The 60948-nt window shown below is 40.0% G+C and overlaps 1 protein-coding gene across 3 annotated transcripts; it reads right to left on the reverse strand.

Moving 5' to 3' along the window:
* Nucleotides 1-9215: 9215 nt before the first annotated feature.
* LOC127970238 (B-cell lymphoma/leukemia 11A-like) lies at nt 9216-60616 on the reverse strand. Of its 3 annotated transcripts, none has more exons than XM_052572629.1 (3): nt 60290-60616; nt 56490-56825; nt 9216-14381 (listed from the first exon to the last, which is right to left on the reverse strand). In XM_052572629.1, exons 1-3 carry the CDS (start codon nt 60342-60344, stop codon nt 12319-12321), a joined length of 2454 nt encoding a protein of 817 aa, XP_052428589.1. In that variant the 5' UTR covers nt 60345-60616; the 3' UTR covers nt 9216-12318. The 3 variants fall into 3 exon arrangements, with proteins under 3 accessions (XP_052428589.1, XP_052428588.1, XP_052428590.1); XM_052572628.1 differs by lacking the exon at nt 60290-60616 and adding an exon at nt 59483-59728; XM_052572630.1 differs by lacking the exon at nt 60290-60616 and adding an exon at nt 41107-41141 and having other exon boundaries at nt 56490-56612.
* Nucleotides 60617-60948: the final 332 nt, after the last annotated feature.

Consider the following 60948-nt stretch of genomic DNA (forward strand, 5'->3'; position numbering starts at 1 on the left):
CAAGCCTTCAGGCATTTTCCACTGTTTCACAAACAAAAATTGATAGAGATGCGTCATGCTCTCATGTTCAGGTCAACCTTTTAGCTTCCACAAGACCCTGAGCACTTACACTTCTACAGTGAACACACAAAACTCAGACAAATGATGCATATCTTTAGACGACCTTATTATGACTGTCCTTTTTAAAAAGCAGTGCACTTAATTTTATTGAATGCACACTTGTAGTGTACTTCAGATCTTGCATAATACAATATTAATAATATAATATTAATAATGAAATAAAAGTCCACTTAAGTGTGCTTAAATAGAGCACACTGGCATGACTTTTTAACATAGTAAGTACTCTTTTATGGAGTGCACTTTGTAATAAAGTCAAATTGAAATTTTTACATTAAAGTACATTTTAAATCATTGTTTTATAATCATTTGTTTTGCTTTGAAGAACATAATTTTAAATATTCAGTATTAAACTGATGTTAATATTGTGTAATTTTATCATTACAAATGTGTACTTTATATGCTTAAATAAAAGACATAAAGACATAAAAGACAAGTTTCATAGACACTGCATTCAAGTACCTTTTAGTTTACCATCAATTTTTGTCAGTATATCTGGCAGTACAACAGAAGTTATTATGAAAATAAATATTAAGATGTAAAGTCTTACTTAAGTGAGTAAGAAAAAAAGCACATTAAAGTTAATTGAAGCTAATATAAATTTAAACCATTATACCTTATTCATTTAATTGCAATTAACATGCAATTAAGTGATCAAAAAAATTACATTCAGTTTGCAGTGTATTCTCTTAAACTTTTTATTTAATTTTTTTTCTGTAATAAGGCTAAAGTGTATTGCCTTTACATAAGCATGACCTTTCACTAAGCTTTAAAATGTCTGGCATTTTCTCAAACAAGCCTTTGCTCTTTTTAATGAGTCTGTGGGAGATCTGTGGGTTTGAATAGTTTTACACACAAATTTACAGACATCATCCAACAATACAGTAAAATGTTGTTGCTGGGTCATTTCAGCCAGGTATATCCACAGAGAATACAAGCAGTTTTTAATCATGTCACTCTATGATTAAACAATTTATATAAAGACAAAGTCAAATGCTTTGCACTGTTGTTTTACCACATTTCACTGAAACTCACACTGTTCATGGACGTTCTGAGAAGCTTCTCTGAGTAAACAACACTAACTAAGAGGGTGGCGCTTAGGCTCAGTAGTTAGAGTAGAAATATTTATCATTTACATAAAGCTGAGCTATCAGAAATACAGTCAGTAATGGGCTACAGAAGGCTAGTTGGTGTCAAAAGGAGCTGGGTTTGTGTAGGCAATATAAAGTAGTACAGCTCATCTCAAGGGTCCGGAATCTGGGCCTGGTCTCAATAACAGAGTCGGCTTGAGAATGTGAAAGAAAGAAAGAAAGAAAGAAAGAAAGAAAGAAAGAAAGAAAGAAAGAAAGAAAGAAAGAAAGAAAGAAAGAGATTCTCCAACCACATCCTGAAAATAATTAGAACATGTAACCCATTGAAAAAAAGTAGATGACCTAAAATATTTATCTCAACTCAGCAAGCCTCCAGAAGCACCAAATCCTGGGCAACCAAGGCTTTGTGTGCACTGCTGGCAAATGGAGGACCACTGCACTAATGCCACTTGCTGGGTGGGAAAGTGCCACACATTAGCAGACCCTGCAGGAGCAGTACACCAGAATCTCCATGAATCTGCTGGTTATAAACATCCATTATTTCAATACTCAAACTCAGTTTCTTCTTTCAGCCCATTTGGGAAGGAGAGATCTAGAGGGGGATCTTCCCCCCTTTCACAGAGTGGTCTTGTCTCAGAGAGTTCCGGAATGTTGACCGAGCTGACCTGAATCATTTAGCATGATAAGTAATGGGCACCTGTGGCCATCCACGGCATTCCAAAAAGACGGGACCACTGATATGATCAGTTACTCCAGATATTGATTTCTGGGGCTGATCACAGAGGTCAGAAAGTACATACAGTATACACAAATACAAAAACTTATACAGGCAACAAAACACCAGTGAACACATTCAAGTGATTGTTCACCCAATTATGTCAGTTTTCCCACCTTCAAAAAAGTATTTTTTACAGAAAAAGTAAAAAATTATAAAGTAAATGTGACAGTAAAAACTTATAGCTTAACTATAAGTTACCTTAACAAAAATGTTAAATGTTATAACTGTAAAGTACTGTAAAATGTGTGTTTGTAAGTAAAAACAATGAATTACCATATAATTTAGATATATTTATTTTAAAAACCCCATCAATTTTATCTAAATAAAATTTTATCAATTTTTTTTTTTTTTTTTTTTTTTTTTTTTAGTGATTTTCTGGCAATCACAGCTGTCTTTTATTTATTTTTTATTTATTTTTTTGTTGTTGTTTTTTTTACTCAAAATTTAAAGAGATAATTTTTTCAGTGTGATTCACAGAAGAAAGTTATGCAGGTTTGGAACTATCACTTTAAGCAGAGTTGAAAAGGTCTTGGACAGAACAAACTTTGGTGCTTGTTTGTGTGTTTATTTGTGTGCTTTTATTCAATTACAGCCTGTTGGAAAGGGTCTTCACTGAAATAAATACCTCTCACCTGTCAGAGCGTGATCTCTAGTTGGCCACTGGCTGCCTGACCTTGGCCATGCCATCGCTGTTTAAACACACACACAACAGTCACCATTGCTGAAGACACCACAACTAATGGACCCCCACCTTTCCAGCAGAGGCAGGAAATGAAAATGTTGATGAAGAAGTTATCGATCCCTCAAATTAATTCGGCCCTGATGGCCCAATAGTCACGGTGTGGGTGTGTAAACAGAAAATCCCTCATGCAGGAGGGCAAGACAAAGACAGAGAGCAAACCTCATCCACTCACTTCATAAAGTGAAGTCTACAGAGTCAAGTTTCAGACATTGAGATTCAATGTATTGTTTAGTCATTACCAGACAGGTTAATGTAAGGGCTTTTCACTAGTTTGCATGTTAATGTGAAAGGCCAGGAAGGTTTGATGCTGTTTATAATGGAGGTGACTGAACATGAGGATGGTAGAACAGAGGAAGTGAAGCAAGCAGCTGTTTTTGTTAACCTGTGATGAACAGGATAGACTTTAAACAGGCTTTAGTAGGAACAGACTATATGATCTTGTATTTAAACTGTATTTTTAGATATTGTGTATACACATAGGTATAGAGTTTTTTTGTACAATACCACCCAAAAGTCATAAAAATCCCTTATTGAAGCATCTGAACATTGTTCAAAACTGATTGGCGGAACATGACTTCAATCTCAAGTGCAACCTTTGCTGGCTCTCCCCTTCCATTCAGCAGCATGTGTCAGGCCAGATGTATTGTAGTTCATGAAAGGGTCTGAGACACTGAGATTGTGTAGCATGCAGAGTTCAAACCCCCTACCCCACTTCGGATGAGCAAACATACTCAGTGAGGCTAAGGGGGAACCAGGCCGCAATGGTGGCCAATCTCAGCGCAGGACTCAGAGGGAGGAGCCGCACGATTCTCCTCTTGGATCCAGATATGCAGGACACTTCCTTTATGGTGGGCCGCCCCAACAAAGGTGCTCAGTCATGTGAAACTTAATCTGCAGCTTTGCCATGTTGACCTCTCACCTCCAGCGTCTTAAGACTGAGAGAAAGAGCAAGAGCTGTGCTTAGGCAGAGGGAAATGGCTTGGAGAACATACCAAGGAGACCATGAAGTTGTAAAATGAGGATGGAATGGCCTTTTGAAATCGCTTACAGCACATGAAAAATGCATTTCTCTGTGTGCTTGTTCACAGCTGTGTGTGTGTGCATGTGTGTGACTCTGGGGACACAAACATAAGCGAGTGTCAAAACAGTCTTAAGCGGTAGACAGAGTGCACTAGGGTCACTTTAACACAAAACAGTAGGACCACTAGACAAAACACAGTCAATCCTGGCCAGACTGTTCTTCTCCAGCCCATATTATTAGACCACAAATGTGAAAACAATGGATCGCCATTTACACCTGGTATTTTATGTGCTTGCCTAAATGTGCTTCTAAGATGTTTTCCTTTTTAAGTCACCATGAAACAATAATTTACTATTCTTATTTTTTTTATGGAAAACTGCGGTGTTTGTTTTTCTGAGATTGTAGCACTTCCAGTTCCCTTGTTCTGACGTCAATGGGTTTCTTGAATGGATGTTTTGTTTATTGCCTGAAACAAGGTCTGTGGTTAACACAAGCTCAAGATATTTTCACGTTTTATTCAACAACATAAAACATCAGTATAACAACAGTAAAGCTTTTAAATTTCTTAAAAAAAAAAAAAAAAGTCAGTTTGCTAACAAGTGGTTAAATGGGATTATTGTGTTTGTTGGGGACAATAAATATCATTACATCAAACAGGTCAATTCTTGCCTGCTTGTACTACCTTATGAACAAAACAAGTAAGAGGAATCCCCCCCCCCCCAAGGAACTAAATGGCTGCAGCTTTCCCTTGAAGTGTAAAACAGGCAAATATAGTTTTGAACTCCGTTTACACCTGTATTTAGTACTGACTTTTTTTTAATCACCTGGCCCAGTTAATACCAATTGTAAGCAATGCCTCCTTTTCACACCTGTCCCGTCCTCTCCTCCCCTCTAAAGCCCTCTACCAGCCATTAGGAACTGTCCTGAAAAAATCTCTGCGGTTCAACTTCAGCCGTCCTCTATGATTACCTCATTTTTTTCCCCGACTCTTTCGTAGCGAAGGTGACCCAGGCTGTTCATCTCTGCAGCTGCAATTAACCCAGGTCACCCTGCACAGCTCCCAGAGTTGAGCAGGAACGAGATGTGTTAACAGCAAGCACGGACAGGATTTTTTTCTCCAGCAGATTAGCTCCAGTTTGCCTGGACACACTGCCTCCCTCTCAACCATCAGGCTACGCTGGGATTAAGGCTTGCACCAGATGCCCTGAGGAGAGGAGAAGAGAGTCGACGTGTATATGTGCATGTGAGAGGAACTACCGACTGTCACCACAGACAAGCACTCAGATCCTAGAAAACAGATTATTGGCCAGTTAACATAGATTTAACTATAGTTCACACACTTGCAAACCATAAATGTTTTTCCTTAGGGAGTGAACTTGACTCTCTGACCTTTACACTCCAGGCCATACACACACACATACACACCCTGCCCTTCAGTCCACACAGTCTTAACTTTATCTCAGTTGTCCACACCTTGCATTCCAAGTCTCTTGTCTATCTATAGACTTTAGCCTTCCAAGCTCAGCAAACAGCCAGGGTGAGAACAAGGCCAGCCATTAGTTCAACATGCCCTAGAGTGCTAAAAGAGGACAAGACACACACACACGTACACACAGGAAGACACTGATGGATTTATGGTAATGACACACTCACTCTGTTGACCATGCAAGGGCAGGGGACTTGGATAAGTCCCCAAACACTAGTCTCCAACATCTGATGTCTGAGGTTCAAGGCTTGATGAGTCTGTGTGTTTGTGACCATAAAGTGTTCTTTTATTACTTTAGTCAACAGATGACCGGGACCACATTAAATCTGTGCCTATAGATTTCCAGAAAATTGGCAACACTCATTATTTAATTTTTTTTTTACTGCCACTATTTTTTTACATTACTATGTAATACATTACTATTTTTCATAATAAAAATGGAAACACCTTAAAAACTTAACAAAATTATGCGGGAAGCAAGTTGCCAGTGTTGAAATAAATGAACTTTTATAATGATAATATTTATAATTCTGATTTTAATCAGCATTTTGTCTTGTTCAGTAAAAATATTGACATGTATTTATTTATTTGTTTGTTTATTCATTCAATCAATCATTCATTTAGTTTTATTGCAATTATCAACACAAATTAAAAGTAAAAAATATATATATATATATATTTGGTCCTCTACCAATAAAAGTACAGTACTCTCAGTTCATATTAAAATATTTTACTATATTTAATTCCATTCCTCAGAAATCCACAGATATTTTTTCCCCAAAAATCTGCACGGAAAATGCAGAAAAAGTCTGAGTTCAGTTTGCTCAAGCAGATGGCTAACCTGTTGACATCTTTGAAAGTATTATGTGACTCAGACCCCTTTTACTGGGCTAAGTGACAACTTAATAAAAGTCATTTCTCATTGATCTTTAAAATATGTGAACCTATGAATGGTTATTAATGCTCACAGAAGGTATTCGACTGTATATACAGTATGTTCTAAAAATGACACATCTCTCCAGGGCCTCACACCACTGGTGAGAAAGAGAGAGAGAGAGAGTCCATACAGTATGTGACATACTTACAGACCGTTCGAGTGACACGCCTTCTCAGAATTCAACACGCCTCATTCAAGCAGGCTGTTATCTCTAAACAGGGCTCAGTGTGGGCTGTGGGCTCTGTTTATTCAAACCTAAAGGGCATTGCAATCTCCACAACAAAGTGTTCACCTGGGATCAATCAGTTAGCTTATTAAAGCACTAACATATTCAAATGATGCCGCTGCTATTTTACTGTGTGTGTGTGTGTGTGTGTGTGTGTGTGTGTGTGTGTGTGTGTGTGTGTGTGTGTGTGTGCGTGTGTGTGTGTGTGTGTGTGTGTGTTTTTCCCTTGCACCATTTGTGATTAATTATCCCTCACAAATCTAATCATAGAACACACATGGTTGCTCCTAACTATCTATCTGTTGTCCTGTGCTTGAGGGGGAAAAACAACAATGAAGAGACTGATTCCACCTTTAATGAGATTGGAGTCAGCATACAAGTTCTTGTGGCATTGCTCGACCCCCATTCAGCAAGCAGGTGTCCATTTCTAATGACTCCAGGTGCCTGACAGCCTGCCGTTAAAGAAAGTGAAACACAAAGTGAGATAGAGAGAGGTGAAAAACTTGTTGGATGTGGCTCATTGGAATGAGGATAAAATGACACGACCAATTGACCCCACCGAGGACAGGCCTCTCAGGGTCAAAGGTTGAGCTTGGTGTGACGTCTGAGTGCTAAGTCCCTATAACCTCTTACAAACCCCATGGATAAAGAATCGTCTCCAATCTTTCATGTCAGCTCGAGATCAAATTGGTATGGAGGTTGCGTCTTTGTGTAAATTGCCATGTGTAGATGTTCTGTGAGAGCCGTGAGAGTAGTTTACGCTCAGATGATGTGCTGTAAGCTTGGTTAACTGCCACATACTTTGAGAGAGGATGCGAGGTGGTCATTGTCCATTAAGGTGCACTTACTTTGTGCCCACTCACCTCACACCGCACAATAAATAGAGCAAAGCCAAGCTGGAGTAAAGGAAATGATGCAAAGCTAGTTCAACACACAAGATGGGCACTGGTGATGAGGCATTCGTGTCAAGCTGTACCACAAACTCTCAAACCAACTAGAAAGTTGATAATGTGTAACGTTTAAACAACCGAGTCAACCTCTGTTTAGACAGCAGTACAGTCCTCTTGGCAACCTAATGCTGAACAGCCCAGAGCAGAATGTCTGCCAGTGGGCCATAAACACAAGGAACTTTTGATCAGGAGACCGATTTGCACGGCCAAGTCCACACAGACACAAAACTAAAACAAACCATGCACTTCAGTGTTTTGGGACTCATATTTTCCAAGTTGCTGGAGAATTCTCAACTGCAAAACAACGGGAAAAGGGAAAAGAAGAATATCTGGGCATTCTGGGATTAGATTTTTATAACAGTGAGAACCTATTTTTTTTCCTGGAGTCGCCAATCTTGTGTTTTGTTATCTGTTTATATTTTGTTGTATTAGTTGCTAGTTTGATTTTTGACAGGCCATGACAGGAATAGTTCATCCAAAAATAAACATTCTTGAAAATGTACTCACTGTCATGTTGTTCCAAACCTGTTTGACTTATATTCTTTCATAAAACACAAAAGGAGAAGTTTATTTCAATGCCCAAGCTGTTCACTCCCATATAATGAAAGTGGATGGAGACCAGTAGCTGCAAAAAGAGAAAAAAGTGGCATCATGAAAGTAGTCTATATACAAATTTGACATAATAAAAGTTCAGAAAATATATAGCTTTGTGTAAAAAAAAAAAAAAAAAAAAAAAAAAGGATATTTGTTTTAATCCATGCAAATTTTACCTTGATAATACAGCCATGGTCAGTTCAGTTGTATAGAAAATAAATCTTATTTTCTGTTCCACATAAAAAAAGTAATGATGATGACAATTACCATAAATATAGCATTAAAGTCTACAAAAAATGGAGGAATTTTAAGTGCATGGGTTTACTCAAGCACTCGTTTTTCAGACATGGAGAGAAAGTCAGTGATTTGTCTTGTTTGTCTGTAGTGTGGCATTGTTTGAGTAGAGTGACACGTTGTCTTCAAGAGGCAGATGAATAAAATGGGAATGATTGGGTAGGGAGGGGTTGAAGTTTTGAGTCTTTCCCACCTGCCAAAACACAATAGACCTCTCTAAACACAAGTGGCTTTTTCTTTCTTGTGTTTGAAGAGAAATCTTGAAGAAACACTTCTCAGCCTGGTTTTATGGATTTGCGTTAGACAAAGGAGAAAATGTGAGTGTGCATCAATATAAACAACACCCAGTTTGTGGCCAAGGTTTTATTCTGTTACAAAACTAAGTTTCTGTTCATGTTGCTAATGCTGAACGGGTGAATGCATGTGATATTTTTGCTGCATTTAAAAGAAATAAAGGCAGTTTCAGAAGTGTTGTTCCATCTGTGTATGTGATAAAGCTGCTCTTCTGACCTATAGAACAGGTAAGGTAAGACTTTTCATGTCATTTGATAACATGACCCCAGAGATTTGCAGAGCAGCCTGAAGGCCCTCCTACGCCCACAGGCTCAGTACAACTTTTCTAATTTTTTTGACATGCATTCAAACACTATCGTGGCTTTAGTATGATACTCTGAGCTGTGTAAATGTGTGTGTGTGAGCGTGTGTGTCAAATTCAATAAAATTTTCCTATACAAACAATCATTCAATTAATGAATTAAAAGACAAAAATGCAGAGAGAAATCTTTGCCACCAGACACAGGTATATACTTTAATTTTTTTTTTTTTTTTTTTTTTTTTATTATTAATTGTTTTCAATAAAGGGACAAAATTGGTTGGTGAACAAGATAATGTAGACAACTGCCAGAAAACACAGACAGTGGTTTCTCCAATAAAACTCAACATAGACCAGAAACAAAAACAACAAAAAAGCAAGTCTGTCATTGACCTTTGGTCATTCTTTTCTTTAAAAAAAAAAAAAAAAGAAAACAAACCAACAAAAATGATCCATTCTATGTCTCCGTTTTCAACAGAGTATTTAAGCAATAATAAATAGTGACTCCCATTGAAAAAGATAAAGTTCAAGTTCAAGTTACAACAAACAGCTCTCATAACAGGAATAGAAAAGGCTGATAACAAAATATTCCGCATTGCCATTTACAAAAGAGTATGAACTTAAGTGGGCTGCTCCTTTAATTCCATTTCATTTTTAAATATGCTTTGCATATGAAAGTTGTCCCAATCTAAATATAAAGCACCATTTAATATTTGGCAATGAAAAAAAAAACACCTGCAAAACATTGATTATTTGAATTCATTTATTTGAATGATTTTTGTTTGTTTATTTACTGGTATTTTACTGCATATGAAGTTAGCTTTTTTTTCAAGATGCTGGAATGTATTCAGGTGAGACAGGTGAAAAGACAGAAGCACACTACAGAACAACCCAACATTAGCTTGCTGTACTGCATACAGAATGGCAGCAAAAGAGATTTTTAAAAAGAAGAACAGAAAAAAGATATGTACAACCACCTGTTTTAGCTAGTGTGGACATTCTCAAAAGACTCCTCGGGGAAACCATTGAATGGCCTCCTTTGTACAATGCCACATACTTAAATTTTTTTATTTGATTTTTTTTTTTTTTTTTTCATTTTCTTTTTTTAAACATACAAATAATTCGCACTATATTATCCTGCCAAATTAAAAAAATATACCGTGGCAGCTTGTTGTTTTTTTTTCCACTACCAAAAAAGGTACAATAATACCTTTTGAGAGAACAAGCAACAGTTAAAAATACAAGCCTCAATATAAATACTGTAGTACCTACACTAGGTGAACATTTAATTCAAATACCATTCTAGAAATACAGAAGAAAGTAGACCATAAATGTGTTTTAGCATAGGAACTGACATGATGTGCACTTTCCTATATTTAAGTTTCTCTATTATATATTTTATATATAATCTTAAACCTTTCCCCAATGCAAGTTTGACCTGAAGAGCTGTGAAGAGCCAAGATGAAAAAAGAAAGAAAAAGCAGGGGGAAAAAAATCACAGATTTTTCCCATTTTATATATATTGTGATCAAGTCTTGAACACCACCAAGACAAAGAGGAAAAGAGAAACAACAAACTTAAATACAGTTTCCCCTAAGATAATGAAATTTTGCTTTTTAAAAAAGTTATTTTATTTTCATACTTAAAAAAAGATTTGTACAAAAAAAGTTCTTGCAGTGAAAGCAGCAAGTTTCAATTGTCCGTACTTTGTCAAGCACTGTGTGCTTTGACACAATAATATTTATATCGGAGTTGGGCTTTATCTTTATGAGGTGAGAGGAGGAGTTGGCTTTTTTACATTAAACAATGACACCATGTTCGATTCATTAGGAAGTTTTCCCTCTCGTGAATATGTGTAAACTGGGAAACTTTAACAGTGCACTTCGTTGTCCAACAAGCAAGCAATCTTAATTTATATTCAACTACTATACTTCCAATTAGCATGTCTAATACCAAAAAAATAAGGGCAGAGTGGAAGGTGCTGTCTAAGCACCAAAAGCCGTTGTCTGGAGTCATTTATGTCATAATGCAACGATGAAAAAGAATCTCCTTGAATTAACTTATACCACACCATGTGTGAAACTCATATAAAACAAAGTAACAAAAGTGACATGTATGGTTTTCCCTCTCTCTGCGTCTCGCTCTCGCTCGGTCGGTCTTTCAGGTTCATTTATTCTTTTAGGGAGCTCAGACATAGGCAATAAAGAAATACGATTTTGACTCAGACCTGTAGGCAATTCATAGTTAATCATCACTGACAGCTGCAAATATTTCAATGCTTTCTTAACCAATTCTCTAGTGTATATTACATTAGTTTGCTCCAAATGCCCTCAGGTGTTTCTTGCGCAATGGACGTTCACACTAACAATGGTCATCAAAGAAACATCAAAATGTTGTGCTACTGAAGAGAAGACTTGAACAAACACAGAAAAGTCAAATGATTGTGGACTTAAAACTAGTACCGCCAAGTACAGTACCTTCAGATAGAAGAAGTAAACAAGGCTGAATCCCACACCATATAATGCATGTGCCATGCCCAGGACATAAACCACAATGGAAGGATACGTTTTACATAGGTACCTTATGGTGATTAACTAGAAATTTCCTTAGATTTTTGATTATTACTATTTCTCTCTAAAGTCACAGATGACTATAGCGGTAAGGTACTTGATGCAAGAACCTTCTGAGGATCCGATCGATCCTTATGTAGTATCTAGATGAGACTCCAGAATTACAGCAGATGAGATTAACCAATGCAATTTCAAGATATCCAAGGCACTCTTTTTGTTTGTTTTACCAAATGATAGTACAAATTCCAATCTTAATGCTGTTTCCTTTTTAAGAAATCCAAAGGCTGTAATTATTTTTATTCCATAATATGGGCCAATTAGTATTTTAACCCTATGAGGACAGAACATCTTTTTAAAAGATTAGTTTAAGTGCGACTTCCAGCCCATCCAAACAGGGTTAAGCGATAGCCTGTAGTCCTCCATGTTACAACACAAAACTGTACATGATATGTATTACAGAATGTATGCAGCATGGTTCTTTTTTCTTTTCTTTTTCTTTGATCTCAAAAAAAAAAAAAATTAAAAAGAAAGGAAAAAACATTTGTAAAATAATGAACAATAAAACAGCAACACATTTACTAAACAACTAACCAACCAGGGACAATTTATTTTTTTTAAATTAGCCCAAATATATCATGCATGCTGTCAAATTTTCCAAAATGGGAAAGAAAAAAGAAAAAGTATACAACATGTAAATTATTGCACAAGAGAAAGGCTCCAAGTTTGCGTCAATGCAATAGTATTGCCCCGATACAGATCATGCATTCAACGGTAAATGAAAAGGGTGTGCTGGTGGTGCCAAGCACGTTGTCTTAGCCGCCACTGGACTAGCGAATCAGGGAAATCTACAAGGATGAGGGTGGGAGTGGGGTAAGGTGTTGTTCGCTGTTAACAGGCAAGTGAGCCACCATAATCCACCGCTACTCAGTTTTAATTTCGTTGTTCAATGCGCGGTCACTGTGCCATTTTTTCATGTGTTTCTCAAGGGTACTGTACACACTAAAAGGCATCTGACAGATTTCACATTTGTAAACGTCCTTGCCCACTTGCCCGTGCGTTTTCATGTGCCTTGTTAGCTTGCTGCTCTGAGCGCAGGCATAGTTGCAGAGCTCACACTTATAAGGCCGTTCACCCGTGTGGCTGCGCCGGTGCACTGTCAGATTGCTGCAGTTTTTGAATATTTTGCCACAGAACTCGCAGGTGTCACTGCGTCTGCCATCTTTTGAGCTGGGCCGACCAGGACCCCCTAGGTGTGGCGTGCTGCCGCCACTGCCCGTCCCGCTGCGGCCCGAGACGCCGCCATCTAGGTCCCCTGGTGGCGTAGAGAACCGCAGGCTTCCATTCTCTGAGGAGTGCTCTGAAGATGAGGCGAAAGGCGATTGTCTGGAATCCCCGAAGTTCAGAAAGGGGTCCTTCAGCTGCCGGGAAGCAGCATAGCCAGCCAACCACTGGGAATAGACATTCTCAGTGTTGGGGATTGTAGGGGTGGAGAGGTCAAAGTCCTTCTCCAGCTTGATTCGTTTGGAGAAAGGACTAAGTGAGCTAGGACTGCCCAGTAGGAGTTTCTTGGACAAACCAACAGAGGCAGATTCACTGGGGGATGAACCTCGACCATTGATAGCTGAGCCACAGCCCTCATCCACTCTGTCTGATTCCAGAGCCGAGTCCTCATCACACATGCCCCTATGTGCATCATTGTTAGAGTTTAGGGCTCCTCGTTTGTGTTGATGAAATGCCTCACTGTAGTGCTGCATGCTGGCAGCCAAGCCCATGCCCTGCATAACCTCAGGCAGCGAGCGCGGGATCCCGTCCTCGCCCGCACCCAGACGTCCGCCATTGTTCTCATGGTGCCGTGCAGCCTCGAGGTTGAGGCTGAAGTGGTAGTTGTTTCTACCTCCCTCTCTCTCCAGCTCCTCCTCCTCTCCTTCCTCCTCTTCCTCTTCCTCCTCTTCTTCCTCCTCCTCCTCCTCCTCCTCTTCCTCTTCTTCCTCTCCATTTTCTGGAATCAGGCGGTCGTTTTCACTTTTGAATTTGGCTACCACGGACTTGAGGGCATTACTGGCGCTACCCACCAAGTCGCTGGTTCCCGGCTCAGGGGAGCTGGCTGTGGACAAGCCATCGTCTGACTTGACAGTCATGGGTGATGACTTGTTCATGTGTGTCTTCATGTGCCTCTTTAGCTTGCTGGCCTGCGTACAGGCATGGTCACACAAGTGGCACTTGTAAGGTTTCTCACCTGTGTGACTACGTCGATGCACGATTAAATTACTCTGAAACTTGAAGGTCTTCCCACAGAACTCACAAGACTTGCTCTTCATTGGCGTGTTAGACTGCTGCGTAAGAGGGGTCGGGGTGGACTGGGAGCCAGAGGGGGACTGCATGGAAGGCAGGGGAGGAGTGGAAAGAAAGGGAGGCTTGGTTCCTGACTGGAATGGTTGTAGTAGCCGTTGCATAGGGCTGGGCCTGTTGGGTGAGAGAGGAGGAGTTGACCCTGAGGTGTTACCAGCCAGCTCCCTCAACCTACGAGAGAAGTCCATAGCTGGGGGATCCATAGGTATGGTGTTGAGGCGCAGCACCCTGTCGAAGGCACTCGGGTGGTGGGTGGCCAAAGCCAGCTCCTCCGGGCTCAGGTGCTCCATACGATGAGGGTCCAAGTGATGGCGAGGTGGAGGACTAAAGAGAGGTGGCGTAGGGGGAAACCGACCCTCTCGGAGAGGAGGTCCATCACGTCCAGAGTTGGGTATCCGCAGCAGGTGGAATGGGCTTCCCTCTGGGAGATGGATGCCATGCAAGGGGGGCTGAGAGGAGCAATCTGCACCCATTCCCGAAGGAGCTCCCACACGGGTCGTGAGCGGACTTCCGCGCTCACTCTCAAGGTAGATGCGAAAGCCATGAGTGTTCTGGGCATGTTGCAGCAGAAACCAGGCACTGCTGAATGGCTGCTTACAGGTTGTGCACGTGTAGCTGCTGGGCTCATCTTTACCTGCAAAACACATAAGAGAAGAGTTAATTCTCCAATATTAACAGCAACTCATTTAAAGGAACAATATAATAGAATAGAATAGAACCATTAAAAGATCTCTAGATCTGCTACATACATTTGTTCTCATTCCCTTTCACAGCTGCTCCCTTGTGTATTTCAGACCTACAAAAAAGCCTAAAGATCAGGTCTTAATCATTTATGAACCACCCTCATCTCCCATCTAGACTCCAGGCCTGTGCAGACCCCCATACTAACAGTCTCTCATCGACATTAGCCCCTCAGCAGGCTTAAGCAAGTATCACATAACAGTAAACACAGCTCTTATTATAAACATGCTCCCAAACAGCACTACAGGCCAGGACCCAGTGGAGCAGAGCTTTTCACAACACAAGACCAAACAAAGCACTGGTAGTCCAGCAGAGAAAGACTGTGTTGGGGTTTAGCTCAGGTCTTTGCATGGGCTGATACACTCCTGCTTTCGGCTGTACAACGTTCAGCTGATTCTTGTAACGGTTGTCAGCAGGGCTATAAAAGCAAACAATAGTGCTCTCTCAAGCTAAACGCTTTCATCCATGTACAAAAACAGACGCACAGGAAGCATACAGTAAACAAAATCTGGAAGGACTACAGAAATATATCCTGTAAAGGGGCAACAGAGGAAACACATATTGTTAAGATTTGTTAAAGGTTACATTACACAAAATTCAGGTGTTTTTAACCAGTTGAAAGATATAGGAGAATAGTAACATTTCTATATTTGTTGCAAACACTTCATAAAATGAAAAAAGATTGGTTTGAAATTTGAATTCTAATTATTAAATTGTCAGCACTTCAATTGCAATGTCAAAAAATATTAGTTTATGCAACAGTTGCTTAAAATGGAAGTAAATGAATCTACCAGTTGAATAGAATAAAAGCAAAAAGAATGACCATCTTATCCCTTGCAACTAAAACATTAAAGCATGTACACAATTGTCACAGCAAAGGAACATTTAAAACAATAATTGACTTTCAATGGCACTTTGACAATGCCCGGCGATTTTCCTCCCATTGCGTTTGTACTCTAATTTAATGTTTCTGACACCTCCACCATCTCATTTAGGATATTAAATAATAAAGGAGGCTGGAAACAAGAGCATTTCATCATTAAACACACTGTGCTGAAGCCTGATGCAGTGTTACCCATTTATGTTTTTTTTTGTTTTTTTTGTCTCTGCATTTTGGAGGAACTGAAACATTATATTCTCAAAAAAAAAAAAAAAAAAAAAAAACAATCTTGAAAAACTAGCGGATGCCCAATTGTCTGGTCTCTATAACAAATCAACACTTATAATTTATGTACTAGTTTTACCCCTTTTTTTTTTTTTTTTTACTTGTCTGTATTTAACGTGCGTAACGTGTTTAGCATTATAAAAACACAAAATATATATATATATATATATATATATATAAAATCATCTTCATTTCTACAAAATATTTTGAAGGAAAAACTTACTTCTCATAAATATGTTTAAAGTCTAAATGTTTTATCTAGTCCAGATGAAAGCTGTAAAAACGCTACAGAACCATTTTTTGATAACTGCACTGAATAAATTCCTACAAATATTTTTTTTTTTTATAAAGTGCTGCAAATGGCATTTGCACCATCAGCAGGTAAACAAGCAGCAGGTTCAGGATGCCTATAGTTAAAAAACACACGATTAACTCACAAATGGCAATGAAATGGATATTTTCATGAGGTAATGAGTGGCAGTTTGAACTTTGAAAATTACCAGCGCTAAAAGGGATGTTACATGCAAGGTACAGATATCTACCTACGCTCCAAAAAATGCAAGGTCAAGCGGTCAGGAAAAGAGCCATCATCCTCACAGGAACCACAACAACAAACAGCGAAAATGGACAGGAGAGATGGATTTAACTCCCCCCACAAGCCAGAGGTCTCTAAACTGCTATCATGTACTGTTTACAACCATCCCAAGAGGAAGAGGGAAGAGGGAAAAAGCAAAAAAATGGAGAGATGGCGGGAAGAAAGGCTGAAAGGGGTGCAGAACGGAGCCGAACAGGCAGCGTGCACTCTTTCATCTCGTTTGTTTTCCCTTAGAGGGGCTTTCTCTGAAGTCTTCAATAGCCAGCAAAGCATGTAACGAGGCAAGGCCTTTCTGCTGCTCAGAGGAGGAAAGGCAGGCCAGTGCCACTGTGGGTTTTCTCAGATAATCCTGTTAATGCACACAAATGGGGGTGGTTCTGGAAGGCTCTGTGGCGGGCAGACAGCCACCTCCGGACATCGCTGCACCCTTTTGTGCTGTCATCATTTTGTCTCTGGCTTGGCACTTCTTAAACATGGTAAATGAAAACACACACCCACTCTACAGGACAAATGTGTGCAACAAATAAATGATAGGGATTTAGAAAAGACTAACATGAGTAAAGCTCAAAATAATATAAAACGTGGTGACATATATCAGTGTATCCCAAAATTTCTATCATCTTAAGCCCTGTCAGTAACATCAAACCATAAATATGTTCGATTTTAATCATTTTATACTGGATATAATTTTAAACCAAACCCATTAACCAGCTCCACTGGAAATAAGTCAGGGAGAATATAAGAGGGGGTGCATTCCCTTCAGAAAGAAATGTAATCCACTTCATCTTCAGTGGCTCATATGTTGGGAGTAAATGACGACTGCTATGCATTATTACATGATGACCCCTTTAAAAGATCAAAATCTTTCCAAATAACCCGGGAACCAGCATACCCTTGGCATATACAAAACAAATCTGACAGAATTGTAAAAAATAAATAATTAAATAAAATACATTTTAAATAATTATCCGAGAACAAGAGAGCAATGGTGACGATATCACTTTCAGCTGACATAGATGGGCAGTGAGGGAGGTGACGGTTGGTGTGAACAGAGAAAAAAAAACAGCACATTGCTGCTCTATGGCCCTGCCACCCACGAGCATCTACTGACAATCTCACTCATGACCAACAGCTGAAAGCCCTGCACCAAATCAAGACTGCGCACTACTTTATATCGGGGGGGGGGTTGATGCAAAGGCCAGCTAAATTATGGATCATTACAATCTGCAGAAATTACATTTAATTGTTGCCACCTGCAGAGGGTTTAACCTAGTATACATTTTTGTATTATCATGCAAAGGGTATTTTTAAACTCCTGTCACACAGCTACAAGTGTAATGGCTATCTGTTGTTGTTGAGGATTAAGGAGAGTTTTAATTCGCCTCATGTTGAACACAAAACCCAATTTGCTTTCAAAACAGGGTCCTCAGAAGGTTCAGTTCTTTAAATAGACTTTAAGGGTCTGCTGTCTCCTCACCAGGCACAGAGATCACTGAAGGACAGGTTACCTCATCTCCATGTTTAACAAGGGCCCGCTTCATTTCATTACACATGGCAACGCTCAGTGGAATATGTAATCATCTTTTTCACATGACATTTTGAATATCCAACTAGACAAATAATTGCAGCAATAATTGATAGCTTCACAGAGGCGGCAGTATTATTGACTGGCGTGCCTCTCGCAAGCACCGGCCTGTGCCATGCGGGCATCGTGCTTGGCACACTCACAGCCAGGTTCTTCTTCTGACAAAACTGTCACAATCTGTTCCTATGACGGGAGTCGGCGAGCCACCGACAGGTGCTCCAATAATCTGCTATTAGACTCTGAAGATTTTACTGGGTGGAATTAAAAGCAGCAGCAGCCTGCCAAAGAAATCAGCCTCCCCCTCCTTTCGGTCTAATTTTAATTTTCTCAAGAGAGTTGAAAGAGGATTCTTTGTGTCATTGACTGTCTTTTTGAGAGGAGAAGTCGAGAGTTGAGCATTCGAGACGGGTGAGCAGTAAAAGCAGACAAGGGACTCGTGGGTTCACAGCTGTTTAATGTGCGCAACTACGTGGCTCGAGTCTCTCGGTCGCTGCTGGGTGCACAAGTTTCCTAAATGCAATGATAATCTGTGCCTTGACACTCGGAGCATCTATGAGAAGAATTCGGAAAGCGGCCTTGCTCTAATAATGATTCCTCAGTTAATTAGAAAAGCTCTCCAATTTACTGCGAAAGCGGGACAGTTGTTGGACTGGTCTGCAGGAGCTGGCAGCGACACGGCTACTTACAGATGGATGCGAGCGCTCAGTGCATTGCTGGCAGTTTTTACACAGGGAAATGTCAGAGCAGTGTTACAGCACAGAGCCACGGGAAAACAAGAACACCCCCCATACCCCCTCCCCTCCCAAACTGCCAACCACATCCTCACAGGACCGACTAATCCAGCTAAATCGGCACACACACACACACACACGCACGCATTAAACTGCAGTTAGATAAAGCCACACTAAATGATCTTGACAAAAAGTAAGGCTGTATTACAGAGCGGTGATGGCTTGGCAGAGAGTGACTGGTGCCCATGATGAAACCGGAGACATGGAGGAAGGAAATATGTTGTGAACCCCCCATCCGACCAATCCCCCCCCCCCCTGCTGAGTTCTGCATCTTGTGCAGGAAAAGTGTAGCACACCAAACAGATAGCTTTACAGTGCAAAAATAACCAAAAAGTTTCAAGTTATCACTCGTGCGAATTTCAGACAGCTCGTCTGGGGCGCAAAACGTATAAAATCTGCCAAGGGACATGCAGGTCAGCCGTATTTTATTGCAAAAGTGCACTCAAACACACACACATAACCTGTTTGTTGGTATTGGAAAGGCACTGTGTTAGTTATACAAGCGCATTTACAAATGAAAAATTGTTTTACCATCATACCAATTTCATTAAAATACACTTAAATACAGCTAAGTGCATGAAACGAATGGATTTATCTTGACTGACACACATGGATGACTGACACGTATAGATGAAGAGCCTGTATATTTGGAGTAATGTCTACAGTTGGCTTTGTTAATAGAGTGGGGTGCATTTCTATGTGTGCCGTCTGGATCGATGGCGCTGGCAGACTAAGATGAATGCCAGATTAAAACAGCTCGGGCTGCCCAATATCCCCAACATGCAGATTCATCTATTGTTCTTCTTCGCACCACTAAAAAATCCACCCCCCTCACTCACACACGCACACAAACGGCGTCCGCAGGAAACAAAAGCACAGGATACAAACGCACTTGCGTACAGCGATTCAAAACCTCCTACATGTGAAAGCGCAGGTCATTTGGACAGTTGCTGGCATTTCGCGAGCTGTACTCTCAGGCTTCCATCTCGACAGCTTCACTGCTGTCACTAGCCGAGACTGCGGCTCCTTTTGTTTTGTCCTTGACGATTGTGTTAAGATTCAACAGCTCTCGGAGATAATGGTAATTGAAGTAATGCAACAATGCAGTAACAGGATTACTGAATGCAGGGGGAGAAAGGACAATGCCATGTAATAACATTTTTGAATTTTATCAGCGGCTTATGCTTTCAAGAGCCTCTGCATATATTTGTGTTTGAGGTGTCCCTTCACCTCTGCACCTGCTCAAGTCTCAAAATTATGACATTACAATTTAAGTATAACATTTTCGTAAATTAAGCACAGTGCATAGGAATCCTATTAACATTGACAAATAAAATCCATTTTATAAATCAATCAATGTCAAGTTAAATTAAGTTTTGGGGTCATAAAAAAAAAGGTGCTTACCAAGGCTGCATTTACTTGATCAAAAATAGAATAAAATTGGTAATATTATGAAATACTGTTTTCTGTGTTAATATTTTTATTATTATGCAATTTATTCCTGTGATGGCAAATATGAAATTGCAGCAGCCATTACTCCAGTCTCCAGTGTCTGTTTAAAAAGAAAGAAAAAATTGATCCCAAACTTTTGTATAGTAGCGTATATCAAGATTCTGTTACTGGTTAACATTAATTCAAAGTAATTTGCCATTTTTAATCACCTTTTGCTTTTGCTTATTCATTATAAATTGTCCTGCAGTGTGACAAATACATTTTGAAAAGTACAAATATTTCAAGTAAAACTGCATGCACTTTTGAAAGACAAATTTAACTAGTAATTTGCTCTCTCTCTCACACACACACACACACATTTGTTTATGTGAATTGTGGGGACTTTCCATAGACTTATATTACTTGTATACTGACCAAACTATATTTTTTATCCCCTAACCCTACCCCTAACAGAAAACCTGTTCGCATTGTTACACTTTCAGATAAAAATAATTTCCTGTTTTTAATCATTTTTTTAAGTGGGAGCCCACAATGTAGCATAAATACACACACAGGTTTATAAGTAATAAACAATAGCAAATGCTGTTTAAACTGCTTTTTATAAGAAGTACAGCATGAACATGCTGATGGACATGAGAACCTCCCAAAATTATTTCATGTTGAATACCCATATATTAAAAAGTGAACATTACTTAAACTATAAAAAAAAAAAAATGATGACAATAATAAGGAAAATATTTGTTAATTCTGACTAGAGCAAGACTTCTAATGGGTGTCTGTGTGTCAAAGCTCCGGTCATGTGTGTCTCTGGCTTGTATCAGTATTCCTCAAGCAGTCTGGCTGGGTCGGCCCAGCACCGCTCTCACACACTCGGCTCTTTGTCCGGTTCCAGACTCTTTGTGGTGTGCCGAGTGACTGGCCACAAACAAAGGCCTGTTTGACCAACACTTGTTCACTGACAAAGCTGGACAGAGGAAGTGCCATAAAAATCCTGCAAAACACTCAGAGACTCTTTTCACATTGTGTGTCCTCCAAACCCAAACATTATGCATTTCTCTCTACCTCGCCAAAGGAACCCGCACTAATATCTAAACAATGAGATGTAATGCGCCCATATAGACAGGCAGCGCTTTCCAAATATACAGAGAGGGAAAAAAGACTGACTTAAAAGAGACACTGTGATAACTTGAGCTGGTGCTCCTGGGCAGAAGCATGTCGGTAATTAACCTGGACGGGCTGGCAAAAATCTGACTTTCACATTTATTAACTTTCACCATCCTGAACCCTGATAAGAAGCAACTAGGTCAAATTTCAAGTCGCAAATACAGAAACTTTTAACTAATGACACAGAAAATATTATGTATGCATGTGTGGAATTAAGAAATGAGCTTAAAATCTGTGACGCTTGCAACTTTTATAAATAAAGGGGGTAAAAGAGAGTATAACAACAATTTGTGATGGGTCAATTGCCCTGAGGAGAAAATATGGGTTAAAATTAAAAATCCTAATGGGATTCCCTCTCCACATTATGCGAGTAATCCCAGCATCAACTCATTCCAACATGCACCATGTCTCCCATCTGCCTGCCTGCCGGACAGCAAGCGCAATTAAGAGTGGGAGAGATTTCCACACACCTGACTCCCCTCTCCTTATCATTATTACAGTGAGGAGAGACGTGTCCCTTCCAATCAGAAATGCACACAGCTAAACAGAGCCTGCCCAGCTAATGATAACCACAGAAGTGGCATACGTTTTCCTCTCCAACATGTCGAATCAAACCTGGCTGATCAGGCCTGAGAGTAACGTGTGCATGTATTCTGTTACTGCTGAATACGAGAAGTTGATTTCAGTATTTAAGAGCAACAATGAGGCTAATTTCACAATCCTCTTGGTGTGTCATTAGGCGCTGCTGTACAATCTGCCACACAAGAACGAAGACAAAACACAATTACCCCTGAGTGCTTTTAAAGAACTGGGATTTAAAAGCGTTATTGTTTAGGCGAGGAGGCCAATCAGGACTTTATATGTGTGTAAATGTATATTTGCGCTTGTGAGACATACGTGAATATGTCGGAGTTGGTTTGACTTGTTATAAAGCATTGTGCTAAATACTGGAAGCCACAGAGTTCCTGCTGTGATCCACACTGTTGGCTTCTCCGCACTCTCTGGCACTGGTGGCGGGCCATCCACAAATATTCACTACATTATATGCAAATATATATTATGTATATATTCTTATTTATGTAAACTGTTGTTGCATTATATACCAAAATCTAAAACCATGTGGCATTTATTTTAATAAATAAACAAATTGTCACATAAAATCAGCTTATGATACTGTTCAAAGGTTTGTGGTCAGTAAGATTTAAAAAATAATAATAATAATTGTATTATTTTTATTCAGCAAGGATGTATTTGATATATCAAATATGAAATACATCAAAATTTAAGAGATTTGTAATGCTACAAAAGAATTCTACTTCAAATAATTACTGTTTTATTGAAAGACCCACAAAATATAATCAAATTATTTTCAACATTAATGATAATTTAAAATTCAGCTTTTCTATCTCTGGAATGAATACATTTGAAAATACATTTAAATAGAAATCTGATTTGTAATAATGTTTCACAATATTACTGTTCCTATTATATTTTATATTTTATTATATTACATTATTTATATTTTTGATCAAATAAATGAAGTATTGCTTAGCATAAGAGATAACTTCTTTTAAAAACATTACAAATTCTTACCCACCCCAAACATTTGAACAGTAAAACTGTATATATTTATCAATAAAAAAGATTTTTGGACACTTTCTATTTTTTAAACAGGACACTAGTGTGAACTCGTGTTGCTTCGTACATCCTTCACAAATCATTTGGACACCATTTAAATAAAAGTACTGTATCTGCAAACATGGCTTTATAACGTGAAGTTCTAAACATAGCTCTAGCATCCTGTGTTTGATATCCGTACCTTATACAATGACATGCATAGACCTGACTTACGTGTCCAAAAGTGACAACCCTAGTGAATCCCTTTCTTTAACCAGCAGTCAAACATCCTCTGCTCATGTATGCGAATGGAGGGAGTCTAACGATAACCACATCCAGAAGCAGCCCAGGAACTGTACTGGGGATCCGCTTTACCACTGGGAACATGCCTGGAGAGCAGAAGCCCCAGAGGGACAGATGGAGTAGTTTTGGCGAAGACACCCCTGAACAATGAACAAAACCGTTGTTCCGTCACTCGGATTATTGTAACTGCCGTTCCTGCGCTTTGGTTGTGCGATTCGGGCTTCTGTAGACACTGGAATGGATTGCTTAAATATGAATTCCTGCATAACCTCATAAACATAATTTTAATAATACAGTCAGAGCCTCTTAAACTGTGTTTATGATTGTAATTAAATGGCCAAACCTTTATATAACCGTCAGAGCGTAAAACCGTGTGCGCATCCTCTCTCTCTCTCTCTCGTGAGGAGAGAACCTCACTGCTGATGGTGGCAACTGTAGACTACTCTTAACCCAAAACCAAAATGTCAAAATTATAGAGAGCACAAATTACAGCATAGAAGGGTTGTGTGCTTTGCTCTTTTCCTTTTTTTAAGTTAAGGAGAGGGGGGAAAAAAATGCTGAGAGAAATACCAGCATCCAGATGCGCGCACACACATTTATGGGACCCTTGAAAAAATGACAAGACTGTAGAGGATGGCAAAGAAAGAGTGACATTCATTGTCATAAATAGCCTAATTAATCACTGTGCAAACTACTACACTGCTCCAAAAGCTTCAATTAATTAAACCCAGATTCGTTTATTCCTGTGGAGGAACACAGGCTTCGTGCCCGAAATCATTACTGCCGAAATAGTCAGTATTATTATTGGAATTAGATCTCTGATTTCAGTCTGAGGTACAAAAATGCCTTTTTTTAATAAACTTTCAATATGGCTGAGTATTAATGAAGCCTTAGCACTCATTTAACCCCAACTGCTTTAGTGTTGCTCAAACACACAGATCATTCTTATAACAACGCAGCAAACTGACGCATGGCTGGGGCTTGGGCTGCAGCCTCTGAAGCACAGATCATGGAGACCTCTTTTCTTCATTGTCTCTCTCGGAGCCAGAGAGAACGAGGGAATGAAATAGAGGGGAGGAGGGGGGGGTGAGTGAGATATTCACAGCACGTTCTGCATAAATGTATCGCTGCATCTGTAAGGAAGAGAAATTGGAGCTGCGCAGAGCTGGGGCCCGGGGCATGGCTTCAGACACTGTCAAAACATTTTCAGCCATTTTAATTAGAGGACCAAAGCCAGTTCTGAGGCTCCATAACATTTGCTTTCACATAATTGCACTTCGCTCAGCGTTTTCGCCCTTTCTGTCCCCCTTCGTATTCAACTTGGGCAATTCATATTTCCATTAAGGCTTTTTTGTGCTTTTTCAATTTGAATATATTTTCTTATAGGACATTCAAACATTCATGAATAGCGTGTCCTACGGTGGCTGAACAGCTGGAAGTCTGTTCGCTTGTACTTCATTAATTATTCAGCTACCTTCGGCTCTGTCACTGTAGTATAGTGTATATGAAGTACAGTACATGAGAGGCTTCCAGTGGCTTCTTTAAGGCTCTTATTCTGCATTTATCCCCTTTTAATCCCTACGCTCAAACGAACAAACAAACACAAATGCTGACACTTGTGATTGAGGGTGTTTAAATAAATTCAGAGTGGTAATTTTTCTTGTTCCTTCACACGCAATAGGTCAGCGGTCACCTGCACGCAAACACGCACACACACATATGCACAGCGAGAACAGGGATGTGCAGGGACTTGCAGAGCAGGGCAGTCAGCAGCAGCAGCTGTCGGCCGCAGAAGATCACTCATCAGCCTTACAGTACCATCATAAAGCTCAGCAAACACCAGGTACTGGCCTCACGCCCTTGGAAAGACACACACACATTAAAAAAAGGTGGTTTCATGTTAATAATACACAAACGATGGCAGTATTGCACCTTAACGCTTGTTACCATCTGTCATAAAATGGAAAAAATAACAAAAAAGACAGTGTGTGTAGCTATTCACCCACAACTCGAAAATCATTATCATATCATTATTGTGAATAATTTTGGCCACTGTAATTTATGTAGTGAAAACCTAACATTGTGAAAGCCCTAGTTTAGTTTAACTTGCATGTCAACTTTGGAGGCAATTGTAAAAGCAAGTTGGCCCTTTCAACTGAAAGCCAGGACTTTCATTCCTACATCTGTCATATTAAACGTTACGATTTTTCTCATACATTTTCCTACAAGTGGTTCATCTCCTCCCCCTTCCACTGTCTCTGGTATCTCTCTCTTCTGCTCTTATTCATTTGTCCATCGGCACCAGGGGGCTGTTCAGGTGTTTGTTTTTCCCAGCCCAGACTATCTTTGGAAATGTTTTCTCTTTTTTTTTCTTCACTATCTGGCTGCAGGTCTGCACTGACTCAACCTCAGGGGTTCAGAAAGGGGCAGGGTGGAGGGGGGAGTTGATGAGAGAGAAAGAGAAAGAAAAGAACAAAAGGAAAAGTTAAACCTGTAAGTCAGAGCCCTTTTTGCTCTGCAGTCTCAGGAGAAGAAACCTCAGCTAGACTGACCCTCTCTCATAAACAGACACATACACAATCTAACACACACCTCGCCTCACCAAGAGGCCGCTTTCTGCCTCACAGATGCCCAGAGCTCTCAAAATAACAAGAAAAGATGAAGAGAGAAAAGGCAAGTAAGAGAAGAGGAAGTGAGGCATATGGGACTTTGAGCCTGATTCTGATAGAAATTAGAATATGGAGAATATTGGAATAGAAATGTAATCTCAAGAGCTACATTTGTTGCACTTTTGTGTCTTTGTGTTAAGGACATGAGTGGGAATGAATGAGATTAGTGCTAAAAGTACTAAAAAATCAGCATTATAAATTGCAACAGGAACATTAAATATTCAAGCTGTAAATATATTTATAATAATAATAATGACGTTTATTTCAAATAGCGACTTCATTCTATTTATCAGAATAAACCCAATCAAAATATGTAAAATTTTGATGATTGGAAACACTAGCTTATTGAATGGAAAACACATCATTACAGGAAATTACACTACTTCATCACTCAGCATTTTCTTTCTCTCTCTCTCTCTGTCCCTCTGTTTTAGAAAACAATCTTCAAATATATTCAACCGAGCAACAATCAATAAAAGGACATTTTTAACAGAGATATATACTATAACTGCTGCCCCGTCAGCAGTAAAATCCCCTCAATGATTCTGGTGGCAGTAAGCGGGGTGAGAGAGCAATAAAAAAGTTTATTTACATAACTTCCTCCTGGAGCCACTGACCCTTGCACTACAAGAGCTGACAGACATGCAGAGAGAGGTGTGAGGAGCCCATGTGTGTGTGAGTTCATGAGTAACTGGGCTGTTTAAGAACTAATGCAAAGCTTCTTTTTTTTATTAAGTATGCTGTACAAATTATTCAAAAGAATATGTGTATACATCAATGCACAGAAGTATTTAAAAGTTATATTTTTAAAAAAAATTAATATATAGAAAGTATATATAAGCAATACCACACAAGCAAAAGTGATTTGTGCTAAATGCTATATAAATGCTATATATTCACCACAACAGAACCTTTTTCTGTCGAAATAAATGAATAAATAAAAACATCATAAAATAATATAATATATTAACAGTTTCTGTCACACATACTTAATGACTTATTTTAATATTTAATCACTATATAAATGCTCAAAGTGCATACAAATATTTTCTTGTATACATACAAATATTTACTTGTATATATACATGATCACATCAACTGTAATAAAAATCTGTAACCAAAAGAAATGAAAAAAACATTAGAGACTTTGTTAGAACACAGTGAACAGACTGCGTTGGTGAGGCTTGGTGAAAATGAAAAGCGATGAGAGAAGGTCTAAACAGATAGATCACTCACTCTGCCTCACGGCTCAGGCCTGTGTCTGACAAGAGGACAAAAATTTCTCTAAATTATTCAGAGTGGACAAGCACACATCTACTGGGCACTGCCCTAAAAAGAACATATCCAGAGAGCGGGAAAGTAAGCGAGAGGCTGGCAGGGGTTGGGAGGGAGAAAACGGGAGAGGGAGAGAGAGAAGCAGCAGTTTGATGAACGTCAGAAGAAAGGCAGTATTGCAGCAGCAGGCCGCCTGGGGCTAGTTGTGTAGGAGAACACAGAGGCACACAGCCGTTACAGAGCAGTCAATAACGACACAGCCTCTGACATTTACACAAACACCAAGGCCCAGCCACTAGCGCCAAACAAACACCCCCAAAACACATACCCACCACCTTTAAAGGAAGCCCACAGTAGCTCCTCGCACGGTGAAGCAGAATGGAAGAGAAAAAGAGGAAGCTACGGACAAGAGCATGTGGCGCAGGAGTCGATTTAAAGTCAGGGCATCTAAGGAGATTGTGAGGTGTTGAAGATCCCTTCGCTTTTCCGCTGTCTCTTATCATCAATCTCGTCCAGAGAAATTACCGGCCGTCCTGGTTTCATTTTTCATCTTACTTAAGAGGCAAGGGAGAGGGCAGCTGGCAAATTAAAGAAATATATAAATCACACATTAAAAAGTTCCAGAAAACTATTTGCAATCCTTTTTTTTAGTGGTGTGTGCGTGCTTGAGTGTGAGTGCTCCATTAGGGCATTTTGAGAGCAGTCTAATGTGGCTAATGTTCCCATCAGAGAAACTCTAAGTGCTGTGCCATTCATTTCCCTTCCACCCCCCTGAGCGCAGTGGTCACAAGCCCTCCAAATGCTTCCCTTCGAGGAGTGGCCAGCGCCTTTTAGCCAGGACCAAAAGATCGTCCGGCTGCGCAGGAAGAGCCAGGGCCCGACCACCGACGCCCTCTCCCAAAGATATGGGTCTACTAATTACCCCCATATAGACACCAACAAACAACTTTTAAGACCTATTAGAGGACAGTTGTCCGGGAAGGAGTTTTATATCCCATTAAAACCAGAAGATTAAATTGCTATTCACATAAATTCACTCGGCCTCAGATACCGGCAGGACTCGGATGCTAATAGCATGTGGCCTATCAATGCTAAACAGGCTACGGCAGGATGCCACCCTCCTGGAAAATAGCCTCGAGTGTGATCACATAAATAACCTCGGCTTTTCCGTTGAAGCCATTTCAGGTTTCAGTGGAATTCCTACTCTCACGTCTCTCCCGACCTGTTTTTGTCTTTGCGCTCCCCGTGCTCCACTCCCTGAATCCCCTCAGAATTCGCTATCTGGGTTTCTTTGTTGCGCCTGCCTTTCTCGGCTTTCGGTACAGTCTGGAGGAGGGGGAGGCAAGCAGGACGAACAGGCTGGATCTGCCGGGGCAAGAACTGGAGGTAATGTCAGCCAAGGCCAGAGAGCGAAACCCAGCAACCATGTCAAAGCCAACAAACACTCCCTATCTCATTCCCAAAGGAACTCTGTGACTCACTCTCCAGCAAGCCCCCGATTCACTCCAAAACCTCTCAGCGTAGCCATAACATACATGCCTCAAATTTGGCGTAGAAACCACAGCGACTAATACCAGAGATGTGTGTGTTGGAGGAAGATGGGTGAAGATGTAAGACTCGACTAAACTTTTCCAAGAGGGCAAGGACACCAAACCCTACAGAACTCCGGCTGACCCGAAACATCACACCACCCTCCTGACTGCTACCCCAAGCTGTGTGACATGTCCACCGGGTCTGGGGAAAACATGTGACATCCATGCCTTCAAGAGCACATCTATCGAGCGCAGCGGGGACATGAGGCCACACACAAACAGAGCACTGTTTCAAGAGCGGCCAAGACACTGCTGTTGCATTCCTCCCGACTGGCGCATGGCCGGCTGGTGAGAGTGCGGGCGGTCTGCAGAGCTGCCCCTCGTCTCAATCGCTCGTACTCTCCGGGTCTGTTCTCACTCTCTCTCCCTGGAGACATGTGTTTTGGCGGCCTGTTCCATAATACTGGAGTGTATACCAGGAAATTACAAGTTCATTTAAAGCTTCTCATAAATACAGCAGAATTTATAATAAATCAGTGACAGATCTGAAGCCAAAGTGGAATTCCCTGCAAGCTAAAGTAGTTAAAGGGAGAGTTTACCCCAAAATTGGAATTCTGCCATCAATACTCATTCTAAACCTGTATGACTTTATTCTGTTAAACACAAAAGGTGATAGTTTAAAGAAAGAGTGGCTTTCACAGGAGTAATACAGCTGAAAAATTAGTCAAAGTATCTTCTTTCGTCTTCTGCAGAAGATAGCAAGTCACACATGTCTGGACAACATGAGAGTGAGTAAACTGTGAAAGAATTTTACTACACTACACTATTAAATGAAGTTATTTAGGATTGCTAGTGTCCAGAGGGCAGTGAGGTAGACCAGTATCTCACATAAGTTCATAAAGCATAAATGAATGACCCACTGGAAAGATTGCCTACCTCTATCTCTTTTCACATTAACCTTTGGGCTTGAAATCTGCTGCTTGGACTCATTTTCAGTATCTTCGTTTACAGTACATGTTGGTGCTAGAGAGGGGACATGTCCATCAGGGCTGAGGGCCAAGGCCACAGAGGTGTATAAATGTAAGAAATTAAAACAAAGACGAGGGGGTTGGGTGAAAATGATAATAAGACAGACATCAAAGCTCAGATCAGGAAACAAACCGCTTCCACGTGGTCATAAAACAATTTGTGCCATGTGTCAATACACTGATAAGGCACATCAGATGCCCGTGGTGAGGCAGCGAGGCAGAGGTGAATGGACAAGCTCTTGTCTGTAGTGCGTCTGCTTTATTCATGCAGGACAGAGTGCATGACTCAAAGCCACTCTGCGGCCCTGCACTTTATCGGATAAAAAATTCAGGCTGAACCTTCTACTGCCCCCTTTAGCAGGCCACAGCCATTAGCAGAATGAGAGAGAAAGACTAGAGGTAAGAGAGAGAGTTCTTTAGGTTTTGTGACACCAGAGCACTTTTCCCATATGTCTGATATAGCAATGCCAAGGTGAGGTTAAAGTTAGTTCTTAGCTGTACTTAAAGCTACTAACAAATATCTAAATAAAATATAGAAAAATAAAAAATGTATACAAAAAAATTATATAAAATAAAATCTTCATTTTATATATATATATATATATATATATATATCCCAAAGTAACAAATAAGAGGAAATAGTCTGTTTGACTATTTCTTAAGCTTGTTTGGCTGCAAAGTGTGGTATAGAAAAAAAATTGAATAAAAATAAAATACAATTGTCATGTCATGCTACCTTTTAAAAAGGAGCGGCTATTGTGATGCTATTGTAAAATGTATTTTAGCAGAATTCCTGATTTTAGTTACAGAGCCAATGCAGTATGACAGTCTAAGAAAATGGTGCAAATATTTATCTTCATCTCATTGTATGTGTGTGTTTGAAGGGTGGGGGACAGACATTAGTACGATGTGGAAAGAAGACGTTAATACTACAGTATAACATTTACCATCAATAACGGGGTGGTAAGATGGATGCTATGCATGCAGGGCTGTGGCTTTTGCAGCTCAGTCTAATTCTTCATGGCAACGCTTCTACCCACATTTACTCCCAGTCCCAGAGATAATTCAATACAAGTGTTCTAATCCATATCATCCCATCGTACGTTACCGCCGACAGCTCAGCACTAGGACTACAAACACTCCACCTCTAACAACCAGCCAGTACGGCCACAGTCCGAGCCCTCCTCTGCAAAACGATCATATTAACATTTGTTTCATCTCCGTCCATTTTTCTGCTCGGAGACAGAGTTAGTGGTATGAGTTGGACACAAAGCAAACACTCTGAACTCAGCGTGAAGTCCTTTTCATGTATGAAGACCAAGAATACCAGCCATTCATAAGCAAAAATGTGACCCGTTCCTACCCGGGACGCTTACACAACTGATATAGAAATTTTAATTACCGCAGCTGTACCTGCAAGCCCTCTTCAACGGCTCAAGTCAATAAATCAGGTTTTAACACGGCAAGGAGCCACAACTCAAAGCATGCTAGAACATTACCTCCACATTCTGCCAAAAATGTGTCCAGGGTCCTATAGATCAGAGATCTCATAGGGGTGGCGTGAAACAGGGTACAAGGAAGTAAAGAGAATAAAGGGGGGAGAGCGTTCTGTAAGGTCGCTCAGATTGAAGATATATATCTCAGATGCTTATCTGAAGTGCCTGGACTTCCCAAAAAACGCCTTGAGAAAAGAGAGAGGAGTGTGTCGCTGACATTTATTATGATGCAGTGTGTTTACCGTTTCTAGAAAACCGACTTACCAAACCCGTCTGAGCCTTAAACTTACAAGGTTTTTCCAGTAGTTGAGATGAGCAAAGGACACCGGTCTCTCTCTATACGAGTATGTGTAGGCGAGACTTCACTATGTGCATATGATCCTGTTTCAGCTTCTAATTTTTGACCTCAACCTTGCCCTCCTGAGCTCGGTCCTCGACCCCATGCTGCATTACAGAACACAAAGTTATATAAAGCGACGTAAGCTGAGCAAAGCGCAAGCAGTGCCATTTTTGCCCTTTGTGGCTCCCCGCCAAACAGATAATGTATATTCAGGCTGTGGTGCAAACTAGCACTGTATTTGTAAATACCACAGCTCTGTACAGTATCAGACTGTTTTTAGAAGCCCGTCTGAACAGAGCGAAATGATTTCGTTTCACAGTGGACAAGTGGAACTAATCCATTTCATTAAAAACAGACAATCAGATTCCAGTCACAGAACAGAGCACTTAGCGCAGACTGGCTTCAAACGGCGGCTGACATCAATACTCTCTGCCCCGCAGTAGCATGAGGAAGCGGGCGGGCTAAAATTGATGCCGTTTACAGTTCAGACCCCCTCTACTTTCTGCACTCGTTTACAACTGTCTCTTTTCACACGTTTCATCAGGGCTGGAAAAGGGCAGAGAGAGGCCTCTAACAAACTCCAGATCCCTGTGCACACACACACACACACACATATATATATACACAAAATAAGGCTCGGTACTTTGTATATAAGCACAAATATTACACATTATGGGTACATCTAAAAAAGCTAAATATCAGTCAACCAAAAACAAAACCAAAATTAAAGAAATTATCATAAAGGAACCAAAATATAGAAAATAAAGGACGCTCAAATAATCTGTTCTCTGCAAACACAATGCAAGCATTTTGTTCAGACTGTAATGTGTCATGTCAGTGTTCCAGGACAGCATGTAAGTCTGCTTAGGTGAAAACGCAGTCTGACTTATCAATCTAGCAAAGCAGTTCTCAACCTTTCTGACTTGAAGGCCCCTCATATATAACAGAAACTTTGAGTGTAGATATATTTAATAATAATAAAATAAACTTTGTTGTTCCAGAAAATTCAAGATTCTGATTCTCTGTTACTGATTTAGTTACTATTTAGTTGCATAATATATGTATGTGTACTGTGTATATTTATTATGTATATATAAATACACACACATGCATGTGTATATTTCAGAGAAATATGTTATTTTTATATATTAAATATATTTATTTATAAAATTAATTATAATAAATGTAATAATAAATTTAAACTATATTATAAATAAAAATGCATGTTATTTGGAGTCTTCTGGTGTAAACAGTAAAAATTGCTTGACTAGTATATTCACCCCTGCATGAGTGTGTCCTACAGGGGCCACTCTAGTCAAAAAAAGTCTGGACACACCTCTGGAGGGAAGAGATAGAAGTACAAACAAGGCCGAAAGAAACTTTGGCATGTCACTTGATAAGCAGCGCTGGGCAGGGTGTGGTGACACTGTAAGAGTCACGGTACAGTAACGCAGACTAGGAAATCCCCTGTGACCTACAGAACACACACAAACACACATTCACAAAGGCTCCTTCACCTGTCTGGAGCTTCTTACTCTGACATAAGAGCTTCATTCTGAGGAAATCACATGAACCTTGACAGGCCGAACGTAACCATGAATTTATGTAACTGCTGAATAAGAAATGGAAAGAATAATAGCAGTCACTCATCAGCAGGGTGTGAAACGTATCTCACGGTACGTCCAACTCTGAGAGGACGGGGGGAAAAAGCGGAGTCAACTTTTCAAATCAAGTCTCTCCGTGTGCTTAATGAGGATGGAGTGGGACTTTTTGCCACGGTTGGAAATAAGGCGTCGGATAGATGGATGGAGACTTGGTAGGCAGTGTCAGCCGTGGCACCCTTTTCCCGCTGGTGCCAGATTACATTTCCAACAACAGCTGCCTCCTTTGTCCGCTCGCAGCCAAGCCAAACAGCGCCTAAAATTTCATTTAATCTGCTGCAAAACCTGAGTGTCAGCCACTTAAATGGCAGCTAAAAGCACTACTCTCAGATAACTGACTGACACTTGCTAATAATAGAGCCTGGCAACAGGGGAGCCATGGCGGACATTTTGTGTAACCGTAGAGAGACGCCGGGTGCCTGGGAAACAGGGGAGTGAATCGGGTGGGATCCTCTCACAGGCCGCCATACCCCCCTCAAGCTCCACCCTTTCCCTGCATGCCTAGCCAATCCTAAACCCACCAGTGACCCGCGGTCTCTCATTCAGCCCTCAACCGCCATGCAACAATGGGCCTACGTGCTTTTGTCTGCAAATCTGGGGGCAAGTAGGAGACAAGGAGGTGCAAGCAGAAAGAAAGAGCGAGGATTTATGGATGATGTAAAAATGTTCAATTTAACCTCCCATGTTCTGAATAGACAGTCTGATCTCCGGTCACAGGTCCGTCAAGCTGTGACCGTTTGGACCGAATCAAGGAGCAAAAGATTAGCGCATGGAAGAAGGGGGGAAATTGGAGGAGGAGAACGGGGGACAGGTTGAGCAGCTTCTGTGGTACTGTGTCATTACACAAGGTCTCAACACGCCCTTCATGGGAATCTGAGACAGGGCCTGGCAGGTCAGGGCTGAGCTCAAAGCAAAAGAGTACCACGCTAAAACCACTGCGTGTGTGTTTAAGAGCCAAAAGGCCATCATCGTACTCTCTTTCTCTCATACACACAGGAGAGAGAATATTTATAGAGAGGAGGAAACACCCTTCCACTGAAAAATAAACAGATTCACTGTACATCACTGAGGCAACAACATGAAAAAAAAAGCATTCCGGTTCAATGGCTTCACAGACGCTGCTCTCTCGGTTTTGTTTTTCACTACCTGTTTTTGCTTTGCTTTCCTCAGGTGTCGAGAGGTGAAGCCGTCTGGAGTGGACACGTGTGACAGGAAAACCTTGTGAGAAACAGCACGAGAGACATAAAGGGACAAAGGAGGAGGGAGACCACTATGGTGGCTGACTTTCACATTAGTGAGGTTTCGATGTGTATATATATACATATATATGTTAGTGATGTTCCTGAACTGAAAGTCACCGTTAGTGAGCAACCATATTAGCGAAATTTGGGTGAAACTTTGCTCGACTGAGGTCACTTCCAACCTAAGCAGATTTATCTTTGTAAACGTGGCAAATATGCAAAGTTTAACACTCTTGAATATGATCCAAAATGATCCAATTTCATAATCGATCATTTGTTGTACATTTCGAGTACTAGTGGATGTCTCTAACATATCTGCTCGAAAGTGGGCTGAAAACAGAGAGATGAAAAGAGAGAGGGAGACTGGAGGAAGAGAGCGGGCAGGGGGCCTCTCACAGCTACTGATGAAGACATGAAGGGGAGTGAATGAAGGGGGTTATTTAGTCTGCTGTGCGAGATTTTCACTTCTGCATTCTTGTCATGTCCAGATGTTCTCCTCTAAACACACACACATACACACACATCACTACACCAAACAGTGTCCACATGTACTCAGTCGATACAAACAGAGTAAACTGCATCAGCAGAGTGACTACTGCATCAGTTCTACTGCTCCAAAGATGGATTTTTCCTAAAGAGCAGGACCAATGGTTGAAATGATGCCCATATATACATAATGCAATTTAAATATTGCAAATGATGTGCACACAAAATGCTAAATTAATTAATTATTAATCAAAAATAATACAAACATTTTTACAAAATATTTATTAAATTAACTTAATTGTTTTTTTCACCTTTTTTCTTACTATTTTTTTTAATGACTGTTCATTATTTTTTAGTTTCAAGAAAGCAGCAGATACAGTACTGTTCAAAAGTTTAGGGTAACTAATTTTGTTTTAATAAATGTATTATTTTATTCATCAAAGAAGGATGCCTTAAATTGATCAAAATGACAGTAAAGGATTTTACATTGTTACAGAAAATCTATTTCCAATAAATGCTGTTCTTTTGATCTTTCTTTTCATGAAATTGTTATATTATTGCATTTTATATCAAATAAATGCAGCCATGACAGCGGCGGGCCGCTCTGCGCACGCTGACGAACGAGGGGAAACGCGCGCTGATTACTGGCAGCTCGCCTCTCTGACTTGGCAGCTAGTGGTCACTGGGGGAGGAGGACATGATAGAGACAGGATTTAGCCTCCGCTACACACACAGGGTAATGAGAGCCAGCCAGCGTGGATTTATGTGCATTAGGAGGCACTGGGCTACCCGGCCTGTGATACATTTATTTGGCTTTATTAGCCTTGTGGCATATACGTATTGGAGGTAATTTGGTTAAAGCTGTTAGGTCCATTATCCAGCGAGCATCGTCGGAGGAGGGAGAGGGCTGTTATTAGTGGTTATCAGATGAGAATTATGAATGATAACAGAAGCCCATCTCTAATTTGTGCGGCTAAGGTCTCCATTTAAATTATGCATACAGTGCAGAGCCGATAAACAGCGGGGCATCTGTGCAGAGACGTGGCGGCTCCTGTGGCCAGGAAAATACTCCGGTCCGCGCTTTAAAATAAACACACACGCACTTACAAACGCACACAAATACCCACAGAAAATCAATCCTGAACTGTGCTCGCCCTTTAGTCTATAACAGCTCTATGTGTGCTCCTGTTTGCAGCGGCCTGGGCTGTGTCCGCGTCCAGCGCAGTTCGGCCCGCTGGTCAGATCTGTGTGAGGGATGCTGGGGTCACTCCATTCTGAAGGTCAGCGGGGACATGGAACGGTTTATTGACCGCCAGCTGAATTGAGAGCTCACCCCAGCGGACTGCTCTTACAGTTTACTCTCTCTTCCTGTGACACGCTCACCTCCGCTGAGGCCTGTGAACGCTCAGTGTCGGAGAGTAAACCTCTTTTGTTCATTTCTGTGTAAAATATAAATAAATAAAGGACAAGGGCGAGTAAGACATATGAAGAGTGTTACACAGTCCTTTAGTCTGCAGGGCAGAGAGGTCACCTGAGAATACTGCTCTCTGCTGTAAACAGGTCTCGCACAGCACTGTCTGGTCAAGCAGAAACAGACATCTGTGACTGGTCTCAAGGACTATGAGAGAAAAACACAGACAAAACAAGAGAGAAAAAGAGGAAAAGGTTGCTGCACATGGCCAAAAATAAAATAATATAAAATGATAAAAAAAATGTATATATATATATATATATATACATATATGTATAAACGATGTATGTATATATTCTTGAAAAATATGTTATGTCTATGTTAAATATATTTGTATATAATATAAAATAAGAATATTATTTATTCATTTAAATACATGTAAATATTTCCAAAATATTTACTGTTAGTGTGCATATATACATAACTGAACAGTATACATACATATATTATGTAAACAAAAAACTTTTATTTTGGATTTAATTTCGTTTGACAGCACTAATATAGATATATAAGCACACAACAAAATTACTAAAACTTCAACTAAATTTAAAGTATATTATAGTAAATTATTATTTACAATTATAGATTTTTGCAGACATGTTTATCCAAAGCAATTTTGTAAAATATTTCATTATTAATTATTATTTTTAGAATTATGAAAAGACCAGTGCCACCAAAACTATTTATTAAGTTACCACACTACCAACATTTCATTCTCATTTTCTAAACAATTTTATTTTTTACAGTCTGCCTTCTCCACAACACTCATCCACAACACAAACAAACACCAGGTGCAAATGGTCAAAAAGAAACCAGATGCATGAGGACTGTATTCACGAGGATCTCAATCTCACATGCAGGTCTCACCATAGTAGAGTAAAACTGTGTTTTTAACAGTACAGCTCCCCCAGTCCTGCACAAGAACTACTGTACAGTTAAAAATAACTGAAGAGCCAGTAACTCGCTGGCTATTGATACAACCTCAACTCCAGCAGTGAGGTCACACACAGTCTCCTCCCCCACGGCCCGTCCACGCTCGCTCCCTCGCACATGCAGCTGACCCACAACTTATCAAAGGCATTAACAACTTTTCGTTAAAAGGCTATAAAGTCTGGCAGAGGTCAGAGTTCACAGCATCAGCTCTCCAGAGCAGAACAGCACGGCTTATGGAATCAGTGTAATGCGTTTAACAGCGCAGGGTTATAAAAATGGAATGTTTAAAAAAAAGAGAGAGAGAGGGAGAGAGAGACAGAGATACACTCCTACACAAGCCCCTGTGTGTGCCGGAAAGGCAGAGCAGTACAACATTGAACAAAGAGCAGCCAGGCTGGCATGATGTGTGTGTGTATGTGTGTACGCAAAAGAGAGAGAGGGTAAGAGTTTGCCCGCGGCATGCCGAGATGTCAAAACTGTCTCTCAGTAGCTGCAGAGAGACGCAGACAAAGGCAGAGAGTCAGCCACTGCTGCTATTGATTACTTCTCACTGGAGAGCACTGTGTGAAGAGGGAAGACAATGGAGCAGATCAAACTCACACACTCACCTCTCCACCCCACACAGAGTGCCACCGGCCTCTGCTCTCATGCAAACCACAAAGCCTGCGCTGCACTCGCCAAAAACTCCACCACATTTTGGAATTAAAGGAATAGATCAGTCGAAAATAAAAATTACATCATCATTCGCTCACTCTCATGTTGTCTCAAACCGGTGTGACTTTCTTTCTACTGTGGCGCACTGACGGAGAATTTCTGAAAAATGTACTGGCTGCTCTGTTTTTGAATACAATGAAAGTGAATGGGGACTGGAGCTGTCAAGCTTTTAAAAAGATGCAAGAGCATCATAAACTTGGTTGTGCAACTCTTTCAATGTAATCTTCAAAAGATGTGTGAATAACAGAAGTTATGATTCACTAGCTCTTCTTGGTGAGTTTCACTGATCATTTTTAATCTGTTCAATAAATTGGCTCATCCAATTCACAAAACCAGCTAACTGGCTCACTAATCACAGCAGCCGAATGGATCAGAAGATTTTATGATCAGAATCAGATGAGCTTTAATCTCCAAGTGTGCACAAACAAAATTTGTTGCGTTTTCTCAGAGCTCTGGATACAACACATGCACATGCACATGCACATATGAGCACAGAAATAAAATGTTTTCTTTGATTTAATTTTAATCTTTTATTCCTAATCCTACTTATTTACATTTAATTTAAATAGATTAAAATAATAAAAACATAAAAATTAATAATTTAAAGTAATATGTTTTTTATTAATTTTTTTTATATTTTCATTAAAATTTGATTCTTAATTCTACTAACTTTGAAATTTTATTCTACTGTTATTACAACTACTTGAATGGAGTTTTTGCACCCTTTTTTAACTCAGCAGCCCCAATCTTTATTTACTCTTCACAATGTTCTTCAAAAATGTATCTTAAGTTTTCTACAGCTGAAATTCATACAGGTTTGGAACCACTTAAGAGTGAGTAAATAATGACCGAAATTTTCCTTTTCGGGTGAACAATTCTTTAAAAACCCCACATTTTACAGCTGCACAGATTAATTTCTCTATTTATTCCATGTTCTATACCTAATGAATTACAAACATAAAGCTGTCTGGATATTTTAGTATTCAGGATTATAGTTTTGTTGGACACATTGAAGCTATCAGTTGTGGACTGGGCCCCATTAAGGGCACTGATGTGGCTTTTGATGGTCCTTCTGCAGGAGTAATAGCTGTGGAAAACTGCTCTCTCTCCGTTTTTTCACTCTCACTCTATGCCTCAGTGCCAAAGAGCTCTTGTCTAGGCAAACTGTTAATAAAAGGCACTTTAACAAGACTTCACACAGCCCAAAAGCAAACATCACAGATACTCTGGCCCCTGTAAGCAGAAAGACTTCACGTTTGCATAACTAAACAGAAACATCTAACAGTGGGTGAACCTGTATCCAAGATAAACATAACTATATCCTTTCATGGCACGGACAGTAAACATCAGAAATGGGTTATATAAACACAATTATGAAGAAGAAAAAAAAGATGCAGCCTCTTTGTCTCTGCACTTTTTTTAATTCAAGCCAATTATAACCCCATAAATGGAGGTGCACCAGGGGTGTGAGGGGGCAGTTTTGACTGCTGTGTTCAGGATGGAGGGAAAGGAAGGGTGCGCAGGTGCTGATGTGAATCTGGAGGGCATGTCCATTCATCAAACAGCCCAATCTTACAGCCCCCGCACACAAACAAAATATGCCACGGTAAACATAATCCATACATCAAACTCCAACACCAGCGAACCCATTACCTTGTTCTCTCTCTATTGATGTGAACAGAAGCAGTTGAAGGGACGGGCGGTTTAAAGGTTTCACCTGTGTTGCTTGGGCATCCCAGTACCCTATGCTTTCATTAAAAATAATATTATCACAAAATACTGCAGCTGTCTTCTAAGCCAGCATTATAAATATTATAAAACCTCTCCTTCAATAATGTTTGATGTTTGGATATTGCTATTTCTTGTCATCTTCCTAACTTGCAATGGGAAACACTTATAAGCTAGCTGTTGTCAACAAAAGAGAAACTTTCCACTATTTTTTATTTTATTTTTTTGTTTTCCACATTTAAAAAAGTTAATTTGTTTACCATTTGGAAATTAAGAAATTATGACAGCCATAAATATTAGTATAGTCATTTTGTACATCATAATAATTTTACTATAGCCTAATATAATATTGTATTTCTCAAGTACTTTTTTATTTTACAGTATTCCACAATATATAGAATGTTTTAAATTATGTTTATTATTATTATTATCATTATCATTATAATTATCTAATTTGATATATAGTTTGGGAGGGGGTCAATTTTGAGTAGCCATGAAAATGAAAATCAATATTTAATTAATTACACTGAACTATTTCATTAATGAATACAAAAACATCTATACAAAAATAACATTTAAAAAAATATGTCTATTAGTAATCAATTAATCTTGCATGATCTTGAGTTTATTTTTTCCAGTGAGCTTGTTGCAATGCATTATGGGACATCTACCAATAAAATCTACCAAATTGAGGTCAAATGCATCATCTATGACACCTTAAAACATCACTCACATGGTTTTAAAGTGAGCAAGTGAAGTGTGAAGGGAAAGTGACGGTTGAAAAGAGGAGGAAGTAGAGGAGTTTATTTTTCAGTTGGTGTAGTGGGATTTTGTTTTTAAAAGTTACTGTTTGTGTAGTTACTGTAATGCTAACATCAAATAAAACACATTTTTGCAGTTTCTTGTACATTGTGTGTGATATTGTGTGTATCCAGAAATAGCCTGCTGGCCAAAGTTGTGAGAAATAGTATCGAGTTTGCTCTGTGCTATTTAATACACACATAGCCGGATCACATATATCCTTAGAAATCCAAGCCAGCGACGGTGGGCAAGGTGTAATGAATTCCATGTTGTCTATGTTGAGCCTGTCCTCCTATACGTACCGCTCTGGTCTCTCTATGTCCTGTAAGTCTGGCCCAGGCCCAGCCGTATCTGGCCTGTGGTTACATCTGGGGTTCAGATCTCTGACCCCAATCAGGTTACATGTACCACAGTCCATTCTTCCACACACATACATGAGCGCCAAATTGAACACACTCTGAAATACCAGCCGTCTCATGTAGCACACACACCGTGACCTGTGAATCTGCCACCAAAACAAAGCTTGAACATGTACATAGATATGTTAGTTTGCTGGTCATTGTTTACTCACCTGTAAATGTTGTTCCAAATTGCATGACTTTTCTTCTGTGGAACACAAAAAAAGATATTTTTGTTCGTACAATGAAAGTCAATAGGATCTAGTGTTGTTTTAGATCCTATTTTTTAGGACCCCTTTTTTCCTTCATTGTATGGACAAAAACAGTTGGAACATCTTTCAAAATGTCTTCTTTTTTGTGTTTAATCCTTAAATCGTTAGCAGTTTTGGAATGACATGAGGGTGAGTAAATGATGATACGGTTTCATTTTTGAGAAAGTTATTGCTTTTAATAACAGACACACTGGTATTCAGGAAGGTGTATAACACACACACAGACACACACAGCTAACATTTGACCGGAGACACATATTTTCTGGTCTATCCCCATGAATTCAAGGGAAGAGCTGGAGATATTCACAGCCGGCTCCCTAAAGAGTACTTGGAGAAAACTTCTAGACTGACTATTCAGGTCAGCCACACACACTCACTCACATACAAATAAATGTGACTGCCCTCCGGCGAACACATATTTGAGGAAAAATAAAACTCACCAGGAAATCATTCAACTAAAACTGGTGCTGGTTAAATGCATAAACATAACTGTGACTGTGTCGTAAACATTTGGTGACATGCTGAATACTAAGAATGTACATATTCACACAAATAAAGCTATATAAAAGAAAAATACACATGTGAAAATCTAAATAATAGCCTCATTTATGATCCAAACAATAAAGTTTAAAAAGGCATAATGTCGGATCCCAGCCAGTGATTGACAGTTGGTGCCCAGCAGTATGATCCAGTGGATAACTGTTTCAGCTGTGTCTATGAGGCAGATTGTGTGTGTGTGTGTGTGTGTGTGTGTGTTTGTGCGTGGCATGGCTGATTAACTGCAGAGTAGACCAGTACTGACCTCTGTTCCCTGTGTCCATGCTCACCTTTGATACGACACCTCACATGAGATGGGGAAGTGGGCCATGCCTCAGATAAGAGGGATTGCTTTTATGATACATTGCTCCAGAAGGAAGCAGTCTACCCTTGCCTTCAAAAGACCATTCTAGTATAGAATATTAAAAACTGTTGCTTGTATGTATCCGAATGAATAAATCAATGCTTGTTCCGATGATTAGATCTGATACAGTGAAACAGAAATTCAACAAAATCAAACAAATCAAAAAGACTAAGATCTGTTCTATCAAATCAACAGCAGCAAACTTAATGTCCAGGAGGTTGGTACTATTGACTTTTTGAAACATTTATGATTACTTGGATTTCACCAATATAGAATTTCTGGCCAATACCAATTAGACAATAATTATTTTCATGGTATTGTCAATAACAGGCCAATATAAGAAATCTATACTCATTCTAAAAAATCTAAAATTAATCATTTGTATGCGAGTAAATTTGATGAATTAATGTACATTTTGAGAATGTTCTACAGAAATCATTATAATATACTGATTTGGTGTTCATGAAACATTACATTTTAAAAACAGTTGTGCTGCTTACATTTTTTTTTTATTATTTGAAATAGAAATATTTTGTAAATTTTGATCAGTCTAACGTATACTTTCTGAATAAAACATTTAATTTCTTTCAAAAAAAAAACCCAACAATTACTATATTTTGTCATTTTCAAAGGCCTTAATTTCCCTGATATTCCCAGGTTTTAATGACTGTTTGAACACTGCAGACCTATGTCTAAATCAAACAATCTATCCAAGTTTCACATCACTCCAGGACTGAATTATGAAGCACAGTCCCAACCGATGAATTACTGCTGCTGGGTCAGTGCCGGGCCCAGGGTTCACTGACCATCCCTCAGAGTAGAGGGAGGAATCGATGGTGTCCTCTGTTGGCCGAGGGTAAGTGGGTCATACATCAGGGGTCCCGAGTTCAGCGAGCTGCTTAACAAGTGGCGATCAGACAGGCGGTCACAGCGCAGCTGGGCGGACAGTGACAGACTCCACCAAGGAAATGCCCTTGCTATGGCTCACTCGATATCTGACCCTGTCCAGCAAAACACACACAAAGGGCCTTCATGTCCCATTTAATGCCCTGAGCTCAGCTTAAATTTACTAAATGGAAACAAAATCACCCCTCAAACACATTGATTTCCTCAAAGAGTGTTTTACCTCAACCTAATAGCGCTTTTTCGTGTTAATTTGAACTCCTTCTTTACTTTAAATCACCACCGGGGACCCGCAGATCATGAGCATTATCAGTATCGCGCTTTCGTTTTCTTTTGGTGTTTTGTTTTTGTTCTCAAAAGTCCTCCAAGCTAAAGAAGATGATGACGGAGCCCAGGCTACAAGGCCAGCTAACCGGTCTAAACTGGTTCTGACACTGGAGGGGGTGCAGCTGGTGGAGAGAAAAGTAGCGTTGTTTTCGCCTTTAGCGAAAAGGAACCTGGAAGCATTTGAGGAATCGGCTGCAGGTACAGTGTAAGAGAGAGAAAGAGAAATCAAGTAATAGAGGCAGACAAGCAGACTGAAAATGAGGGGTAGGAAAAAAGACAAGCAGACAACACGACCGACGAGAGAGAGAGAGAGAAAAAGAGAGAGAGAGAGAGAAGGGTGAGAGGAATTGTAAAGGCTAGAGTGAGTGCGGGCTATGACACTGTCTCATCAAACAGCTGGACCTCAGCCAAGTTCATCTGTTAATGGACAACCACCATAGGGCCCCAGCACTCCCCCTTCATCCAGCACCTCCCTCACCCCCTCAAACCCTCGCCGCTCGCTCTTTCTCCGAAAAAGAAACAGACGTAGATTATTCTAAAGCCTTTCCCTTTTTGTTGGAGATAAACAAAGTACTTCAGGTTCAGGGCTCACCCTGGGACTCTGACAAAGCAATCTATCATCCTGTCTGGCTCAGCCAGTTTGACCACACTGAGCCCAAGGAGGCTAATGGGCCCACTGGACAATTTTGTCTTTGTGTGGATGCCCCCTCGACTCTGCCACCCCCATTCCAATGCCCCCTCACAGGAACAGATGTGCTTAACCAGGCCCTCTGCGACCTGGATCCATTCCTTCCACCATTTTATCACATTCAGTGGGGTCCAAAAAGTGAACATGCTTCTATTTGCATATTTGTAATGCAAAAAAATATTTTTTATTATCAGATGATTATTTGAGTGGAAACGTAGAATTAAATATGAACATGAAATTCAGATTTTTTTTTTGTTTTAGCACACAAGCTGCATGAACTCACATGCTTATGTCAAATAGGATGATTACGTTCTCCAGAATGATCCAAAAACTTGATTGAGTGAATGAATCCCATGATCAATACGACAAATCTGCATAGTTAATAGTGCCGAATCTTCACATTTTAAATCATAACTTGAGAATTTTCAAAAGACAAAAACATTTCTTCCCAGGTTTAAATTGGATTTTGTATAGCAGATTTTTAACATGGATACTGTGTTTGACTTTAAGAGAAATATCGAAATGAGACAAAAAGAAGAATTAGGAACGAAAATGAGAGTTGTGTGAGAGATCCAGCAGGGCAGAGAAGAGATAAAAAGAAGGGTTAGCATTAGCCTCAGACGTGTCGAGACTCATACGGCTTCTGGATTTTCCCTGGAATGACATGCAACGGAGAGAATGAAACTCAAGAGAGGGAAAAGTATAAAAGAACAAGGGAGGGATAGGGAGAGAAGGCACAGGAGAAAGGGAAAAAAGAACTGGACTTAAGGGTATTTTAGTACTTGCTTGCGGGGATTTTCAAATAGAGGGCAATTTACTGCAGTTTTTGTCTCGCAATCAAAGACAGCATTATATATTCTTTTCATACCTTTCCTCAGTTAGGTATAACATTTATCATAGTGTCCAATATTTTTTGCAGTTGATAAATAATGTGGAATATAAAGACATGTCACCCATACTATTATAAACCTTAGAAAGTTCATTCTGTTGCCAAATGCTTGGATTATTTCAACAATAAATGTAAAACAAAAAAGAACCAAAAAAATGTGGCAACATATTCCCTTAATTTCTTAATGTTTATAAAATACAACTGACTAAATGTATAATGTTTATCTTTAGTTACATTATCTTATGAACAACCAAAAACTACAGCGACTTAGGTCTCATGAGCCACAGAATGGTTCATGAAATCGGACATACTGAAATAGAAGACTTGCAGATCAAGTCCAACTGAATTAGACTGAATATTACTGCAGCACCTTTTATTTTTATTTTTTTTACTAAAAAAAATAACTGACTCATAGGTGTCATTTGCTTGGAAATCAGACGTCACTGGTTGCGCAGTGTTTTCAATAAAAAGAACTGGCACATAGGAGTCAGAGGCTAGGAAATTGGACTTTGCATTGCACTGAATAGCAATGCATAAAAAACAGTTCTGGCTTGCAACTCTTGGTTCCCAACTATATTCTAGAATAAACATATAGTGATCACTTTTCGGATGAAGTTTAGAATATGTCTCCTCCCACTTTTCAGATCGTTCTGTTTCCGATGACAGCTGATACAGGGGTTAAGGCAGCCACAACATGAGCAGGTCGTCTATATATCATGCATGGTCCAAATACACAGGTAAAGCCCCACTGTGTGTTTATGCATGCATGTGTGTGTGTGTGTGTGTGTGTTGTATGAGCTCAGGCAACAGACTAGAGACAGCAGCACCCATCAGGGATAGGTTCCTGTTCAGAGCACAAACAGACACGGTTCACTACCCCCACTGTGAAACAAACAGTCCAGAGCCTTTGCCAGGATCTCATCTCACACTTACACACACACACACAAGTGAATGCATGCGGCACACAACAGATCACATAAGCTGACTGCAAGCAGTCCAGAGCAATACGTCTCAATCAAACAACAAACATAATTCCCAAAGGATGACAATACACTCTGCTGTACAGGTGCAAAGAGATGGTGACAAAGAGGGAAAAGAGCTTAAAGCTGAATTAAGGATGAAATTAGACACAGATGGCTAAAGGGAAGACCTCAGGATGGAGAGATTGATAAAGAATTTACTCCTTAAGTCCGCTAATCAAGGAGAAAAGAGAACTAATCAACCCATATTACAGACATCAGACATGCCGCCCGGGATGGAGTCAAGCGGACAGCCAGCGCTTTCCCCCTAAACATGCACAGCCGTTTCGTTCTTTCTTTACCCATTTTGAGACGATAAATTATCCATTAGATTTCATCATATCTTACTAAGGCAATTACATCAAGAAAATGATAGCGCGTGTGCAATCAATTATGCATGCCCTTGGCCGGAGACCAGAGGCTGGGAAGTCGGAAAGGGCAGATCCACTCTGCACATGCACACAAACAGGCACACACACACACACAGACGCATGCATGCAAAGAAACCCATACTACACCACGCTACACACACACACACACACACAAATAAAAAAAAAGACCCTGGATCTCACAGATGTGCCCCATCAGTTCATCTTACTGCCTAAAAAGTTCATGCACTTAATAATTTATTTGTGTTCTGGATACGGTTTCCCAGCTGAATATTAACAACTTTGAAGCATGCTCACAGTCAGGGTAGGGCTAAAGGAGTCCGGAGGAAAAAGTGCCTGCCGAGTCCCACCGGCCCGAGTCTATTCTCCTCCCCCTCCAACCCTGTCCTCCCCTCCTCTCCTGAAAGTGGCGCGTCCATCCGAGGAGTGAACCGTGCAGCCGTGCACAACTTACTTTTTTCCTGATTAAGAATTCTTTTTCATCGCAATGTAGGCTTCAGCGCTCCCTCAAAGCACTTTTGGTGAAAACAGGCAAGGAGAGAAAAGAGAAAAACAGCAATATGCAAAATATGAAAAAAAAAAAAAAACTATTTACCTTTTGGGGTTTTGTTTGTTTGTTTGTTTGTTTGTTTGTTTGTTTGTTTGTTTGTTTAGTTTAGTTTATCATTATTATTATTATTAAAATTATCAACTTATTATTTAATTCTTATTTCATTATTAAAATATTATTTTATTATTTAATTAAATTTCATAACATTTAACTTTTTCTTTTATTTCAGCTCTCTATCTGATTGCTCATTATAATACATGCATGAATTTATTTGATTGATATTTTTTGTCCACATGCCCACTCTCAGTCTCTTTCTGGTTCAATTACATATGACAGTCTCTCTTTTGGGAAATGAATACACTGATACATGGCGAGATGTGTGTGTCTGTGTGTGTGTGTGTGTCACTACGTGTGCATTTCCATATGGGTTCCGACTCTATGAACATGTTTGAGATCTGGAACCATTACAGCCACATGTCCACATGCGGAGGGACACACGCAATGTGCTGAAAGATTTAATTAATTTCCCTCAGCATGTTAACAGAGAGCCTCACTTAGTAAGACAAATCACTCTCAGAAAATGGCACTAGCATTTGAATCCCAGCAAGAGTATGTGTGTGTGTTTGGGGGGAGGAGGTGTTCAACATCTGCTTCCTTGTTGGGAAGGGGTTTACGGTGGGTCTGGAGCAGGGAAAAAAATGTACAAATATCGTCATGTGCAGAAGGCAGAATCATTGTCAGTGTGTGCGTAATTTGAGTGGTTAGACGAGGCTCTCTCCGCTATCTCTGCAGTGTGCTACAACGGCGGGCTGAGCCGAGTCTGATCAGCAGTGATTAAGTGCGCCGCTGTATGCAAAGTGCATTAATGAGGGTGTGCGGAGTCATCAAGTAAATTAAATATGTCAAATCTCCCGGTGAACTTTCAATCTTCACATACAAACGTTGCTTTCATTTACAACCTCCATTTCTCGCTCAAAATCCGGGATGAAAAAAAGCAACGCTCAGAAGCAATTTATACCTTTGCTTCCTTTCTTCTTCTTTTTTTTTTCTCCACATGACCCTCTCCCCTATGTAAGCATGCACATACACACTTACGAACGCAAGCATGCTTTCTCATAGACAGCTCCCTGCAGAAGGTCTGACAGGCCATGCTGATGTGTTCAGAATGCGTATGGTAATAGGCCAATCAAAAATGCAAAACAATTGGCAATTACTGAGAAGACCTAATGGTCATTAGAATTTACAACTAGGTAATGAACTAAAGTCTGCCCACACCATGCATATTCATAAAGCAATTTAGGCTTTGAAGATTAAAGAAGTGCTTAAAATTCAAATGAGCCTGAGCAAATTATCAGTAAGATTCAGTCAGGAAGTAGCGGTTTGTGTGTGTGTGTGTGTCACCAGCACATGTTTTTACGAGTAGATGTTGCACCATTTTCCTTAAATTTGTTAACAGGAGTGTGCGTGCGTGCGTGTGTGCATGTGTATGTGTGTGTGTGTGTGTGTGTGTGTGTGTGTGTGTGTGTATGTGAATCCCATGGGCCTGACAGAGGCTAGTGAGGGTCTAGGTGTGAGCTTAGAGACCAATCAGCACAATAATGGTTGCTTAACCAAGCTGATTTTCAGCTTTACTCGACTCTTCAAAATCTTTATTTGCTTCTATTTGGTTTCATACAGATCGGTTAACAAAAGATAAAGAGGAAACGCTTTTATGGCAATTGCCGGCTTATTGAGTAAATGAGCATTTGAAAAGCAGTTCAATATTTGTGGTAGCAGACGTCTGAGGAGGTAGAGCTGTAACAGAGGTAATAAAAACCTAGCTTTAGTGCAGACATAATCATTTGTTTTCCATTAGTTATGCAAATTACAGTGCTGATAATATTTACAATAAAAGCAATTCAATTAAATCAAATCAAGGCTACAGGTAAGTAAATACAAATACACTGTATCAAAACTTTTCAGCACTCATAGAATATGAAAGACACAAAAAAAGAGATGATTTGGTGTCTTTATCAATTAAATTGAAGGTTGATCATTTTCTTTTAGTTGTATATATATATATATATATATAGTACCAAAAAAAATGTTGTACTCTAAAATGCCATATCACTGAGAAATATATAAAATTCTCTTCAATTACAAAAGCAAAAGGAGTTTTCAGGTGAGCACTCAAAAAAGCATAATCTGAGTCTTGAAAATGAAATGAAATGAAAGTGAAGGTTGATATCTGTGTCTAACTGTACACAGATCAAATATTAGAGCTCCTGTGGTCACAGGTAGGTTGAGCCTGTGTGGGCTGCAGCTGGGCTCTGGGCGGCTTCATCCCACTCAAATCTAAAAATAAAGCAATTAACTTATTGGCAGGCAGGAGGGGAAAGAGTATGACAGGCCGTCCTGCTCTAGGTGAGGGGTTGTGACCCACACGGGTCTCCAACACAGTAAAGAAGAGATTCAGAGCCCAGTCACCACTGGAACTGACAGAACAGGACATTTCTGAACATTCATATGGATCTATAAACAGTATACACACATATATGTACATACACACACACACACAAAGCTACAGTGAGCTTACTGTACCGAATATCTGGATATCTGAATACCCAGCAAACAGATAACAAACACACTAAAAATAATCATATAAACATAACCAACCTTATAAATGTATCTAATGCAATCTTTTGTTAAACTCTATTTTCTAAATTTAACATATAGTGTCTAGATGACAGAAATAATCAAAAAATGTCAAATAAAAGAAAATTAGGCTAATCATTAATCTTTGAAAGATCGCAGCTCTCGTCACGCAATGCGTCTGCATACTGTCTCAGCGGCAGAGTCTAAAACCACATACACACACGCAACTACGTGTACACACACATACACAAACACTACAACCCACTAAAACTAGGCAGGCACCCAATACCAACATGAGCAAAGCAGGCAACTACCCAAATCACACACAAACAGCGAGAGGGAGATACGGATGGCAGCTCCAGTTGTGGCACGCACGCTCTTGAGGACCTCACAGGGGCGAGGGGTGTGGAGTGGCTTCAAGTGAAAGGTTTTGATGGAGATCCACCAGCCTGCAAGAGACAACCTGTCCTGCTTAATACTCTGGTGTTTTTTTTTAACAGAACCGGATCAGGAAATGGGTATCTAACGTCCTGTCTTCACCTGTGTGAACTCTTGAGGGCACTTCCCTGAGAAAAAAAATTCATTGCTTAGAGATTGCTCTTTTATAGTTCAGGTGGCTTTGAGTTTTAAGTAACTTTAAGAGGGGTAAAAAAAAAAAAAGAAGAAGAAAGAAAGAAAGGATAAACATCTGAAACAACGTTAAGCTTTTAACAGATGTTTAAAATCCTGTAGGATACATACAAATAGACACAAAACTAATGTGTAAACTCTAAAATTATAGTTTAGATAAGTCTGTATAATTCAGTTTTGGCAAAAATGTTGCTCTTTTATAGTTCAGTTGACTTTATAGTTTCAAGTAACTATTTAAAAAATCTGAAACAAAATTTCTTAAATTCTTTGTTTTGCTTTAGGAGAAAAAAAAAACTCTAGGAGAAATGATAATAGACACAAATGAGATGAAAGGTTACATATAAACAAGAAAATGAACGTGGATAAATTAAAATCAAATCAAACAAAGATTTGGTTGCACACTTTTCAAATCTAGGCAAATCTTATCAGTTTTTAGACATGGGTAAAACTTTACTAAAACTATGAGATTGCTAAAGAAGTTACAAAGGGTAATGAAAGATTTTTTTAACAAAAACTGACCTAATTGATAGATAAGTAAAAAAATATATATATTTAAGAGAAATTTGATTGCAGACTTAGATATCTTGACAAATCTGAAAAATCTGAGATATCAGCAAAAATAAAAATTTAATCTCAGCACTGTTTGGAGCAACTGTTGAGATATTAAAGTAATCTCGTTTGTGATTTTTCTTCCCAACAGGTGGGAAGCGGACCCCCTTAAGAGATTAGTAGAGACAGAATGATAGAAAGAGCAGCAAAACAGACAGGAAGGGAGAAGAAAGAAAAAACACTGAGAGCTGAAGGTGTCTGTAGAGACTCAAGTCCTGCCATCTGTAACCATTAGAGCCCAGATGAATTGATCGTATTGAGCGACCTGGCTGGCGCGGGGGCATAGCTGGTCAAGGTGACCTCGTAGTGGAGTTGTGTCCACCCAACAATACCAGTAGGGATAGAGAAAGAAGAAAGAACACAGAAGTGAAAATTTAACTAGCCTAGCTCTGAAGCAGTGACGAGTCCATCGCATGTGTCTGACAGCGTGTGTGTGTGTGTGTGTGTGTGTGTGTGTGTAAAAGGTAAACAGAGTAGTGGAGGACACCCCTCCTGAAGCCCACCCGATGCCTCCAGCCATGCTCCGTGCCAATTTCTCTTTGGCATTGGCTGCTGAGGGATGTCCTGCAGTACTAGTGCCAACTCACACACACACACACACACCTCACGGCTGCAGAAAACCACAAACAAATGCACAGGCCTCTTGCAGTCACACACACATGCACACGGCCTAGCAACTCTCCACCATTCCTATCTGTGTTTATAGAAGCTGTCTGTAATCCGCCGAGATTTATAAATATGCTTTGTAGTACATAAACATTTTTATGGACACGTTCCTCTGAAACATCTGACACAATTTGAGAGCTGCAATATGACAGGACCCAGTGGGTCTGCGCGCGTCCACCCACATACAAAACACGCACACATGTTGGCATAAATAAAATTTGGAGATCAGACCAGAAGGGAGCTTGGATATCAGTAAAACGACCACAAAATCTCTCCGCAGAGGCATAATCACACTTCTCACGGACCTAAAATGAAACTCTACATCTGCACGTGCCTCCGAACAACAACAACAGATACTGAGCGTTTTTGCATTGCTTTTATTTTTCACCTAACATCCGGCGGAAAGACAAAGCGATCGCTCGAGGTAGTCGCAGAAAGACGGCGTGATCAGGTGGCATTATGGAGATGAGGACAGACAGAAAGGAGAGAGCTGGATATTTCTCTTCTTGTGATGGAGGAGGCGATGCCATTGTCTGCAGGAGGGAGGGATGGGGGGGTGAGAGCGTCATTGGGTGCTAAGAGCGTATGAAGGGGTGCGGGGGTGGGAGAACTGAGACGGAGCGGGTGGCACCGTGCCAGGCAGTGCCCGTCTGGCTGCTAAATACCTTTGTTTCCTTGTATGCCCGCTTTGGTGCAAAAAACAGGTAAAACGGTGTGATTTTTAAGGTTTAAACCTTTCAAATATACATTTTTCACATAATATATCTCATTTTCAACTGAATACAAATAACTATTGCACAAATAACAAAAAAAATGGATTCTTGTTTTTTCCCGTGCAACACAAAATTCCCAACCGTAGCCATGTAGCCCATTAGATGAGAATGGCGAATGAAAGGAAGCCGTCCACCCCCACAGCACCGAGCCGACTGTATCATGCAAATCAAGCCCGAGGATGCAGAATATCACAATGTTTCTGCGAGGGATGCTGCGAGACACATCTCCACATGCAGCAAAACAGCTCCAAGAGAATTAAACATATTTCTGTGCTATTATTACACCTCTTCCCTCTGGAAAAGCTCTGCACACCTCTCACACACACACATTCGGTACTGCTATTTTTTCTAAGATCAGACAGGAGATGGTACACATATGAAGGGACTAGATACAAACACACATGGGCATACAACAGCACGGTTTTCTTTGAAAGGGACGACCGGTCTTGTGTATGAAGAAATCTTGCCGGTGAAGGGAAATAAAAAGGTTTGGAAAATTAGAGGAGAATGCCTCCACCCCTACAATTTGAATACATATTCATAAAGAGCCACTTCCAGGGCACCATCGCCGATCGGGTAAGACATGTCTCTTTGTCACTTCCCGATAATTCATTTTCTTGATTTCTTGAAAAAAAAAAGGACAAACAAGGTTTGGGTGTCGCCCCATATTAAGCCATGACAGCCAACACACACATCTGCACAGATAAAATGATCTTGTGACACTAAGCATCATCTGTGTACATGCATATTTCCACATGTCCCTCTAAAGAAAGTCTGTTACATCTGTCAAAGACACTTCACGGGGCGGTTCTGAAAATAAAAACAACTGGCTCTCACTTATGACCGAACGTCAGCTAACGCTGCTCCTCAGAAGTCCTCTTAAAAAACGATCAGTGTCAGCACACTCGCTCCCTCACAGCTGAAATCCAGAAAGGCGCTTTGATGATAATTATGATCATGACAGATCGTCAAGCTCCAGATAATATGTGATTGAAAAAAAAAAGGAGGAAGAAAAAAACAATAAGGAAAAAAAAGCTTAAATTGCTGGGGTCTTTGTTAAGCCACTCATTTGGGTCACATTTTGGCACAGAAAATTGCAGGCGGCTCACATGCCAGACAATCGCACACAGTGTAATTGATTCAATATTAATTGGATGCCCCTGATTTACATTGACTGCTACAGCCATATGCATAGCAGAGAGGGAGAGAGTGACAAAACGGGCAAGCGAGCGGGAGAGTTAGAGGCATTAAAAACCCACCCAGCAAAGGCCATTTAAAAAACAATTATCTGTATTGAGGTCCGTTCTGCATGGCGGCAGTGTTAGTCCGATCTAATCTGCCGATTTATTGGAGAGCAGTCATAATTTCTGAAGGGCTGCCATAGCGAAAGACAGAGTCTTGAAAAGCGCTTGACAAAAAAAAAAAAGTTCAGAGCTCCAAATGGCCCCATATCGTGAGCCAAAGCGAATTCAATCTGTTCCATCGACATGTTTTTGGACAAGGCGTTGCGAAACAGAAGATCATAGGATGTTACTCTGCATAATTTTTACATTTCATCAGACATCTTATATTGTGCGGCAAAGGACACGATGCCGATTATATCTACAGAGCGGATTCAAAGCTCTGGGAAGAGCATTAATTCAACAAGACACTTTTGTGTCAACCTGTCTATTTTTTGCCATTTTCAAGAACTGAAAGGATGCAAAATCTCATTTAAGGATTAAAAATTAAATAAATACATTATGACTGTATCAAATCACTGCATGGGAGAGGAGAAGGTCTCGGTTCTCTCTAGTAAGGCCTCCTCACAAGGATACATTGTGCTATTTGGGGTAATACACAATCACACACACACGTGTGCATTGCCACTTTATATGCTCACACAGCAAATCCATTCCTCTGTGACAGGTACTGCCTTCTCTCACACTGAGCAGCTCTATATGGAAATGGAGTGGTTACATCACACATACCAATCTCCTTATTTGGTCGTCTGAAATATAGTCTAATGATCCATCTTTAAAAATAGATGCAATAAATAATAACAATTACTATATAAAATAAAAATATGACAAAATAAAAATAAATAAATGTAACAATAAAATATATAAAAAATAATAAAATAATATATACAAAATTGTAGAAAACAGAATTTAAAAAGTTCCCTTAAAAAATATAGAATAACTATATATATATATATATATATATATATATATATATATATATATATATATATATATATAAAATGATAAAAATGCAATAAAAATGTTTTTCTTAAAAGCATTGAACTACCAGCTTTCCTTCTGCAATTTTGTGATGTTCTAAAGCACCTCTAACCCAGGTACACACACACACACACACACACATACTCAAATTATTCTGGTTTATACATTCATGGTAAGCTGCAGTCACAACTAACCTTGAATATGTTATGTCTGAAATCGTGTATAATATGGCTAATTAATATCTCTTCCCTGTCTGACCTGCCATGGCAGCAGATGCAGTAACACGCTGAGAAGCTGTTATGGACCTTCCCACAAAATTGTTTTAAAAAAATAATAATAATAACAAGCACACATAATACCAGTGACCCAACGCTATCAGCTGAACCCTGATACATTATGATGTAAATGAGTTTAATAACCCAGTTTAGTGGCTGACAGAAACAAGAGACGTGCGCGATAGCCGACTCGCATTAAGTTTGTATAATTTGTGCTCAAACTGCATCAACATGCTTAAAACAAAGAGGGCAAGCAGACACAAATGACCCCATTCAGCCTCCATATCTGATCAAATTTAAATGTACTATAGCACAATCCACAGCAGATTATTGTAAACATTTATATGCACACAAACTAGGAGGCTTCTCAAACTATGCAAGAGGGAACTGTTGGAAAACAACTTGATACTTGAACTCAGCAGACGATAATTAGCCCAGAGCAAAGGGTCAAGTCCAAATGACTGTTGATGGGGCTAACCGGACCCAGACGCTTCCTGGAACCTGATCTTTGAGGCAGACCAGAGAATGGCCAAACATAAAGCCAAGCCAGAAAAACAGGCTGGAAAGTCTCACTCTCACATTTTCTACATTTAAAAAACAGCCACTCTAAATCGCCCCACCAGCAAAAAACACTCATGGACACATCATAACACGCCGACAACTTAAAGCAGTTCATTTCACTTAGCGCCCAGCTTAAGCAAGATTAGACTTACGCTGCTCTAAGATTCCAGGGTTGCCTTTATTTTAAGCTGTTTACAGTGGAAATTAGGGACTATCTTTTTTATGACTGTATTTTCCGTGTTTTATATAGTGCATAAAGCCAACCGCTAATTAAAACGCACGTCCACAAAACTAAAACAAATAATTAGCAATGTGTTATTGTTTCCTGACAAACCAAAATACCCGAACGGCCTTCCATTTCCTTTCCTTTTTTGACAGAAAGTGAAAATGTGCAGGCGCGTATTTATAAGGATAAGATGTGGCTGTGCAAGAACCCACAACGAAATCAAGATACATCTGTCGGGACCACATGAGAAAGGCTGTGCAGCACAGAGAGGCATTTCCCATGAGCCTGTGGACACACACCAAGGGGGATGGCCTCTTCTCTCACAGCAAGGACTCCTCGAGCTGCCCCTCCAGTGCCAAAATCTCCCCCTCTCAATCCCTTTTATTTTTCTCCTCCCAGTAGAGATGAGCAGTCCGTCGTGCCATAAAGAACACACCCTTTGCACTCTACTTTAACAAATCTGTAACTTTTAAGTCACAGTCTGCCACTTTGGGCCTCATTTGATTGCCATGGAGAGTGAATGACAAGTTACCAGAGGATTTGAAACACAAAGTGCAAATGTGCTTAAATGTGCCGAAGCATGCAGTCGGTGGTGGGAATGTGTGATCTACGGTTCGAATCTGAGCTTAATTATCCAAATCTCACAGAGTCCATCTGAAAGAGATCCTTGATTCCAAGCAGCTGAGATCTTGGGATAATAAATCAGATTTTAAAAGTTTTTTTTTTTTTTTTATCTTTGTACTCTATGAAGTAATGCCGGTTCCTCTTTTGGTCTTCGTAATGGCTTCTCACTCTGAGGTTTGATTGAATATACCCCCTTCCCCTTCCTGCCCCACAGCTTTTAAATATTCAGCACTCTGATTCGTCTCCAAAGCTACGAACGAGACACCCCACCGAGAAAGGACATGTGTCTACGATATGTGGCCCACACAACAACTCGGCTCCACCATGAAATGTTCCTCACACAGATACACGCACAGCCTTTCTATATTTAAAAGACAACTGAAATGGGATGAGGTTACCTGTAATGTTTTCCTGTTTGGGACAGATTCCTCGAGAAGACGTCGATAAGCAGTCATCGTCCTCCGGCGTGACCTGGACGCCCACCTCCACGGGTTTGGAGGCTCTCCTCAGCTCACCGTGCGAGGGCGAGGGGGGCTTATCCACTGCTTTGTCCATGCACAAAGTGCCATTGCACTGCTTCCTTTTGTGCTCAATAAAAATAAGGATGTCTCCCAAAGGGAAGTTCATCTGACACTGGCCACAGGTGAGCAGGTCCTGGTCTCCCTCTGGAGCTACCTGTACCAGCCCGCGCTGTTCCTGCCTCTCCTCCGAGACCACGGCAGACAGGGGCTCGGCTGCACGCAGGAAGAATCCATATGCGACACAGAGGGAACGAAAAACAGAGGGAATATTAGAGACTGGGTGCTGTAGTGAACGCAGTCAAGATGAGGGAGCACATAACAGGATAAAAAGAACAAGGATACACAATTTATGTTAATTCACCACTTTAATTTAGCTTATAATTTCAAAACCATATTTTACATTTCTGATCCGTAATTACCTTACAAGTTATGAAAAATCATGATAATTGAAAAAAAAAAGATTATTAGTCACTGTCAGTTAAACTTCAGTGAACAAGCATAAAACATAAAATTCACATAAACTTGACATCTTATTAACATATGATTTATTATGATATAACAGTAAAGACAACAAAATTGTGTTATATTTGCTTTGGTGCATTAACATCTGTGTCTAAAACTGCAGTAAATTCATCTCAGTCTGACTCTTTGTTTCAGTCAGCCATACACACATCTGGATCATGAAATGACTGTATGGACAACACGTGTAGATATCCAGAAAAGCCGACACAAGTCACACCTGCAACAATACAAGCTTCACACAGTAAAGGCTATTAGCTTTTTTTCCCCCTCACGATAAAGTTAGCTGTAAGGTTCACACAAACACGCGCGCGCGCGCAGGTACTTTTATAATGGTTGTTTAGTGAAATTTTGCGCAGAGGTTACATTAGCTTCCTAATGGTTAAGAATCTTGACCTTCTTTATAAGCTGCCAATTTCATGCTTTAATGAACCTAAAACCACAGAGAATCAAAAAATAGATTTTAATTTTAGTGGGTGATGATTGGTACAGATTTTGATAAAAAGGTGTAAGGATCATGTGCAGGGCGGTTAAATTTACCTCAGCCCAGTCTGGGGCAGATATTGAGGGGCAGATGTGGAGTATCTCCCAGACGTGCTTATGAGGATCATTTCTGACACATTTGCACATGTAGGAGAATAACGAAATGTGATAAATCTCCCTTCTATATGTAGTAGCTAACGCTTTTCGCTATAGTTTTGATTTGTTTTTCTGCATTTGTTTTTTTTTCGAGATTAAATTCTCTCCATTCAAATCAATAAAAGAAAGCCTACTCGATTTAAAGTGAACTCAAAGTATTTAAGGACTGGTTTCTAGATACAGAGGGATACATAGAGATATTGATTCGTAATGAATTCGTAATGATAACAGCTGTAAAACTTCCAGTTAGGAGTGATTGTGATAAAACACAGAGATAATCGATATATGCAAAACTTCAGTCGTGATTTAATAATAATACCGAGCGAGGACTTCTAAAGTTGGTAACGTATATTTCAGCTTCAATAATATACGTTACATTAAAATAACAGCTTATATTCAACACTTCAGTTAGCAATAACAATTATATTATGTACTTATTTTACCATCGCAGCTGCGATCAATAGACATCCGCATGTAGCCTATGCATATTTTTTTAATTATATCACATAAACTTTACACGACTGAACAGGCATAAATAAATGTAAAAATTATCTATAAGTATGTTGCAAAAGAATATTTGACATTCTAGATCCTTCAAAAACAAATTAACTTTGCCCAGAATGTGTAAAAACTGAGGAAAGCTATCACAATTATTTTTTCTCAGTTGCTTTAAATTCCACCACAATCAGCGCTGCTACTAAAAACGATACTTAATTTAATACTACTTATAGACATTCATTTTAAATAGCCTATATAGCTATTTAAAATCAATGCAAGTGGTAAAAATTAAAATGTTGATAATGTTTTCAAATAACACTCATCAGAAAAAGTAGGCTATCTGTGTGTAACCTGAACGTGAACATTTAAAGCTGGATTTCAGTAAAGTAATTTTTAAAAGTTTGTAATAACAGCTTCTTCGTTAGAAATTCTCTTTCACTTTAAAAAAAAAACTGCTTTCCTTGTAATTATGAATTCTCTAGATAAACTACATTTGGTCTATTATGTCTGAACATCCTTTGTGTGTACTTGATCAAGGTATACTTACAAGGTATACAAATTCTACATTTCATGCCAGGTTAAAGGACGGGGTGAAAAAAAAACGGTTACAAGTTCATATACAATACGTTTCGCTCTTGCTAACATATGGTCAAATATAGATAAAGATAGCGGCGAAACTGATCGGGTTCGAGTCTAGTTTATGATCGTCGTCTGCCCCCTAGCGGTGGATTTCTGACACGAACAGCAGCGAACGCACGGAGTAACCCGCGCTGAGATCCCCACAGCCTGTGTGTGGAAACCCGATAATGTTACACGATACTTTACAATGTTACAACAACTCGGGATTTGTGTCAAACATGTTTATCTAATAAAAGGCGGACTGATGCTTTTGCAGCTTTACGTTTGAAATATAAAATGGTACACATCTAAAGACAAGAAGATAGGAGCTAAAATGTTTTCGGTTCGTCGTGCTCCTGACAACATTTCAGATCCATAAAATAAGAAGCAAACTTTATTTACAAAAATGCAGCCTACCACAGTCCTTCAAGGCATGTTTAGGTTAAAAAATATATATAATAATAAAAATTGGAATGATATTACGGAGAACAGCAGTAGAATGCTACGAATGTGTGCATACAAAAAGAGCAGAACTGGCTGGTTTTCTTGATACACTTGTATCTAAATAGTTGCGTTACATTTAGGTTTCGTCTTACCTTTGTCACCGACATTTAAGACAAAATCAGGCCTAAGTGAAATCAAATTATCCTTGAATAAATGCAAACGAAACTGCAAAGAGCGTGGCGTAAAATCGTCTCCTATTGCTTTTAAGCGAAAGCCCATACGAGTAGATCAGAATCGCGTTTGGCTTCAAATGTAAGAAAAGCTTACGTTTAAAAATCGAATAGATTTAATATGCAGATGTCTTGCTCTGCGATGTTAGTCTCGCACAGTCGACTATCGTGCTATATTTGCTGGCAGTGGGGTATACGCGCACGCGGCGCTTGTAAACAGTCGGACACGAGATTTTTCCCAATCAAAATTCACTTCCACTCTTTGAAAATCTTCCAAAAATAGTGCGAGAGGGGGGAAATCCTGCCCAGAGTCACAGACAGACAGCGTTACGGGACATTCCACGAAATGTGAGCGCAAATTCGCGAGCGAAAGCACGCGTGTATATACCCACCACAGTCCGGTATATGTGAGCGCTTGCTCTTAAGTGGTCAAAGCGACTCGGGCACGAGAGCCAAGACATATGCGCCTAAACACCGAGTCGGCACGAACTTCTCCAAGTACAGCGATGGAAAGCAAACTTTTGTGGCATTTCGGCGGACGAGGGTGCGCGTTAAAGGCATTGCAGAGATGGGAACGCTCTCTTCACTAAAGTCCACTTGATCTGCGCTGTCCAGTGTCCAGTGTGTCTTCACTGAGAATTACGCTCATCTCCAGCAACTCAACGCTACAGAACGGAGCCAAAAAACAGGTAAAGCGAACGGGAACAACATATATTTGTCTTTACTTACGCGAAAAATCCCGTTTGCTTAAGTGCTGGGGTTTGCCTTGCTTGCGGCGAGACATGGTGGTTGGTGGTGGCTTTCAGCTCGGTTCACATCGGGAGAGCCGGGTTAGAAGGGAGACTCCAGAGAAAATATCTTCATCAATGCCTTTGACATCCAAAATAAATTAGAAATAATACAAAGATGGCGCAGGGAAGATGGATTGTGGGATAGCCGTCATGGCTTTTTTTGAAAAGAGAGAGAGAGAGATGAAAAAATGGCAAAAGCCCCCCTGAGCTGCAAGTTCAAGTGCGGACGTGACGTCCCTGCGAACTTGAACGTCAGGAGATGGATGGACATAGACATACAGAACATGGGCAGGGCAAAGCCGTGGAGTGGGAGGAGGGAGTGGAAATAACAAAACCAATGGACACTCATTAGGGGCTGGACATGAAAAATAGACCCGAAGAAGCCAATGGACAGAAAGATCAGGGGGCCGGACAAGAGGCGAGAGAGAGAGAGAGAGCGAGAGACACTCGTGCACAAGAAGAGAGAGAGGGGGGGATATGTTTAATGAAAGCAATGTGCGCTGCGGCTAGTGTGTGTGTGTGTGTGTGCGTGCGCGCACGCGGGCTGGGGGTGGACGCAGGAAAACAGAGCACGAAAAGCCAATGGACAGGAGATTC

This window comes from Carassius gibelio, chromosome B13, assembly GCF_023724105.1.
Source record: "Carassius gibelio isolate Cgi1373 ecotype wild population from Czech Republic chromosome B13, carGib1.2-hapl.c, whole genome shotgun sequence".
NCBI lineage: Eukaryota > Metazoa > Chordata > Actinopteri > Cypriniformes > Cyprinidae > Carassius > Carassius gibelio.

Bases quoted from the DNA above. Each gene is read 5' to 3' on its own strand.
- LOC127970238 (XM_052572628.1), bottom strand. From the start codon at position 59,609: ATGGGCTTTCGCTTAAAAGCAATAGGAGACGATTTTACGCCACGCTCT. The intron at 56,826-59,482 runs GTAAGACGAAAC...TCCTGCGTGCAG, and splicing joins CTTAAATGTCGGTGACAAAG to CCGAGCCCCTGTCTGCCGTG. The intron at 14,382-56,489 runs GTAACCTCATCC...TGTGTTTTGCAG, and splicing joins CAAACAGGAAAACATTACAG to GTAAAGATGAGCCCAGCAGC.